We start from the raw sequence: 72089 nt of genomic DNA, 5'->3' as shown, positions 1-72089 counted from the left end.
AATCTTCTCTGAAAAAGTCGTGTACCTCCTCTGCTGCATCCAGATACATGCTGACCTGGAGGTGCTAGGCAACGACAGCTTCTGCTGCATCCAGATACATGCTGACCTAGCTGTACGTTGTCGCGCTATAGATCTAATACACCCGAAAGAGGCCCTCAAGTGCCCAAAAGAAACCCAAGAAACCTATATCAAATTGAGAAAATCTCATTTGATCTGTATATTATATCATCTCTGCAAAAGATCTATTCTGTTCTCTTCTCAACCTATTCCCAGTTAAGATTTCAGAAATCTGGATTGGACTTGTGAAATATGTGGTAGGGAAGATACTTGCATGATAGAGTGTGCTGTTTATATTTCCGGGATTTGATTAGTATTTCTTTGGGTGTTCATTGTTAAGAAATCAATACATGATAAAACATATTATATGCAGACCTAGACACAGTCAGGATATCTTAAAGGATGACATCAGTATACTCACCTGCTACGATGAATCGTTGTGCTTACCTTGATCGCGGGGGTATGCCTTGGAATGGGACACACGGGTATAATAGTATAATAGTACCTTAAACATATCACGAAGTTGAAAAATTGAAAGTTGAGCGTTAAAGTTTAAGTGGACAAACATATTGGCAATCGCATAGACCAGTCTGATTAGACTCGTACTGAAAAGTGTTCCTTAGTCTGCCTGAGAACGAGTTTTGATCCCATTGCAATTGTAATTGTATATTATGGTAGTTGTTTATATTTTGAATTTTTATTTGTTTTTAGTTCTTATTTTAAAAATTAAAAAAAAATTAAAAAAAAATGGAAAATTCAAAATACAAAAATAGTGTCTTGTTTTTCTATAAAATCAAAAAAAATCCAAAAAAAGAGTGCTTATTTGATTTTCTTAAAATTAAAAATTATAACCGTTCTTGAAGATTTGACTGATCATCAAAAGTTAAAAGAATTTAAATTGTGAAATTTCATGTACCTAGTGTTCATGTGGTACTCTCCCTGTTGCATTAGAAATGTTTGCTTATGAGTTTGTGAGCATGTGCAGAACTTGATTTCAATCAAGAACAGGGGTTGTTGAAGACTGAGATGCTGTTAGCTGCTGACGAAGCATGGAGCAGCACGACTACAAGATGTACCTGAGTCAGAAGAACCGGATACGAGATGTCGTCTGACAGTGAAAGTACATTTGAAGAAGTACCGTGAACCAGCTTGAAAGACAAAGACCGAAGAAGAAAAGAGCTGCTGAGAATCCTCCTCTCACATTCTTTTTGACAAAGATATTTCAAGCAAATGCTGATAGAGATCCTGATATGAAGCTAACCACAAAATCTGAAGAAAGAGACCCAGTGCTGAGAGTTCAGAAGTCAAGAACTTCCACAACATCTGCAGCATAGCATCGACCATAGACTTCGTTGAAGACGTTGTTGAATTCAAGTTATGAAGACAATTTGATGGCATCAGTCTAGGGGGAGATTGTTAGGCCCTAAAGTGTGAGACTGACGCATCAAATTAATCCAACGGGCTATGGTTACGAACTGGGCTTTATCGGGTTAGTTAGTATTAGGTTTTGGACCTTTATAGGTCACTTGGGCCAAGCTTTAGGCCATGTGGGCCAAGCAGGCCCAAGGGGAGCCCATGTAGTGAAGTGGGCTTGTCTATGTATATAAACAAGTTTACAACTTGTTTTAGGGTTTTGATCCTCCATGTTACAGAAATTCTAGAGTCATAGAGTGGGAGGCGATTTGGTTGTGAAGAACACTTGTACTAGACGGTTTTGCTTGATAGTAATAGAATCGTGTGCAAGTGTTGAAAGTTATTCGGTGTGTTTTTCGTATTCGGTTTGTTCTTCATATTTTCGTGTTTTTCTTGAATCACCAATTGATTGGATTCCGCACACTCAATTGGTTGTTTGATATCATTGAAAGATCCGTTTCATGGGACTTACAAGTGGTATCAGAGCATCTTTTGGCTCATGGGTATACGCGTGGCACCATAGACCAGACCCTGTTTATCAAGAAGGTAGGAAGTGATCAAATCTTGGTTCAAATCTATGTTGATGATATCATTTTCGGATCTACAAGTGAGGATCTTTGCAAGGAGTTCGAGAGAGTTATGAAGAAGAAGTTTGAAATGAGTGCTCTGGGGGAAATGACACTGTTTTTGGGTCTACAAGTCAAGCAGAGTTCGCAAGGGATTCTTATTCATCAAGGGAAGTATGTGGATGATGTGCTGGCAAAATTCAGATTTACGGATGCAAAGCCTGCTGAAACACCAATGGCAGAGAGACCACTATTGACTGAAGATGAAGAAGGAGAGTCTGTAAATCAACGTCAATACAGGTCCATGATCGGGTCATTGATGTATCTCACAGCTAGCCGTCCGGACATCATGTTTGCTGTTTGCAACTGTGCACGCTATCAGGCTAATCCTAAAACTTCTCATCTTACTGCTGTTAAAAGAATCTTTCGGTATCTTAAAGGCCGACCTCGGTTTGGCCTGTGGTATCCGAGGGATTCCAATTTTGACTTGTTTGCTTTCTCTGACAGCAACTTTGGAGGTACTGACAGTGACAAGAAATCTACATCTGCGGGATGCCAATTTTTGGGTGATCGGCTCATTTCTTGGCAATGCAAGAAACAACAAACAGTGGCGATATCTACAGCTGAAGCCAAGTATGTTGCTGCTTCTGCTTCTTGCTCTCAAGTGGTGTGGATGCAACATCAATTGCAGGATTATGGTTTGACTTATCTTAACACTACTATTTACTGCGATAATGATGCTGCAATACAAATTGTTCGAAATCCTGTCTTTCACTCCAAAACCAAGCACATTGATATTAAAGTTCATTTTATCCGAGACTGTTTTGACAGAGGTCTTATTACTCTTGAACAAATCGACACAGATGCAAATGCTGCCGATTTGTTCACCAAACCTGTCAGCAGCTCGAAATTCAGAGTGCTTGTGGATTTTCTAAAAATGATCCGTTTTACTGATTGAGCATGTTTTTGTTTTTCGTAGGTAAATTTGTTCATAAAGTTTTCTATTCTTAGGTAGTTTTTATTTATGCTCAAATTTAGGGGGAGAAATTTTGAAAAATACAAAAACATTAAAAAATCAAAAAATACAAAAAGAAGTGTGGCTGGACTGGGAAATGAAATGAATTTTCACATTATGGTCGAGGGCTGACTCATGTAAGACCAGTATCGAAAAAGTTTGACTCTAGTATGATGTGTTGGTAGGCTCTATCCTTAAGATTGGAAACATTAGCTGTTTCTGTTCAGAACTAAACTAGTACATGACCTCAGAAAAGAAAATCACCTGGAATTAGCTCATGTCTATTTGAATGTCTGTATGTTTTTCCCGATACACACAATTTTGATCTGATTCTGAAATCTTATCTGAAAAAGTCGTGTACCTCCTCTGCTGCATCCAGATACATGCTGACCTGGAGGTGCTAGGCAACTACAGCTTCTGCTGCATCCAGATACATGCTGACCTAGCTGTACGTTGTCGATTTGTAGATCAATTAACACCCGAAAGAGGCCCTCAAGTGCCCAAAAGAAACCCATGAAACCTATATCAAATTGAGAAAACTCATTTGATTTGTATATTACACCATCTCTGCTTAAGATCTATTCTGTTCTCTTCTCAATCTAATCCCAGTTAAGATTTCAGAAATTTGGATTGGACTTGTGAAATATGTGGTAGGGAAACTGCTTGCATGATAGAGTGAGCTGTGCATAATCCCAGGATTTGATTAGTATTTGTTTGGGTGTTCATTATTAAAATATCAAAACATGATAAAATGAGATACAGGCAGTGATATGGAAAAGGTCTAGGGAGATGAGTTTAAGAGGACAAATATACTGGCAGTTGTCTAGATCATCCTGTAGTAGATCAGTGTTGATAAGTGAAGTCAAGCCCGAAACCTTGTGATTTGATCCCTGAGTATCTATGCAAATTTCCTAATTTATTTTTGTAAATAATATTTTATTATTTAATTTTGTTTTAGGTTTTTATTTTGCAAACATTGCTCAGAAGGTTAACGGATAATTTTTAAAATTAAATCTGATTTTGAAATGGGGTTAAAGAAAATGTTTGATAAATCTGTTTGAGCCCAAGGTCTTAAGGCCCAAGCCCATAAGACATGGGCCCGTGATAAAAGTGAAGTATAAAAAGGTGGTTACGAGTCATAACCTATGTTCACTCGCAACTAAATTTTATTCTCTCTCGAAATTCCGGTCATCATTGAAGATTCTGACCTGTCTCCGGTTGCGACTCGCAATCTGCTTTTTGATAATCAAGGTATTATGATGTCATTATTCAAGTTTTTGCAGAAAATTATGAATGTTTGAAGAAGCTCCGATGAAGATTTGAAGATTCCGTTGAAGATTTGAAGATTCCGATGAAGTTTCCGATGAAGTTTTTGACTCGCAACCAAGAACACTTAGATGAAGTTTATGTGTTTATGTGGTTGCGACTCAAACAATACAAGGACTCGAAACCAGTGGTTACGAGTCGCAACATCAAGATTGCTACTCATGGTTGCGACTCAAAGTCTGTTAGTTGCGACTCATGATTGCGACTCGAAATCTGTTGATTGCGACTCATGGTTGCGACTCGCAGACAAGTGGTTTCGACTCGAGACCTTTTAGTTTCGACTCATGGTCTCGAGTGAACAGTGACAGTGTTTATTTTTATTTTATTTTTATCACTGTTATAACCAAAATTGGAAACTTATTTGACTTGTGTTGTGTGCAGAAAAATGGATTTAAAGTTTATATCTTCTCATAATCAAGTCGGATACTTAGCACCTCCACCAGAGAAACACAAGCAGCTGTATACGTCGTTGATGAAAGGCCTAAATACATGCCGGATTGTTCATGCTCTTCGTGAGAATCCAGTTGTTTATGAAAGCCTTATCCGAGATTTTTGGAAGAGTGCTAAAGTCGAAATCGTTGAAGGAAAGGGAGCTATAGTTGCTGAGATTCAAGAGATGAAAGTTATAGTGACTGAGCAGATGATTAGAGAAGTGTTGAAGTTTAATGATCAGGAAACAGATCCTATAGAACTTCCTGCTGGAACAGTGGAAGCAATTCTACCTCGTTTAAGCTATGAAGGAAAGTTTCCTCCCCTGGTAAAGAAGTTTGTGCATCCTTACTGGCGTCTATTACTGCACATGTTCCTTTTGTGCATGACAGAAAATAGAGGGGGAATTGATCAGTTGAATATCACTCAGTCTGCTGCTTTGATATGTGTGATTACAAATGAGCCGTTCAATTATTCAAGATATATCTTGGAAGCAATGAAGAGAAATGCAATTGGGCTTCGAAAGGATAAGTTTCTTATGTATCCAAGGTTTGTGCAGATGATTTTGAATGAGTGTTATCCAGGATTGAAGAGATCTGGTAATACGTTGGAATTAAAGCCTATGGGTCCTTCATGTTTTGGTGCTCTTACTACAAAGAAGGGAACTGAGAAAAGGTTTGAAGGTTTGATTGAATTGGAGAAATTTGGTCAGTTCGCAGAGACGGAAGATGTTGGTGAGAATCCAGTAATGACACGATCTGTTCCAGAGCATAGTGTATCTGCACGTGCTATTGTTGCTGAAGAACATGATATACTGAGGAGAGTTGAAGGTGAGCCTGAGACAGAGCGTATTACAATTAACTCTGACGATGAAGGTGTTGAAATAATGTGTGACTCTGATGATGACATAGAACTTCCTCCTGAAGTTGATGCTGTTTCTACGGTTGAACCAGTGATTACTGCTGAAAGCTTGGCTATGCTAATAAAGTCAGTAACTGACAAGATGGGAAATCCTCCTTCCAATCTGTCAGTATCAACTGAAGAGCCTGTTGAAAGCCCTATGGATTCTGATTCCATTCCATTAAAAAGGAAAAGGAGGGATCCTAGACCTGGAATGTTTGTTGAACAAGGAAAAGATCAATCCGAGAACGTTGCTGATGATGACGAAGGTTTGTATGACTTCGATTTTGAAAAGAATGTTAGCGATACTACCACCACTGCAGAGAACATCTTTGAGTTTGACGTTGATACTCAAAGGGATGAGATAGCTACGATGAATGTTGAAGTTCACAATGACGCTGGGCCCTCTGGAATTGTTCATGATGAACCTGGCAGTTCTAGTGGTAAAAGACCTGAAGAACCACTAAGAATGCCGTTTGATGATGATTCAAGTGATGAAGATGAATTTATCAGCATGAGAGATATGAAGAAACGAATGGTTGTGCTTGAGCAAGATTCGATTCATAAAGATGCAAAGATTATCCAACTTGAAGATACTATTGTAAAGAAAGATCAACAGATTGAGCAACTTCAAGGAGATGTTAGTTTGTTGTTCAATATTGTTTATGATTTACGAGGAAAGTTGGAGAAGAAGTTTGGGCAAGAATTTTCTGATCCAACTGATGTTGAAAACAGAAGAAAAGCTATTGCTAAAGATGATGCTGAAAGAAGTGCTGCGATGGAAAAATATTTCACGAGAGTTACAGATCCAGTTGCAGACAAAGAGAAGGCAGAGAGGATGAAAAAGAAAAGAGAGTTAGTGATCTTGAAGAACAAGAATGTGAATCCAGATGATGAAGATGCTCATGCAACTCATCATTTAATGGATATTGGTGAAACTCTCTATGATAAAGTTGGTAATCGTTCTGGTGTAGTTAGCTGGGGATATGACCATGATCGTAAGAGATGGTGGATAAAGAGAAAAGTTGGTCCTGTCGAGTGGTACAAACGTTCAGGACAGTTTCAGTCTTTCACTAAGGTGGATTTGACAGATTTGTCTAATGCACCTTATGTGGATGATAAGCCTGGAGGTGCTGGATATGCATTTTTTGAGAGGTTGAAGAGGGAGGTTCTTAAAGGTTTTCCTTCAATGCGTACGGCAGATTCCATTGTTAAACCAGCGAAAGGGATTAGAGATCCTTACACAAACAAGCGTATGAGGATTGTGCATTGGCCAGCTAATAAAGAGAAGACGATTCCGTTAGTGAGAAAGATTCCCAAAGGTGCACTGAAAACATTACACTTTTGGGCATATGATGAACGTCTTGGGCAGGCGGTGATTGTTTGTGATGGAGATGCAAGTTTTTGTTTGGTCGATCAGATTGACTTGTTGAATCTTGCTGTTGAAGATCTAGAAGTATTGGCATGCAATCAAATCAGAGCTACAGAGAAATATGAAGAAATTGCTAAGGGTTGGACGTCTGCTGTAGCGTCTGTTCTGCATATTCATAAGAAGGGATTCGGTGGATATAAAGATCGTATAAGTGGTGGTGATCAAGGCAATTGAAGTCAGAAGAACCTTCATGCATAAACCTAGGGGGAGATTGTTGGAACCCGAAGGTTTATTCATGTAGGTTAGCATAGTTTAAGGGTTGTTTTGTTTATTTCTTTTATGTATGTATGTGGGCCGATTATATGTATGTGGGTCATGTTGCAACCGGGTTGGATAGTGGGCTTAGGTTTCGGCCTACTTGATTAGTATTTAATCAAACCTCAACCTTAGGGTTGAGGTTGTTGATCACATAGGAGGTTGCGAGTTCACTGCAAGGTCTTGTATCAGTCATCGTTGATCGTTGAATGCAAGATACTTTTGGTTTGTGTTTTCTATTATTCTAGATCATTGTTCTTTGTCATTGTTTAATCTTGAATCATCTTGTGATTGAATTCCGCACCTTCACAAGACATTGTTGATATCATTGATTGATCCTGCTAGGGTTTTACAAAAACCTTGAATCTTGTAAGTCCTAATTACAAGCCGTACACAAAACTCTATTGGAACCGCTAAGCACCCCAATTTTTTTCAAAAACTTTTCATTTTTTTTACTTGTCTAGGTTTAATTTGGGAATTTCAAGTTCTAAAAAGGTTATATTTTTACAAATTTACAACCGATAGCGTCGTGATAAAAAGAACCAACATAAGAAAATTATGAAACGGCATGACAAATCTAGTTAAAATTTGATTATATATACTCGATCACAAAAAAACCCATTCCCACAAAAAGTGAGTTTTGAGCCTTTATTGAGCATATAAATACACATCTTTAAACTAAATGCTCATTTTTCGTTTCTTGTGTGAATAGCCGCTTGGTTCTTACGACTCTAGAACTTGCCATGACGATACATTCCCGGTCCTTACCAACTTAAACCCAAGTAAGTAAATGATGGAGGCATTAGGACTAACCCTTTTTATTTCAACACCATTATTTTTCTTGTTTTTACCACCTACCCAAAAATCCCCCTAGTTAACCCCTTTGAACCTAGACCTTCTTATTTCTTAACCCAAAACAAACACCCTTTTACCCACCAAAACCCTTTTTCATTTTAAACCCTTTATTTTAGTAACAAAGCTCGGTTTTCTTATGACTTCTTATCGAAAAAAAAGAGAGAATGATGATAAAGCCAAAAGAAATAAATAAACAAGTTCATCAAAAAGAACTTTGTTTAAAGAAATGCTTCATTAGAATAAAAAGTCATAAAAATAAAGTCTTACGAAAACCGACGCTTTTTACACCTTTCGCTCTTTTCTACTAACCACTAACCAAACCACCTACCTTTAACCCAAGCCTAACCCTTCCCCCAAAAGTCCTCTTGATATTTACAAAGGTATATAGTTAAAAAGGAGGAGGATTGATTGCTTGGCAAGCTTATGGTATAAGTAAGTTACATGCCGCTCTCGAGTGTTTTCACAAAAATACACCTTCGATCGAGTGTTGAGTGATCCCCCGTGAGGTATGTGAACTTGTATATAAATGGAATTTTAAAAAGGCATGTTATGCCGACACTCTATGACAAGCCCAAAAACCTTCTCGTTTACCCATTCCATTTGGGAGTGTAAGCCACATTGTAAAGGTTTTGCTTGAGGACAAGCAAAGATTCAAGTGTGGGGGTATTTGATGTGTGCAAAATGCAACATATAAATTACATCAAATGTGACATATAAATTACATCACATGTGCAAGGCACATGAGGGTATTATTGTAATTTTACTCATATAAAACAAAAACCTTAAATAAAAATCCATCTCTAAACTAACTCTCCCCTCAAACTCTCTATCTATCTCTACATTTCCTGGATCATTCTACAACGATCAACAACACCAACCATCAACTATCATCACTGTCACTATCGTTGTTTAAAACCGCCTCCCCACCCTTTAAACCCTAGATACCAAGCTGCCGAGATAAAGAACTTGAAATCGAAGATAACGGCGGTGGTTATCGGTTGCCACGAACAATGAAGATACATGTGTTGCTTGGTGGTAGTCATTTTCCGATGGCCACGAACAACGAAGATATTGGCAGCACTTACCAGATCTGCAAAGATATGGACTCGTCGGATAATTTAGAGAGAAGGATAGAGAGTTCAATATTTAAATATCCAAGATTTGGATACCACCCATTATTTGTGTACTGATATAGCCAAATCAAAGTCATAAATTGGAATAAGGCACTGTATATGGAAAATATTTAAATATTCAAGATTTGAAAGGATCCAAAAGTTCTACCAAGTTGTGCATTGAGATTTGTGGATTGATTTAATTTTCAAATTACTATTATTTTATAGTTTAGGATGAAATTGAAAGATTTAACTGAATTGAAAGATGCTTATTTGGTTAGAGGTGATCGTTGCCAAAGAGTTTAGTAGGCAAGAGGGAGAAGAATTCAAAGAGAGGGATTTAGATCTACAGGAGGTGAGGGGTTTTGTTTTTCATTTTCAGTTGTTGGTGGTGGTGGTTATAGGTGGTGGGTTTTTTTTTTCTAGGTGCTCGGATTTGGTGGCGGTGGCTATCACAAGTGGTGGGGATGGTTGAAGACTTGAGAGGGAGAGAGATAGTTAAGAGAGAGGGAGAGAGAGAGAAAGATGGAGGTAAATTATCAGCTTACCCTCATGTGCAGGGCACATGCTACACTTAACTGTAAATTTCAATCAAGTTAGGGGCAAAGGACGTAGAATGTAATGAGTTTTACAAATAAAGTATTGTGACTGTAATTGTTGAAGTTAAAGATCATCCATTGCAATATGATACAAACACAAAGGATGAAAAGTGTAATTTACCCATTAAACAATTTCTTGGAGTGAGGTAAAGTGAAATTAGGAAAAATAGGTGATGTAACACTTAGATGGAGTTAAAAGAATTAAAATTTACCCCAAGGCTTAAGTTAACATGTTAACCCGTGAAGGTTTTAACATCCTTTAACATGAAGAGAAATTGATTTAAAAAACATCTAACTTGTCATGTCAACTTTAACACCAATAAAGTTAAAGCACACCCTAAGACCTTAGTTACAACTAGACAAAGACCCTTTGGTAATTAATATGTTGTCTTTGTTAGCGGAAAAATCTTAATAGGGTATTGCTATTTGCAATCTATTCTACCACACTATACCCTATATAAATCATTAATTATCCCCTAAGATCTAGAAAAAACTTTAATAATCGTTTATTAATTATTTATTAATTATTATCTAACTATTTATTACTTAATAATTAGCCTCTATTATTATTATTATTATTATTTTTTTTTTCTGCAAATCTTATAAAATTTAAAAAAACAACTTTAAAAATGTATTTTTTTAAGTATTGATTTGAGTTATATAAAATATAAAACATAAAGCATTTATTATTTAAAAAAATTACATTTTAAATTATACTTATAAAAAATACCTAACACAAAAAATACAACAAAAAAGTTTAACAATCAAAATATATAACATTTTTTTGGTTAAAGTTTATTCCAGAAACGTTTTTTTATTGAGTTAATATTTTGATAAAAACTGACGAAATCACTTAAGTAACCAAACTTTGAAAGTGAGGTGAGGTGCTTGTGAGATTAATGATTTTAGTTTTTAGGATCCTAAATTTACAGTCAAGATGCTTAGTGTTGAAAACAGTTTGTTAAGCAAATAAAGTGAATGCAATGAACACTGACAATTTATCACGGGGAAAAGCCCTTGATCTTTTTCGTAAAGTTAATCTCCAGCACAAAAAAACCCTGTGAGCTGAAAACTACATAGCTCTACTAATATTAATATAAAAAAGATTACAAATGTGAGGCTTAATTGATCAGACTAAGTGTTATAGCTTATAACATTGTTTGTGAACGAGTGTTAAGTGTTTGCAGTGAGTGTTTCATGTTCCTAAAATGATCCAACCAAGCCATTTTATAATACAAGTAAAAAACGAATCCTAACTAAAGCTCCGAGAAATTCGGGATCCTTAAAGAATTGGTCATCGACAGTTGGCAACTTCCAAGCTCGTTTCAACATGTTTTCTTGAACTACCTTAGCGACAATTCAGGCAAAAGTTATCTTCTAGCCGTTTATGTTTAGATTATTCCTGCAAAATATTCTTTAAAAAGACAAACAAATGATTAGTAATAATAACGCTCAGGATTCCCAGCTCTGTCAGGATCCTATTTTATGTCCGGCATGTTAGGACCCTGCTTTGAGTATACAGATCTCAAGATCCTAGTCATAAAAATTCTATCCCAAACAGTTAATTTTGTAATAAACTAGTAAAAATAGTTATAAATCATGTTACGTTAAATAACTCTAAAAATAGTAAAAATAGTAGGTATAACTTTCGTTGACTTAATTTTGTAAAAACTAATAAAAATTGAAGAAATTATAGTGTATTTAGAAAGAAAACTCTAATATTAATAATAGTTAAGTTTAGAGTGTAATTAAGGAGACCAAGTGGTTATTAGGTTAAGGGGTGCACTCTAACATTTAGAGTGTTAAAAGTTACAAGGTATGTTAACTGACGTTGCAAACCACTCCCTCATTGTGTTAAAGAGCATTAAATGGGTTATGTGTTAACATTTTAACCGAATGTTAAGAGATTGGATTACTTATCCTTTTCGTTTTTAGACAACAAAATTACTAAAAGATAGGGTTAGATGAAGTTAATGGGATTAAACTATTTCTTTGGAGTAAGACAAAGTGAAATGGGAAAAAAATGTTGATGTGACACTTAGGTTGAGTTAAGATAGGTTAAAATATACCCAAAGATCAGACTTAATTTCTAGTCAAACTTGATTAAGTAAGAATGAACCATTATTGGTTTGTTATATTCTAACATAATTAATGCTATAAAGTAGGGTGTAAATAGAAAATAGAGTATGGTGTATTTAAATGCGTGGGTGCCTTACATACGTGCAAATGATGCTAGTCCAACTGGTTGATGCACCCGGGTTTTTACCCATGGTACTCGAGTTCGATCCCCACTTGAGGCGATTTATTCCCCTCTATGGCGGCTCTCAACTCGTCAAACCTTGATCCAGGGCGAGGTACCTGTGGGGTTTTTTCCAGGACGCCAGTCTCTCTCTGATGCCAGCTAGGGCACGGTTAAAACACTCACGTCTGACCGAAGAGAGGCGACGAGCCTCCCCAATGAGGGGGTGTGGGGTGTCTCGCACCCAAAAAATAGTGACACCTTGCTGTTAAAAAAAATACTTACATACGTACATTAATATGTGGGCTTTGAAAAGGAGCCAGTGGGCCGAAATATATTGCTACATACCCCAAGCATTTGCAAACAAGGTTAGTGAGGCTTTAACACGTGACGTGACGTGACCTAGATTCTAGGTCGTCCCCAACGAATTATAGAACCAAGATCAAGTGCCAAGAAATAATCTCGATTATGGTTCATGAAAGAAAGTTGAGGCTGCCTTAATCAACATTATGGAAATGAGGTTGGCCCATGATATAATATAATGGATCAAGTTCATAAAGGTTAGAGAAAATTTTGTTTAATAGTCATTTTGACCTTAAAATGACCGGATGGTGAATTGTCTTGTTTAAGTGATCAATGCTACTTCAAACAAAGTTGGCCAAGTTCATACTCTATAGGTCCTTTAGCAATGCTTTGAGGCGTTTTGGAATGCAGGTGCCTTAGCACACCTATTGTGAAACGCTGACAAAGAGCTTAAAATTAATGGTTATAGTTATGAAGCGTTGACCAAGGAGTGATGGCATTTTAAACTCATTTTAAACTAGGTTTTCAATATGAAATGATGTATGGTATGAACTCACTTTGCATAAGCTAGTCTTTTTCAATTGAACATTTTCAAGAAAGACGATACAAATGGACGGTTAAGTGGTGTGTGGCTCATAACCGAAGTTAAACTAACGTTCTGGATCTAACCCTTTATAGTATGGGGTAATAAACATATGATTGTATATACATTACTATCATGCTTAACCTCACTAGTGATTTGAAATTATGTTGTATCTTAACTATAAACTTTACTAAATGCTCTGACATAATATTTTTTATATATGAAACAAATAGGGGACTACTTTTTTATATTGTATTATAAGGTGGACTAAGTGTAAATTAACTTTCTAAAAACCTTGGTGTTATAGGTTCGTTTGTGGGCAACCAAGTCTCTTGACCAACAATCTGCCTATTTCGGAAGTGACACCTGAAATCGCCGGATATGGGGCATGTACTTCCATTCCATTAGTATTTTGTAACAATGCAGATGGTGCTTACAACCTCGATGTCGGTGCTGGTGGGTGGAGCAGTAATACAGTTCACGATGCGAGTGTGGTGCCTGACTAATCTTTTCAATTTAGAGTAAACTGTCATTTTGGTCCTTGAGGTTTGGTTACTTTTACCACTTTAGTCCAAAACTCAAACCTTTTGCATCTGGGTCCCTGTGGTTTCAGTTTTATTGTCATTTTGGTCCAAAAATGAAATCAGGTCATACTTGTCTTATAAAATCCAGCAATTTTGTCATTTTCCTCTGGGGCAAATCAGTTCATATTTGTCTTATAAAATATGATATTTATTTATAAAAAAGAAATAATCATTTTGCCCCTGCAGAAAATGACAAAATAACAGGATTTTATAAGACAAATATGACCTGATTTCATTTTTGGACCAAAATGGCAATAAAACTGAAACCACAGGGACCCAGATGCAAAAAGTTTGAGTTTTGGACTAAAGTGGCAAGATTGACAAAATCACAGGGACCAAAATGGCAGTTTACTCTTCAATTTAACTACAAGGTTTTCATAATCTAATTAGGGTTTCTTTGAGGTTCTTTTGGTTGCATTCGTGGTAAGCCTTTTTGTTTTGTGAGTGAAGTCGCCTGACCCGTCCCGTTTCTGATTTTGTACCCGACAAGTTGTAGTTGTTACCCCAAAATGTTATGCTCACAGGACTATGACACGTGATGCAACAAGTTATTTATTTATAAGGTATAGGTTTAAAAAATGTCTAAGAAAAAGTAAGGGTGTTTGTTATATTGGTTTGATCAAAACAATCCTCTATATTCTTCGGTTCATATTAGTTTGCGGTAAAAACGTTTTCACGATTGCATATTGCAGTTACGATTACAAGACTACTGCTTTAGTAGCTTCTGTATTAAGCAGTTCGAGCTCTTAGGTTTGAACGCTTAAGTTCATAGCCTGTTCGGCCGGTATATATTCAATTTTTTATTGCTTTTGTTTCTTAATGGATTTTTGTTGCTTCTGGTTTTCAATGGGTTTTAATGGTTTTTGTTGCTTCTGTCAATTCATTTAATCTTATCGTGTTGCTTCTTTTTAAGTATTGAATACTCAAAATTTCTATTCACTATTTGAAGATCCATCGAACCATTAATTGTTGGAAAATTGGTTTTTTAATAAACCAATCTTTGTCCCGTTGGTGAATAATAATCTTACCTACGTAATTGGTATACAATAATCCTACCTATCAACATATTGGTACTCAATGAACTTCCGTTAATTTTTTTAACTGAAGTTAATTTTTAAGTTTTATTTATTACACAAAAAGTCCCTATAGTTGTAACTTACTAGTTTTAACTATTTTATAAAACAAAAAAACCTCAAGGGACTGTAATTTACTAGTTTTAAAATAGTTAAAACTAATAAATTATAACTATAGGGACTGTTTGTGTAATAAATAAACTTAAAAACTAACTTCAGTTAAAAGAAATTAACGGAAGTTCATTGAGTACCAACATGTTGATAGCTAGGATTATTGTATATCAATTACGTAGGTAAGATTATTATTTACCAACGGGACAAAGATTGGTTTATTAAAAACCAATTTTCCTTAACTGTTGGTTTTATTATCTAAGATAGATAATGATGAAAACCGTTTCTGAACACCGTGGGAGATCATGGTTCGATCATTCATGGCTAATTTATGTGGATAATTATTTTTAGAAGGAAAATTTGTATTTAATAAACCAACCTTTGCCCAGTTGGTAAATAATAATCCAACCTACAGAATTGGTAGAGAATAATCCTACGTTTTAACTTGTTGGCTCTGAACGAACTTCTCTGGTTAAAAGTTAACAGAGTTAGTGTTTTTGATGATGTGGCTAATTTTTTTGATTATGTGGCTAATGGGTGATGACTATGCATGCTTATGTGGAATTAAGAGTACCTCCCCTATATAAAATATGACTTTAACTTTTTAACCCTAAATTGTCATTATTGAACGGTTCATTTCACCTTCACAAGCGATCTTCATCTTCTCTCTCAGGTAATACTCTCTCCATTTCTCCATTAACGAGTTCATCATTTTCGTTTTTGAAGGTAATTTCGATCATCTCCTTCTATCGTTTTTTAGGGTTTAATGGCAGCTCGTGACCGTATGTATGTACAGCTATCGCATGGAGGTATGTTCAAAAAAAAGGGGAAAAAATTAAGTTATGTAGGAGGGTTAATTGACTATTTTGAAGTTGAGATTGATAAAATTTCCTACTTTGAGTTAACTGGTTGTGTAATGGATTTCAAATCATATGAAAAAGATGATTTTCAACTGCAATACTTGCCTGTTGGAAAGAAATTGGATAATGGGTTAGTTGTGCTGAAGAACGACAAAGATGTAATGGAAATGTTAAATGGTTTGGGTGGTGACTTCAGCCGTTTGCTTTACCTTTATGCTGATGGTGGTTCTGTTAAGGCAAATGAAAAGCCCAAAGAAATAGCCCAGATCCAGATGAGCCCACTAACAAACCCTAGCCCAGATGAGCCCACTACAACTTCCAGACCTACAGGTAAGTTAACCAAATCCTTAGCTAGAAGGGTTTCAGTTGTCACACCTACACCACCTATAACACCAACAGTAGTTGAAGATGATGTTAGTTCAGAAGCTGATACAGATGATGATGAGTACAAAGAGGATGTTGGTGTAGGAGTTGATGATGGTTTAGAAGATGATGTTGGTGTGGGAGTTGATGATGGTTTACAAGATGATGTTGGTGTAGGAGTTGATGATGGTTTTGAAGATGATGTTGGTTTAGATGATGATTTTGGTTCTGAAGCAGATACAGATGATGATGAGTACAAAGAATCTGTTGCAACTATTCGAAAAGTAACACAAGAAGATGAGGAATTGAAGAATGAATTACTAAACAAGTTGTTGTATGCACCTGAAGATCTAACAGAACAAGGAACTGTTGCCTTGCAAGATCTAACAGAACAAGGAACTGTTGACCAAGCAAGTGACCACAGTAGTTATGAAGATTCTGAAGGTGAAGTAAACTCCCCAGGTGAAAGTGAAGATGATGATATCCTTGGTAAGAAACACAAGGTAAATGTGCCAGTTGCAACCGAATGTACAGACTGGACTAAGTGGAAGTGGGTGCCTGGGACTAGATTTGCTAGTAGAGAGGCTTTCAAGGCTGCAATTAAGTTGTATGCAGTAGCAAATGGTAGAGATCTGAAAATAGCTGTCAGTGATAAGAAAAGGCATGGTAGGATAGGTGTGATTTGCAGCAAAAATTGTCCATTTAAGTTGTATGGTACATCGTATGATAGGAAGGGTTGTTATTTGGTTAGAACTGTTTCCAGCACTCATACTTGTCAGAGAAACATGGCCAAGAATAGACAACTAACATCAGAATTTGTAGCAGACCAGTTTTTGGAAGTGTTTAAAGCTAAACCTCATCTGTCAGCTAAGGAGATTCAAGATGCAGTTAAGGAGAAGTACAAGGTAATAGTAAATAATTGGTTTGCTTATAACACAAAGAGGAGTGCACACATGAAGTTGCATGGGTCAATGAAAGAGCACTACTGTAAAGGAGGTATTTTGGAAGGCAGTTAGAGCATACTGTGAACCAGATTTCAAGGCTGCTATAGAAGAAATGAAACAGTTGTCAACCGAAGCAAGTGAAGCATTTATTAAGCAGAACCCAAGCTACTTCTGTAGATGCTATCTAAGCACTGATATAAAGTCAGATGTGGTGGTAAGCAACATGGCAGAAACATTCAATGGGTTTATCATTAAGTCAAGGTCAAAGCATATCATAAACATGTTAGAAGATATTAGACTTGCAATAATGACAAGGTTGGCTAGGAAGAAAAAGTGGATGTTGGCTAAGACTGTGACTGTTTGTCCTAGGATTCAGGGGAAACTTGATAAGGAGAAGGATAAGGCTTGGAGGTGTGAAGTGTCCCCATCTAGTGCCACACTGTTTCAGGTGAAGGGATTTGATGATGTGTCTGTGGATATAGAGAACAAGAGTTGTTCATGTAGGAAGTGGGATTTGACTGGGTTGCCATGTTACCATATGTGTGCTGTTGCTGGTTTCTTGGGTAGGGAGGCTGAGGAATTTGTTCATGAAAGCTATAAAAAGGAGATGTACCTCAAAGCATATGACTACACAATACCCCCTTACCATCAGAGAAATACTGGCCTGTAGTTGACCTTCCATTGGACCCCCCACCTGTTAAAATAGGCCCAGGAAGACCAAAGAAGAACAGGAAAAAGGATCCACATGAAAATCCAAAGAAACCAGGGAAGCTGACCAGGCATGGTATGACAATGACTTGCAGTGGTTGTGGGAGCAAGGAACATAACAAAAGGAGATGTCCAGAAAAGGGTAAGGTAGTTAGTGAACCTAAAAGGGTAAGGGGAAGGGGTAGGCCTAGGAAAGATGCTGCTGGTCAGGTCAATACTACTGTTGATGTTGCTGGAACAAAAAGAGGCAGGGGAAGGCCAAGGAAAAATGCTGCTGGTCAGGTCAGTACTCAGCAATCTACTGTGTCCACTCAGCAGCCTAGTCGAGGAGTTGTTCACCTTGCATGATGTTTTGGATGTTTAATGGAATGGTATTTGCATGATGTTTTGGATGTTTAATTTCAGTTTGTAATGTCTTAAACAAATGGATGTTTGTAATGTTTTGGATGTTTTCGATGTTTTGGATGTTTAATGGAATGGTATTTTGGATGTTTAATGTACATTTGGTCAATATGGTCACATAGCATGCATTTGTTCATATAGCATTCAAGTGGTAATTAACCTGTACATTTGGTCATATAGCATTCAAGTTGTAATTAACCTGTACATTTGGTCATATACCATCAACATTCAATACATTTCATAAGACACTTCATAACCATTACATTTCAAAAGTCATTACATAACCATTACATATTCAGTTCCCTAATTGTGATACACTTCAATGACCAAAGATGCATTTAAAACAAACAAACAACAGAACTAATACTATCACATAAGGGCTAGCAGGGCATTTTGACACTTTCAACTTGTGCTTCAATTTTTTGTTTTCTTCTTCCAAAATCAACTTCTCCATTTCCAAATTCGAAAGCTTCATCTCCAATGCTTCATTCTTTTGGATTATGTGCCTGTTTGTTTGACTGATGTTCACTCCACATGATAGTGTTTCATCCACCTGTTCTTTCCATATGAAAAATTTACAATCCTCTCTCTATGAGGATTAATAATGTTGTCAGTTGCTAGAATTGAAAAATTGAAGAAAGAATTACTAAACTTACAGGCCAAAGTGGACATCCATAAAACTCATGTCCTGCTCTTGAACTACGATGCCCTGCAACCCTCCTGACAGCCAGCCGATAATGATGGCAGTACACATTGCCTTCCAAATCAACACTAAAAATCCTAGCTTTATGCGATTGAGATGTGTTTGAAGAAGATGAAGAAGGCATTTCTTTCAATCGGCTGTTCTAGGGTTGGGGTTAAAATGACGATCGAAGAAGAAGAAGGGGATTTATAAGGGTTGGGGTTAAAATGGTAATTTCAAGACTAGGTAATGTTTTAAACACATAAGCTATGCATAGTCATCACCCATTAGCCACATAATCAAAAAAATTAGCCACATCATCAAAAACACTAACTCTGTTAACTTTTAACCAGAGAAGTTCGTTCAGAGCCAACAAGTTAAAACGTAGGATTATTCTCTACCAATTCTGTAGGTTGGATTATTATTTACCAACTGGGCAAAGGTTGGTTTATTAAATACCAATTTTCCTTTTTAGAACATATCTTTCCTTCCAAATTTTCAGTTCGATACAGAGACATGTATTTTATTTTTTGTTATAAAGTAGGGTAAAGAGTTAATAGCCAAAATGGTTCCCGAGGTTTGCTTACTTTTGCCACTTTAGTCCAAATTCCAAATTTTTTAAATCTGGGTCCCTGAGTTTTGCATTTTTTTGCCATTTTAGTCCAAATTAAAAAAAAGCCAAATTTTATCAATTTTTTACTGAAATTTGTCTTTATCCTTATTTCAAACAAGGGCAAAATTGTCATTCTATATTATTATTAAACAATTTATATTAAAGAAAATAAAAAAAACCCCCTTAAAAGCCCCTGTTTCGATCAAACCCTACTCAAACCCCATCATCTTCTTCCTTCCTCAACCTGGTTCCCTTCTCCTACTCAAACCCTAACAATGGATGACGAAGACTGGAACTGGTGCGTCCGAAGAGAAGGCACAATATTTGATCCTGAAGTAAAATATGGTACGTATTTCATGTTTTTTCTTTCAAAATTGTTAGGGCAAAGTCAGTTGAATCGATCTCTGAAAAGTTTTTTTGTTAATATACAGCTAATCGACCTGGATTTTTCACGCCGAGACTTCATCATGGAGGTAATTTCGCTGATGAGGATGATTTTGACTACAGTGGGGGTCAGGTAGACCACATTGACAAGGTGGATTCTGACTTTTTATCTGTGACAATGTTGAATGATATACTTGTAGAGTTAGGCTATTCTGAAGAGGATGTTGTGGTATACCATTTAGGGTTTCAGGAGAAGATTTAATGTTAGGTTTAAGGCCCTTAGGCAGTAACACTGACTTCATTAGACTGCTTGAATATGTTAAAACAAACAAGGTGCTTGATCTTTATATTCAACATATTAAGAAAAATCCTAAACAGGATGTAGAAAATGATGTTAGAGAACCTGAATATGTTGACTTGAGTGAACAAGAAAGTTACATGGACAGTGGTAAGCATGATGAAGATAAAACTGATGATGAGAATAAAACTGATGATGAGGATAAAACTGATAGTAGTTATGTAGGGGCTTATGAAGGGACTACAAGTGAATTGTTGCAAACTATCAAGAATGAAACTGCAGAGTACACTGTGATTTGGACTAGAGGGTCAAAGTATCAGGTCAGCACACACTTTAATGACCACCAAGACCAAAGGGTTGTGAGTTTGGATGAAAGGACCTGCTCTTGTAGAAGATGGGATCTCACAGGTATCCCTTGTAGACATGCAGTTGCATGTATCTGGGATATGGGATTGCATGGTAGAGGTGATGGTGTTTCGGAAAAATGGGTTCATCCGGTTTACTGGCTAGAGACTTGGAAAGAGGTGTACAAGCATACTGTTGAACCAGTGAATGGCAGTGACTTATGGCCTAAATCTGCATGCCCAACCACCTTGATTCCTCCAAAGTATCATGCCCAGGTTGGGAGGCCAAAAAAGAAAAGAAAAAAGTCTGCAGTGGAGGTAGAAGAGGCCAGGGCTGCATCACAGGAAAAAAAGAAGGTCAAGGCTGCAGTGGTGGTTGAAAATTTAACTAACACACTCGCAAAAACTGGAAAGCTATCCAGGAAGGGGAACTCTTTGACTTATCAAATCTGCAAGAAAGTTGGATATAACAGGAGGAGCTGTGGTCAGTCTTCAAAGGCTAAGGATGGGGCAGAACCAGAAGCTTCTTAGGTTAACTTTAGTTTAGATCAGTTGACGTTTTTTGCAGTTTGTTTCAAACTGTTATGTTAACAGTTTGTGTCAAACTGATTTGGTATGCATGTCAAACTGTTTAACTCTAGTTATTAAGTCATGTATCTTTTGTGTGAACATGTGGGAACTTGGTATGTATGACAACTTTTGAATCATTTAGTCTTGTTTGCAGTTTGTGTTTGCAGTTTTAGTCATTTGCAGTTTGTGGGTTTGCAGTTTTAGTCATTTGCAGTTTTAAAATATGGTCATTTGGACAATTCGTCACTTTCGACAATTTGTCGACCAATTTGGTCATTTGCAGCTTTAAAATATGGTCATTTGGACAATTCGTCACTTTAATTTGTCGACCAATTTGGTCGTTTGCAGCTTTAAAATATGGTCATTTGGACAATTCGTCACTTTCGACAATTTGTCATTTGGTCAAAACTCTGTCATTTGGACAAGTGCAGCCTTCATTTAACATAATCAAATCAAATTACAATGAAATTACATTCCATTAGATAATCTTCCATTACATTACCTGCTGATGAACCAAAATACATTACAAAAGACTACCATAAACATCAGCAGGAAACACCTAAAACCTAACTAGTCTTAGCATAGTAAACCATAAACAAAAACCAACTTAACCCTATGATTACTTTCAGCATCTTGTTCTCCTTTGCCAGTTTTATTGCGTTTTCTTCCAGTTTCTTGTTCCTGTTAAACATTAACATTGCATTATCTTCAAGCTTCTTGATAGTGTCCAACAGCCCAGGAATCATCACAACAGGGTTCTGAATCATCGGCGGCTTTGTAACACCCCGTGTTTTCGAATGTCAAAGTCAAAGTCAAAGTCAAAGTCCAAGTCAACTTTGACTTTCTTTGACTGTAAATAGTCTATTTCATATTTTATTTGTATTATGTGGAGTAAGTGTTGTAATCAGGAAGAATCGAAGTAATCGAATGTTTTAACGCGAACCGACTTACGACTGTGAATAGTAGGAAGTAACAATGCGATAAAGTTAACTAATCAGTAATCAAACCGATCTAACTATCATCGAACTCGAATTTCGAATTACGCGAACTTTGGATGTTGTTATACGTGTGTGTGTGTGTGCCTTATGTGTTACCTGTGCGTGTTTACTTTATGTTTTGTGCTTTGTGTGGTGATCAATCGAAACTCGAATCGAAACTCGAAACTCAAATCGAATGCAATCGAAATCGAACCACGACAAATGGTAACGTTAGGATAGGATGAATTATAGATGATTGTATGTTAAGATATAGTAGTTGGGACTGAAAGTAATTTGAATAAGAAACTCTATCGTACATGTATCGTCTTCAATCGAAACCGAAATATCGAAAATCGTTGCACCGAACACTCGAATCAGGCTGCTATTCGATCAGGCTGTCAGCCGATCGAACAGCCCAGACGATCTGTCACACCCCAACCAATGGCGGAAACATCGGGATGAGACGAAGTGTGTAAAGATTGCTAGAGACGTCATAACACTATGTGACAATATTTAATTAAATTCAAATTTCATTTCAAATGTCATACAAATTCAAAAAGAAATAACAACATTGTTCCAACAAATAACATAACAAAAAAAGATAGATAAATTTAGGTGTGTATCTAGTCCACCCTAAACTTGTTTCATCAATCATCCATACTTCAATAATCAACCTGCAACATGTATTAAAATAGAGTTTCAATGCAAAAGCAAAGAGCGAGTATACAAGTTTGTTTACATAGCATAATAGAATAAAAACTCGTATCCAACATGAACATATTAAAATAGTTTCAACCATGCTAGTTTACGTAGTCCAAGTGATAGCCCAAGTTTCCAATGCGTTAAAGTACCTAACCCAAAGTTTCACGGGAGGTTAATATGTCTCCTCCTAACAATACCCCAAAGACTAACGGGGAGGTGCATTACCCCTATAGCGCTACCATTGTTAAGGCGGAACTACACACAAGGATTAAACGTTCACATAGCACAAAATAGTCTCAAGTTTCACAAGTTTCATGTTTCATGTTTAAAAGGATAGAGCATGTTTCAAATAAGTTTCAAGTGTCACGTGCGTTTAATATAGAATACATGTTGCACCCAAAGTGTTTAAAAGTAAATGGGTTCGAGTATACTCACGGTTTACAAGTCTTGACTTGAAGTTCCGGGAGCAAGTTTGGTGGTGAATTAGTTTGGAGCACCTTGTCCTTCTACCCGAGGAAACGTAGGTGTGTGAGTTTGGCGTATAACGGAAGATTATAATTTGGAGTTTAACATAGCATAAAGTAGGATATCAAAATAATCATCCTTGACTTATACTCTTGTATGACACTACGTAACCACTAGGGTTATATTGTATTTCATGGGTAGTAAGCCCATTAGAATCATACTTGGAGTGTTAAGTCTTAGATGTCATTCTACTACTTTAACATATAAACACAAGTTTAATATTAAAGGTTCGAATGTGTGTGTATATATATTTAAGTATTACATATTATTAAGTTCAATATTTCAAGTAGGAGGTAGAAGATTAGGATCTTCGTTTAGGTACCTCGAGTCATTCATGAATGTCATGTATGGGGTAGGAAGAACATGCTCCCATTTAGGGACCCCTTGAATGTTCACCACTTCACTTGATGTAAAGACAACCAAGGAGGGTCAAGAACTAGGTTTAGTACAATAATACAAACAATCTAACTAAAGAGAAATCATCAAATCATGTGAGGATTTTATGTTGGAACAACCCAAGTTGTTCCATAATCACTTCTCATCAAGAACCAAGCTTGAACATGACTTGTGGGTGAAATACCCTAATAAAACATAAAGTATTTGAGGTTTTAACCTCTGATTTATAGTGTCTCAACCTTGTTTTTAAGCTTTACCAACCATAAGAGAGGTTGTAAGCATTAGGACATAGGCTTGAGATGTGTTAGACACAAGTTGGATGAGTTTAAACAAACTTTTGAAGAACTTGAAACAAAACAGAAGGTTTGTGGACAATTTTGGAGCAATTCCAGGTCTGATTTCTCCAAGGAGAAGTCAAGGAATCAAACCCCATGATTATCCAAGCAAGTAGGAAGAAGAATCGAGTGATTTCGTTAAGAAATGAGCAAGTTATACTCACTTTTGTGCAAGAGTATGAATCTGTCCGAAAATGCAGATTTACAGCTGAATTGAGAGTGAATTTGGAGTGATTTGTGAGTGTTGAAAGTGTAGAAATGCTTGGAGAAGGTGTATATTTATAGTGGAAGAGTTTGAGCATGATTGGAGGTGTTTAGAGGTGGCTTAATGGTGATTGGGGAGTGTTAGAACTTAGGATTTCGTGCTAATTCGCGTAGATAATCAGCTGTTGTGTTTTTTCCCGATCTGGCATCCCCACACGGCCCGCCTGAGGTTTCAGGCTAAGTTCACGCGGGCCGTGAGCCATTTGTGGTTCTGGGTAAGTTTCATTTTTTTTACAATTTGGCCCCTGAAGTTGTGTAATTGATGCTTTTAAGGTGTTTTAAGGGCCATTCTTGTCACAAAAGCATGGATTAGGTTATGATTTAGTATGAGGAGTATAAACTAAGTATAATCAATCGTATAAGTATCAAATCAAGTGTCGTTCTCGTTCAAAATACATTCAATGCATAAGTTTAGATTAATTGCAAGTTTCATACATAGTTTCCAAGAATCACGTTTAAACAGTGATTGATTCACGAAGTCGAACATACGAGCATATATAGAATGCGTATAACATAAATGTAACAAAATACAAGCTTCATTAATGATCCAAGTCTCGGTTTGACAATGATTACAAAGAAGGGAACGATTACAAGAATACAAAGTTTCCAAAAATAGAAATACGATCAAAACCTTCTATAAATGGAAAGTACAAAAGAGCCGGGCGTTACACGATCGAACAGACTGTTCGATCGAGCAGGCTGTCCGATCGGGATGCCAGCCGATCGGCCAGCCCTTTCCTCTTTTGGAGCCTATAAATAGGGCTGTCATTGTCACTCTTTACCACTTTTGGAAAGCTATGACCGACCAGCCCGTGCTCCTCTTCTTTCCTCAGATTTCTTCCGATTCCGGTAAGTTTCCGCCCTAAATCTTGTACTTTCTTGATCAAAACATGCTCCTACACCTTTCTATCTTTCAATTTTTGGTTTCTAACCGTGAAATCACCAAGATCAAGGCATTATTGGGTGATGTCATCATGGTGTTCTTCAAGAACAACATGTTTGGCTTCAATCCACCATGAATGGCTCGGATCTAACCGATTTCCACATAAACAAGCTAAGATCTACCGAAGATCTAAACATTTACGCGATGTGAAGGATTGAAAGAAGGAATTCCAACTTTCTTTCAACTCTTTTACACTCAATGCCTTCAAACCGATAGAAACGGAGCTTGAGCCAACTCACTAATCATTCCAATGGTTGTGTGATTCAAGATCCGAATTCTATCTACAAGGTTCACCGACTTCGGGTTTAACGTCAAACCGCCAGTTCCGAACCATTCACCGGCCGGACTTGGGTGATTCCTGTCCGAGCAGGAGAAACAAGTAAGAACGAAGGTTCCCTGGTTGAGCTCGTTGTCAAATTACCTTGATATAACGTCAAATAATCAGAACAGTCAAATGTTAGATGGACAGGCTGACCAGGTCAGGATGCTGGCCGAACGGTTAGGCCGTTCGAACAAACAGCCCAACCGATCGGACATGCCAGCCGATCGACCGGGCCAGCCGATCGACTAACATATGGCCCCACAACTTAACAATTCCATGAAGTATGGTATTGAACGAGGTACTGTTCGATCGAACAGTTGTTCGTCAACATTACTCCTCGAATCATGAGATACTATGCTTCAACACTTAGTCGATTTTCAATTTGTTTGTTGTACAGGAATGCCACCCGATCGAGCACGCTATTCGATCGAGTAGGCTGTTCGATCGAGTGACATCCTGATGAGGACTACTATTGAAATTCCTAACCGATCGGATATGCCGGCCGATCGAACGGATCGTTCGATCGATCGACCTGAAAGGTAAGAACACTTCAGTGTTCTCAAACGCTACAACGAAAACTTCAAAAGGACAAGCCATCATACACAAACACATCCTTTACAAAGGAAGAAACAATCCACTCGAACAGTCCAGCCGATCGAGCCTACCGGCCGATCGAACAGGCTGTCCGAACGAATTGTCCAGCCGAACAAACAACCCACTCGATCGAACCAACTGTCCGATCGACCAGGCTGTTCGACCCACTTACACTTGTTTCCATTTTACGTGTTATTCATCGTTATGCTATCGAATTGTTCAGGCTAACCCTACTCCCAAGCGCTCCCTTCAATCCATCAATCAATCGCTGTGAGTATACTCGATCCCTTTTTGCTTTTAGCACTTCTGGGTGTTACATATGTTACCTATATCAAAAACACAAATCAATCACACTACTCAAACTATTTGAACGCTAACCAATGTGCATGTATTACGTGACTAAATGAATGCTTGTTGATTGTGTTTACACGTGGAATGCTGTCTACCTGCCTTAACGACGTAGTACTATAGTTTGGACTCAGCACCCGTTTACACGGGGGTTGTTAAGGACAAATACTTGCGTGGATTACGGTGGTAACCATTTATTGCGAACCGTCTCGGACGGTCAAACCCGCAGTCACTGGTATCGATAGGTCCATGTCGATAATTAACATGCTTCGTTTTCCTCTGTGTACGTGCTGGTTACGCGTAAACTATTTCGAACTCTATATTCTATTATCAAACTTTTATGCTCACCTTTACATTATATGTATTGACTTTATTTTAACGTATGTGACAGGCGTTTAAGATGTTTATCTGCTAGGAAGGCGAGCTAGGAATAAGCGTCTAGAGCATAGTTGTCTGTAGATCTTGCAGATCGAGTCTCTAGAAGCATTTGAACAATATTTCTATTTTATTTAAAATCTGAGTTGTCGGAACAGAATATTTGACTAGATGCTTGTCTGTAATAACTTGTTTTATTGTTTGGGATACGGTATGGGACATATCATTTAAACTGAATAGTAATGAAGGTTGTTATGGAAACTTCTGGACAATCTGTTTCGCTCAGTGCCATGCCCCGATGATTCCGCCATCGGTTGGGGTGTGACAGGCTCAGCCCAAGCAACGAAACCGCAACTTTGCCCCTGTATTGAACATCAACAATTTTGGGGTTAGGTTTACATGAAATTGGGGAAAGGAGTTTAATCGACTTACTGGCTTAGGTTTGTTGCAACGATGGAATCGACGACCTGAGTTTTGTGTGGTCCATGATGTGCGAATCTGCGTCGGAGCTCCACATGTGCATACCACCATTGTTAGGGTTTAAAGCAGGTTGAGGAAGGAAGAAGATGATGGGGTTTGAGTAGGGTTTGATCGAAACAGGGGCTTTTAAGGGTTTTTTTTTATTTTCTTTAATATAAATTGTTTAATAATAATATAGAATGACAATTTTGCCCTTGTTTGAAATAAGGATAAAAACAAATTTCAGTAAAAAAATTGATAAAATTTGACTTTTTTGAAATTTGGACTAAAATGGCAAAAAAAATGCAAACCTCAGGGACCCAGATTTAAAAATTTGGAATTTGTACTAAAGTGGCAAAAGTGAGCAAACCTCAGGGACCATTTTGGCTATTAACTCTAGGGTAAATTACAGTTTTCGTCTTTTATGTTTGTATTGGATTGTAATGGATGATCTTTACCTTTAATAATTACAGGCAAAGTTTTTTTTATTTGTAAAACATGTTACACCCTACGTCCTTTGACCCTAACTTGATTAAAAATTTTAGTAACTGAGGACATGTGCACCCATGTGAGGGCAAAAAACGGTCATTTCAAAACTAAAAAACTTATATAAAAATCTATAAAACCATTCCTCTCCATTTATCTCTCTCTCCCCTGTTGAAACCCTTATGCGCACACAACATTCAAGACCCCCTGCCTTCTCCCTCTCGTTTCTCGACCGGCGACCGGAGCCGGACTCCGGTGGCTATGACCGACCGGTTATGGCTAGTTCTCCGGCTACACCACCACCCCATGACCACCCTCTAAATCTTTCTCCCCCTCACTTACCGGTGAAGAAATCTCCGACGAGACGCTCACAACAACCCCTGCCTCCTCTCTCTCGACTGATCGACAGCCGGGCTCTGGCCGGCGGCGGCATGGTGACGGCGGTGGAGCTATTTCTTTCCGACAAACCTCTGACAAAACCCTGATAAGTTTTCGTCTCCGAGTTCTTCTTCAACTCAGATCCGTTTGGATATCCCTCATCATGGATTTTTTTAGGCATCGATGATGATGATAATCGATGATGACCGATGATGATAATCGATCATAAGGTTTTGTGGAGAAAAAAATGAGGTAGAAACTGCAAAAGAAGATGTGAAAGAGATATGGATGCTATTTTTTTGTTAGTCTTGTTATGTATGTCTCTGATGTTTTAGAAAAACAAAGCCGGTCAGTTGTAAAAGTCTGATTGGTTAAAAATATCTGGTTGCAATGTTTGATGTATTATTAATCTGGTGGATGAACATTGATGCAATGCAGGTGGGGGTAGGATTTGGTGACGGTGGTAGTGGATTTGGGGGATTGGTGGTGGTGGTTGGATTTGTGGGATTTGGTGGTGGTGGTGGTGGTGGTGGATGATTTCGGGGATTTGGTGGTGGTTGTGACTGTCACAGTGGTCGTGGGGGTGGGATTTGGTGGTGGTGGTTGTTTATTTGTTTAAGGTTAAATTACACTTTTCGTCCTTTGTACTAGTAAAATTACTAAGCTACCCTCATGTGCAAGGTACATGCCAGACTTAACTGAAACTGTTAACTTAGTTAGTGCTAAATGACATATGGTGTAATGAGTTTTCCAAATAAAGGATTGTGACTGTAATTATTGAAGTTAAAGGCTATCCATTGCAATCTGATACAAACATAAAGGATGAAAAATGTAATTTACCCTATAAAGTATAGATATAGATTTATTAAGTTAGATACATAAATAATTGTCTCAAAATATAAGATTATAATACCCGAACTTAGTAAGGACAAAACTTACATCTTCAACCTGTTCGAAAAAGGTTATGTCCATTGCCCATTGGGCTTTCCTTATGGTTTCTATTTGGTGCTCATATCCCCATTTTTAATGTTCTGTTCTGGACCCAAAATGTGTCAAAACAATCAAACTAGCTAAAGTTGAGAATTTTACCCTTTCATTCATGAACCAGGAGTTGGATACTTAATTTGCTTACGAGTCTATAACTATTATATAGAGTAAACGGCCATTTTGGTCCCTGAGTTTCGGTTACTTTTGTAATTTTAGTCCAAAACTCAAACTTTTTAAATCTAGGTCCTTGTGGTTTCACTTTTATTGTCATTTTAGTCCAAAAATCAAATCACATATTATTTGACTAATAAAATCTGGTTATTTTGTCTTTTTCTTCAAGGGCAAAATGGTCAATCTGAATTTATTATAACATATTATTAATTAAATTAATTATATTAAATCCCTTTACCAAGTTCATCTTCCCCAACTTCTCCCCACACCAAACCCTAATCCCTAATTCATCTTCTTCATCTTCTCCCCATAAATGGCATCACATAACAGGATAAACAATCTTGTCTCCATAGAATGACTGTTCTGTTACATAATCACAGTGCACAAAAGAACAAAATTACACATACCCTTTTACTAAAAATCAAAATCTTGAATGATTAGCATGATTGAACACTTTTCACTTCACACCCACAAAGTCAAACCTGCATTCATGGCTACAGAACGACAGGGATTTCTTGAAATTTAACTGTGTGTGCAAGACTGATTGAACGTGAAGATTGGATTTTTATATTGTGAGAATGTAGGTGTGCTAATAAAAAAGAGGGGGAAACGAAAAATGATGCAGAAAAGAGTGGGAAGTTAGCAAATCCAAAAGGGTAATTTATGATATGAGACACTTCGTTCCAGAGATGCCACCCAAAATCACACGGCATCACATAAGAGGTGTTGGTGCAAACCACCATTGTCGTTCTGATGCAGGGAGAAGGGAAGAAGATGAATTAGGGATTAGGGTTTGGTGTAGTGAGAAGTTGGGGAAGATGAACTTATGGGTAAGGTAAAGGGATTTAATATAATTAATTTAATTAATAATATGTTAGAATAAATTCAGATGGACCATTTTACCCCTGAAGAAAAAGACAAAATAATCAGATTTTATCAGCCAAATAATAGGTGATTTGATTTTTCGACCAAAATGATAATAAAAGTGAAACCACAGGAACCCAGATTTAAAAGGTTTGAGTTTTGGACTAAAATGACAAAAGTGACCAAACCTCAGGGACCAAAATGGTAGTTTACTCTATTATATAAGATATATTGTATCAGATATGAGATATATGTATACACACAAAATTTTAGTAAATTGATCTTGAGTAGCTTGCGTGTGACTTGGTTCGTTTACCACCTTAATTGTTATAAACAAGTTCAAGCCCTAGCATCACTTATCAAAATGATAAAAATAGCTAAATAATATATATTATTTTATTTATAAAAGTTCAAATTATATATATATATGCACACACGTATATAAATAAATGGCTATAAATGTATAAAAGTTAATTAATAAATAATAAACGAGTTGACCTTATTGGATGTAATTCAATCTCAAAGTGACCGTTGCCTAGTAGCTGTTGGAGGTTGTTATCGGATGAGAATAAACTGCACAAGTCAAGCTTCATTCCTGATAATATGGCTTGATGCACCTTTTACGTATTAGTTGTTATTTTTTCTTTGTTTACGTTTACTAGCCGTTGCATGTATTTTCCTTTATAAAGGATTGCTGAATGATCAATAAAATCATCCGAGTTTGTGCAATTACTGATTAGATTTCCTGATTTGCTCTATCATTTGGTATCAGAGCCAACCAGGTTCTGATCAATACTCTCAATTATCTTTCTCTCTTTCAATTCGCTTTTCATCCAATGGCCTGGAACAACACAAACCCTAATTCCATGAATGCAACGCTTCCGATCTTCAAAGGTGAAGGTTATGAATTTTGGAAGATCCGAATGAAGACTGTTCTTATGTCACAAGATCTCTGGGATTTTGTGGAAACTGGTTTCAATGCAGCAGACACTGATCGAATGAGACTCCGAGATAATAAGAGAAAAGATGCACGTACACTTTCTCTTATTCAATCTGGTGTCCATGATGAATTGTTCTCTCGAATTGCTGGTGCAACGACAACCAAACAAGCATGGACTCTGCTGCAGAATGAGTATGAAGGAGACACCAAGGTCCAGATGGTGAAGCTGCAAGGGCTGCGTAGAGATTTTGAAACCGTTCATATGAAAGAAGGGGAGCCAGTGGGAGATTTTCTGTCAAAAGTAATGAAGATTGTCAATCAACAAAGGGCTTATGGTGAAACTGTATCCGATCAGAAAGTTGTAGAGAAAGTTTTGAGGAGTTTGCCAGTCAAGTGGGATCACATTGTGGCTGCCATTGAAGAATCAAAGGATTTAAGTGTATTGACCTTTGATCAGTTGATGGGGTCGTTGCAGTCACATGAAGCAAGAGTTAATAGAGGAACTGAAAATGTTGCTGAAGAACAGGTGTTACAGGCCAAAGAGGATGATGCTGCTGGCCTGTTTATGAGAGGAAGAGGACGAGGACCTCCAAGAGGTAGAGGCCGTGGTCGAGGAAGAACAAATGGTCGAGGAAAAGCAGGTATTCAATGTTATAACTGCAACAAATTTGGGCATCTCAGTAGAGACTGCTGGAATGAACCACAAGCATCTCCTGCCATAGGAGACTACACTGACGAAGAAGAAGGGCAGGTGGAAGATGATAAAGACGTTGTATTAGTAACGGCAAAAGATGATGCCAATCCTTCTCACATCTGGTTTCTTGATAGTGGTTGCTCAAACCACATGACAGGTCAGTTATCATTATTTAAGAAACTAGATAGAACTAAAACCGTAGCTGTGAGAATGGGAAATGGTAAGAGAATTATGGTTGAAGGAAAAGGCACTATAAGGCTTGAAGTAGCAGGTGGTAAGTTTAAGACATTAGATGATGTTTATTATGCGCCTGATCTTGGTTATAACTTGCTGAGTGTTGGGCAACTGATGAAAACAAAACATAAGTTAGTATTTGATGAAGGTGCATGCACAATTACTAAGAAACAAACTGGTGAAACGGTGTGCATGATCCCAGTTGCCAGCAACAATACGTTTCCCCTTGATGTTTCCAATGCCAATAACGTAGCCTTTGCTACCATTGTTGATGAGTCATACATGTGGCATTTAAGATTTGGGCACCTAAATGAACGAAGCTTGCAGAGCCTGAGCATAAATCAACTAGTTTATGGGCTGCCCAAAATCAGAAGCTGGAATGTGTGTGAAAGCTGTGTTAGTGGAAAAATAACAAGAACCCCCTTCTTGTCGCAAGGAACTAGAACCTCTGAACTGCTGGACTTAATCCATGCAGATGTATGTGGGCCTATGTCAATAAAATCCTTGGGTGGAAGCCGGTATTTTCTGTTGTTCATTGATGATGTAAGCAGGATGACTTGGGTCTACTTTTTGCACAGAAAAGATGAGGTGTTTGATAAGTTTAAAATCTTCAAAGCCAAAGTTGAAAATGAAACAAATCGGAAGATCAAAGCATTCCGAAGTGATCGAGGAGGAGAATTTTGTTCAAATGAGTTTATGGCGTTCTGTGAGCAAGAGGGAATAAGGAGGGATTTGACACCTCCCTACACACCTGAGCATAATGGAGTTTCTGAGAGAAAGAACAGAACTATAGGAGAAATGGCTCTAAGCATGCTACATGAGAAGAATCTGAGCAATGTCTTTTGGAGTGAAGCTGTGGCTACAGCCGTTTATCTCAGAAACTTGTCACCTACGAAGGCCCTTGATGAAGCTACACCCTTTCAGGTATGGTATAACCGAATTCCTTCAGTTCATCACTTAAGGGTGTTTGGGTGTGTTGCATACAGCCAAGTTCCCAAACAACAAAGAAGAAAGATGGAAGAAAAGGCGTGCAAATGCATTTTCATTGGTTACTCCCCAAACTCTAAAGCCTACCGGCTGTATGATCCGGTTAAAAGGAGAGTTGTAACAAGCAGAAATGTAGTATTTGATGAACATGCAAAGTGGACTGATAATCAAGAAGATAAGCATGGGTTGCCAGCTGAATTAGTTACCATTTGGGAGCATGAAAACGATGAAGACAATAATGAAGACAGCAGTAACAGTTCAGTTCCTGAAGATGGTGAAGTCAACAGTGATCAAAGTGAGGCCAACTCCAACAACAGCAACACAAACCAAAGGAGCAAGTCATTGAACCAGGTTTATCAAGAAACAGTTCCGCTTAATAGTGATCAAGTGCAGCAGCTGTATGAATGTCAATTAGTGTTATCATCAATGGAGCCAAGATCATATGAAGAAGCCGCGAAAAATCAGCAGTGGAAAATGGCTATGGTGCAAGAGTTGAAGTCTTTGGAAGAACATAAGACCTGGTCTCTAGTTGAATTGCCTCATGATCAACAGGCCATCGGTCTCAAGTGGGTGTTTAGGGTAAAGATGGATGCAAGTGGTGAAATCAAGAAGTATAAGGCTAGGATTGTAGCAAAGGGGTATGCCCAGGAATATGGGATCAACTATGAGGAGACTTTTGCTCCTGTGGCAAGATTTGAAACAATTAGAATGATCCTTTCATTGGCGGCTCAACAAAAGTGGGCTATCTTTCAACTTGATGTCAAGTCTGCATTTTTGAATGGGCCATTACAAGAGGAAGTCTATGTGACACAACCACCAGGGTTTGAAGTTAAAGGAGAAGAGCATAAGGTTTACCGGCTGCACAAGGCCCTCTATGGCCTGAAGCAATCGCCAAGGGCCTGGTATGAATGTATTAACTCGTATCTGAATGATAATTCATATGTGAGACTCACAAGTGAGCCTACTGTTTATACCAAGAAAACTGATGAAGGCAATATTATTATCATTTGCATTTATGTTGATGATATAATATACACCAGCTCCTCTCAACAGTTGATAGAAGAATTCAGAATGAAGATGATTCAGGAATTTGATATGACTGACTTAGGGAAGTTAGCTTACTTCCTTGGGTTAGAAATCAGTCAAACAGTGAATGGTGTCTTTGTGTCACAAAAGAAGTATGCTATAGATCTTCTCAAGAAATTTGGTATGTGGGGATGCAAGGGTGTTGTAACACCGATGAATAAAGGCGAAAAATTACAGGGAAGTGATTCAGGCAAGGTTAATGGGACTGAATTCAGAAGCTTAGTGGGAGGATTGCTATATTTGACACACACAAGGCCTGAATTGGCATTTGCAGTTGGGTTTATTGCAAGATACATGCAATGTCCAACTTCAATACACTATGGAGCTGCAAGAAGAATTTTAAGATATGTGTCGGCAACACTTGAGTATGGGATATGGTATGAAGGAGGTGCAGCTGTCAAGGTAATTGGTTATTCAGATAGTGATTGGGCAAGGTCGGATGAGGACAGAAAAAGTATATCGGCTTATGTGTTTTCAATTGGTAGTAGTGTGGTATCATGGAGCTCAAAGAAGCAGCAAGTTGTGGCACTTTCATCAACCGAAGCTGAGTATATCTCAGCAACTGGAGCAGCATGTCAAGCAGTCTGGATGAGGCAACTATTAAGTGAGTTGGGTTATAAACAAGAAGAGGCAACTGAGATCTATTGTGATAATGAATCAGCTATCTTCATGTCTAAGAATGCAGCGTTCCATAGCCGGAGTAAACACATTGATATCAAGTTTCACTACATCAAAAGTATGGTGGATTCAAAACAGATAAAGCTAAAGCCCTGCAAGACTGAGGATCAAATTGCTGACTTGCTGACAAAGCCTCTTGGACCGGACCAGTTCAGTTATTTTAGGGAAGCTCTCGGGGTCAGAAAGATTGAATTAAAGGAGGGTATTGGATGTAATTCAATCTCAAAGTGACCGTTGCCTAGTAGCTGTTGGAGGTTGTTATCGGATGAGAATAAACTGCACAAGTCAAGCTTCATTCCTGATAATATGGCTTGATGCACCTTTTACGTATTAGTTGTTATTTTTTCTTTGTTTACGTTTACTAGCCGTTGCATGTATTTTCCTTTATAAAGGATTGCTGAATGATCAATAAAATCATCCGAGTTTGTGCAATTACTGATTAGATTTCCTGATTTGCTCTATCAGACCTTGAGCTTAAAACAATATTTATGAGCCGAGCCGAGCTCTCACTTGAGTTTAACGCGACTTAGGCCTGGCTTGTTTACACCCGACACATAGCGTTTATTTGTTTCTCTTTTGTCATCATATTTGTAGCTCATGTCATCATACTGTAAGGCTACTCAGTGTGATGGTGAAGGTGGAGGAGGGGTCTTCCGCCACGTGTCTGCCACGTAGGCAGAGGAGGCTTTGCCCTCCAAAACCCCAAAACCATGGGGTGTTAGGCGAGGGCAAGGGCTTAACAAACAAACCAACCAAACAATACCTTCCAAGGCCAAACCCACCCTCACCGGTCGAAATCTTCAAGCCCCATTGGTCACACGCCGGACCACGCCACACAGGGCGGTGTTGGCGAAATGAAGAGGCTTCCCTTCCCCCTGTCCATGCCCCACACCTGGTGGCCTAAGAAAAGTGTCTCTTGCCACCGCAACGTTCCCCTCTTATGCCCTTGGATTTATCGTGTTCATTTTTCGACACAAAGTTTTCTTATAATATAACTATTTTAGTGTTTCCTTTTTAACTTTTATTTGCTCCCCTTATGTAAAATATCTGCTATCTGGTTTGAGTGAAGTATTAAATATTATAGATCGATAAGCTTTTATATATAGTCATACTAGTCTAAGTACCCGTGTGTTACACGGGTGGCTAATAAGAAAAATAACTATTTTAACATTGTTGACGTAAATATTTTAATTATATGTACGTTGAAATAATAAGGGAAATGATAGAGAGTACACCAAATAATTGAGATTCTTTGTTGTAGTTCCGGTACTTGCTCGAAAAATAAAAAAAGGCAAAAGATTTAATTTTTATACATTGGCCCAATGGGCCTAAATGGGTCAGATTGAACCGTTGATCCGAACTTGTAGGCTGCCTCCTCGTGGCTAATGTCATCACAGAGTTACAGCCTTAGTCACTTATGATAAATCAACATAGCGAAAAACTTGTAAAAATTAACTACATTACCTTGATATCCGTTTGCGCCTGTTTATGTGGACCCATTGCAGAGCTCCGTTGTTCATTGTAACGGTGTCGTCCCAACGAAGCATTATGTAACACCCCCAAATTCCACCTGCGGAAACCCCGCGAGGCGTGTTACGCATCAGAGTTCGAGCCACCAATCACATTGAACCAATGATAAATATTTAGATAAGTCATGACATTAATTACCAAATAAGATGTCTACATGATATCAATTCTCAAAAGTTGTGTAGCGGAAGCATGTAATCGTTTCATAATAATAATCAAAATCAATGCATCGTTTATAAGTGAATCCAAGCGTCTCGATCCATGACCACTCCAGCACTCCCAGATAGCAAGTCCATGTTCCAAACGTTAACGACCTACAAGCATGCAAACAAGTGTGTCAGACTACGCTGGTGAGTTCAAGGTTTCGTTAACGTGTTGTGTTACCAGATTTATGTTAATGCGATTCAATGTTGCGTTACGATGTTGCTCATGTTAGATACCCTAGGGAATGTGCCCATATGTATCCGGGGAGTGGGTACCCCTTAACGACCGATTGCTATGTTGCCTTCGTTAGATACCCTAGGGAGAGTGCCCATATGTATCCGAGGAGTGTGCCTCTAACAACCATAGCCATGCCCAGATAATTAGTTCACGCCCGTCCTTACGGCCCGGTGTGAGGTTTCCCACCTAATAGCGCTATCAACTAATCACCCCCATTGCCCTCCAGGCAATAACCAAAACCGATTAAGTTGTTTACCCAATGTTTCCCTTCCAAATGTTTACCAGTTGTCCCAAACCACCGGGACGCATGCTTGAGAAAATGCAATGAACTCACCTGGGGTTGCTCGGTAAGATTAGTTACTTTGTTATCAATTGATCAAGCACGGCCTAACATGGTTTATCAATAAAAATATCAGTTTCGTATTCGCATTGTACCACGTATGTTATCACATACTACACAAGTTGCACTTATGAATTTTTGCACACATTATTAAGCAAGTCATAACATGTATCCGAGTCCTAGTTACATCCATAACACAACTCATGCAACATAATCAGCCGATTATCATCGCGTAATCATTTAGTAGGCATGCGAGTTTACATTATAATTCCATGCCCCAATCACATTGTGAATTTGTGATTACCTTTATCCCATACCAAATTTTATGATATTAACACATCATTAACCCACTAGATATGCATAATATACCCAGCCCAATGTCAGCCCAAACTAATTAAGTGTTTAGCTGATTGATCATGCGAGCCCATTTGCTTATTTGCCAATAACAGTAACTTCATATATATATATATATCCAACAATTTATACCCTAAATCCTATGCAACAGATCTATCATGATTAATCCTAAAACTTCTACTTCAGTTTACCCCATTTATCATACTCTTTAACCCCCTGAGCATTGGTTACTGATACGAACACACATACAGGATGAAAATACACATAACAACACAATTAACGACCCTACTCACGTAAACATCGACCTTTATCATCATGTCAAGATTACACGATCGGATCACTACTACACAGCGTCATAGTTCATAAGGATCAATCAACATGTTATCACATATATTATAACATATACTCATACTTCATGTCATTATTGTAAATAACCAGCATATTTATAACAAAGATTCACTATACTAACCAAAGTTATGAGCACAAAGGTTGAAAAAAAACTTCGAGCAGGGAAGGGAGTCGTCTTCGTCTACCGCACGTACGTATGGAATCGTAGGGTTTCTTTCTTGATTTAAGTTTTTAACCTAATTGCACGCCATAACACGTATTCATATAGTTGAGTTGTTTGGGGCGGTCCTGTCACAACCGAGATGGGCTCAGGCGGCTCAGGCCCAGCCACTTGGGCTGTCGCACAACATGACATGAGGATAGGATTTCACATGTTATTTATCAAAACAGTTTCCCACCTGGGCTCCACTCGGCCCAATCCTGAACTTGATGTATGTGTGTGGATAAAGTTCACTAACCCCATTGGTTAAGCGACAGGATGCAATTAATCGGTGGAGTTGGGCATAGGATGACATGTAACTAAGAAAAATATGACTCAAGTTACTTGTGGCCCACGATGAAATCAGTTGTCACTTACGTTTAAGTCAACACACAACATTTAACGTGTCTAAATCAAATAAATGAGAGTTTTAGAGTCGCCAAGATAAATGACACTAACCTGTAAAGTTCGGATTGTCACATCATCCCCAACTTAAAGGGAATTTCGTCCCGAAATTTGATAAGCGAGCACAAAGGAGTGAAGTGATAATCAGGATTGTGGCGGATTTTGCTCAGGTGTCACATCCTCCCCATGTTACAGAAATTTCGTCCTCGAAATTTAGGCTATATTATACTTTAGACTCCAATTATGAGTTTGTCGATAATTCACTAAACACGTAGTTAAATACGGTTTCACGAAAGTTCACTAAATAATATATAAGTCACATAGCATATAAAGTCAGATAACATATAAATTCACATAAGTTATATTTCTTTGTTTGTTCAGGAATAGTGTTCTAATTGTTCATCAACGTTCGAGTACAACCCATGTGTAATTCCGTAATTCCCCGAATTACCGTTATGTGAGTCTTATGCATGAATGAGTGTTTGAGGTAATAGAGTTTGTGTTAATTGTGTTAAACTAAAAATGTCTTGCTCTTAAGTAGAAACACAAGTTGAGTTAATAGGAGCTTGATAATGAAGAATGTTGTGACAAGTTATGCTAAGCTCAAGAGATGCTCACAAAAGTTGAAATACGAGTGTGTCATACATCTGTATGGCATTGCCTGATGCATTTAACATGTGCGACCGGGGGGGGGGGTTGTTGCACTAAATATAACTTGGGTGAGCTATACGCCTTCGAATTTGGGGACTTGCAAAAAGGCAGTGTTTAGTTATCATGGATGTTGTATATTAAGTTGCCAACACTTCACGAAGCAAGTGTATCTAATGTATATCTATAGCTTACCAGAATTGAGGCGAATGTCGTACATCATAAACGAAGGGTCGACGAAATAAACCGAACTGGAAATGTGTTAAGGTAGTTTGTTACAGGCTAAAATGCTCAACCCTAAAATCACGTGTGTTGGGTGCACCACCCAGATTTACTCGAAGCAAAATATGTGAATGTGATGAAGTGAGTGTAAGAGATATATGTTTATATATGGTATCGCTACCGGCGATCAGAACTGGTGCAGTCACCCCTATCGATGATCAAAGATGATGCTGTCGTATGTAAGAATTCGAGAAAGAAAATATAATTTCTTGGAACAGGTGATTCAAGCAATTCAATCAATCGATTGAATGAAAACTCAAGTTAGGCATTAATCCCTATTTCAGACTGGTATCATCTTGACTCGTTCGTTCAGAGGGAAAAGAGATTTTCAGTTGATATTGATCGTGATATTTTGGTCGCAGTTGGTTGTAGTAAATGACCAGCCTTCGGTCAAAAAGAAATAAGCATGGAACAAAGAGGTCGATGAAGCTTATACATGAATATGGTGCTTTCACACAAGAGGGAATTTTGACCTTGGCATACCTTACGTAAGTAAAAAAAAAATTATTTTTATGTTATTGCACATTGATGATCTTAAGTACGACTCATTCCTCGAGTGACGTTCGTAGAGAGTGATTTAGCCAAGCTAGGATTAGCGTATAACAGGGCTATGCAAGAACTATGGTATTCATTTTAGCACAACAAGATAAGACGCGAAGAATATACCAAAACGCGGTTATCATCAATCTGTTCCATCTAATTGTTTTAGAATCATGAGTAAAGTAGCAAACCCGATGATGATGGTGTAGTTGGTTGCACACACAAGCGGTATAAGTAGAAATAAGGTGACACTACGGTCATTGGAAGCGTTACATTGAGGGTGTTGACACAATAAGAATTATGTTGAAGAGTAACGGTTGGTCGAATTCATAGTGATCCGGTTTAATCGGAGCGTTCTCCACAGTCGTCAAGCCTGCCGTATGCGAACAAGAATGGTTCACTAAAATCTATGTACGAAATTGAGTGTGTAATTAATCGAACATGTATGAAGCCAGCTTTGAAGGGTTGAACTAAGGCGTGTGTATTAGGAACATCAAGTATGTCACCAAAAGGTTTCATTACAAGGACACAAAAATATTTTCGAAATGATATGGTCATAAAATAATACACAACCATCCTCAGAGTACAAGAAGTGATCACTACGTATCAAAAGAAGAGTTTATCAGGTTATTTTTAAACTAGAGCACAATGTTATAGGAGTTTATGCGTAGACAATCGAGAATGTAGTGTGACCATGATAATGGAATGATAGGTTTATCTATATCAAGAACAGTAACTAACTGTCACCTTAAACGGTAAGCGTCGGCCAAGACAAGGGCTAGGGGATAGACTAGCTTAGAGAGGAAAACTGTTATGCAATAGCAATTCTAGCGATACAAGGAGTAAGATTATTGTTTATGTCATCATGTTTATCCGGGAGTTGATTAACTTATACCCCCGTCCTCCGTTGTCCCTCATGGTTCTATATAAGAGAAGGGAACAATCTTATGGGTCGAAATGAGGTAAAAGTCGAGTATCACATTGAAATCTACAAACTACCAAGTTTACACACAATAGGGCAGAACCCTTCTCACGCTCATTAAGCCTCACTGGGATTTGCATGCACCCTGCGTTATTATTAAGTGTGCACCCAAAATAATAAGGCAATTTGCATGCTTATCTCAGTGCCTCTTAGCTTGCGCTCGAAGTTTCCCCCGTCCAAACAACACAACAGATGATATCACAGTTCTATGGTTTACATGAGTCGAAGAGTAGTGTCACACTATCAAGTCACTATGGTGTTAAACGTTTCAGTTCATGTATGCTGTGAGTGTGTGACTACTAAGCAAGTAATGCATAAAGTGAGAGAGACGAACCTTGCAATCTGGAGCTGAGTGTCATGATCGATTTTCGAAGTTGTTCGGTTATAGTCTGGTTTTACAAAACGTTTTAAAACCTAGTTCACTATAACCAGTGGCTCTGATACCAACTGTAACACCCCCAAATTCCACCTGCGGAAACCCCGCGAGGCGTGTTACGCATCAGAGTTCGAGCCACCAATCACATTGAACCAATGATAAATATTTAGATAAGTCATGACATTAATTACCAAATAAGATGTCTACATGATATCAATTCTCAAAAGTTGTGTAGCGGAAGCATGTAATCGTTTCATAATAATAATCAAAATCAATGCATCGTTTATAAGTGAATCCAAGCGTCTCGATCCATGACCACTCCAGCACTCCCAGATAGCAAGTCCATGTTCCAAACGTTAACGACCTACAAGCATGCAAACAAGTGTGTCAGACTACGCTGGTGAGTTCAAGGTTTCGTTAACGTGTTGTGTTACCAGATTTATGTTAATGCGATTCAATGTTGCGTTACGATGTTGCTCATGTTAGATACCCTAGGGAATGTGCCCATATGTATCCGGGGAGTGGGTACCCCTTAACGACCGATTGCTATGTTGCCTTCGTTAGATACCCTAGGGAGAGTGCCCATATGTATCCGAGGAGTGTGCCTCTAACAACCATAGCCATGCCCAGATAATTAGTTCACGCCCGTCCTTACGGCCCGGTGTGAGGTTTCCCACCTAATAGCGCTATCAACTAATCACCCCCATTGCCCTCCAGGCAATAACCAAAACCGATTAAGTTGTTTACCCAATGTTTCCCTTCCAAATGTTTACCAGTTGTCCCAAACCACCGGGACGCATGCTTGAGAAAATGCAATGAACTCACCTGGGGTTGCTCGGTAAGATTAGTTACTTTGTTATCAATTGATCAAGCACGGCCTAACATGGTTTATCAATAAAAATATCAGTTTCGTATTCGCATTGTACCACGTATGTTATCACATACTACACAAGTTGCACTTATGAATTTTTGCACACATTATTAAGCAAGTCATAACATGTATCCGAGTCCTAGTTACATCCATAACACAACTCATGCAACATAATCAGCCGATTATCATCGCGTAATCATTTAGTAGGCATGCGAGTTTACATTATAATTCCATGCCCCAATCACATTGTGAATTTGTGATTACCTTTATCCCATACCAAATTTTATGATATTAACACATCATTAACCCACTAGATATGCATAATATACCCAGCCCAATGTCAGCCCAAACTAATTAAGTGTTTAGCTGATTGATCATGCGAGCCCATTTGCTTATTTGCCAATAACAGTAACTTCATATATATATATATATCCAACAATTTATACCCTAAATCCTATGCAACAGATCTATCATGATTAATCCTAAAACTTCTACTTCAGTTTACCCCATTTATCATACTCTTTAACCCCCTGAGCATTGGTTACTGATACGAACACACATACAGGATGAAAATACACATAACAACACAATTAACGACCCTACTCACGTAAACATCGACCTTTATCATCATGTCAAGATTACACGATCGGATCACTACTACACAGCGTCATAGTTCATAAGGATCAATCAACATGTTATCACATATATTATAACATATACTCATACTTCATGTCATTATTGTAAATAACCAGCATATTTATAACAAAGATTCACTATACTAACCAAAGTTATGAGCACAAAGGTTGAAAAAAAACTTCGAGCAGGGAAGGGAGTCGTCTTCGTCTACCGCACGTACGTATGGAATCGTAGGGTTTCTTTCTTGATTTAAGTTTTTAACCTAATTGCACGCCATAACACGTATTCATATAGTTGAGTTGTTTGGGGCGGTCCTGTCACAACCGAGATGGGCTCAGGCGGCTCAGGCCCAGCCACTTGGGCTGTCGCACAACATGACATGAGGATAGGATTTCACATGTTATTTATCAAAACAGTTTCCCACCTGGGCTCCACTCGGCCCAATCCTAAACTTGATGTATGTGTGTGGATAAAGTTCACTAACCCCATTGGTTAAGCGACAGGATGCAATTAATCGGTGGAGTTGGGCATAGGATGACATGTAACTAAGAAAAATATGACTCAAGTTACTTGTGGCCCACGATGAAATCAGTTGTCACTTACGTTTAAGTCAACACACAACATTTAACGTGTCTAAATCAAATAAATGAGAGTTTTAGAGTCGCCAAGATAAATGACACTAACCTGTAAAGTTCGGATTGTCACACATTATGCGCGGATGCGGCAGCAGATGCATCTGGCATAAACTTTGTGAATTCGTCGAGAAGATCGGGTTGATCGTCAAAAAGTGCAGCAACTTCATGGTAAACTTCATTGATGCCCTTTTGTTCTTTCCAATACATGTTCAACATGTCCAAAAACGACTTGTATACATGATCATCGTTTTGGAAACGTTTCTCCAAAAACGACTTGTGAAATTTAAAAGCAAAACCTAACAAAATATACGAATGGTATATAAAATTGATAACATAAAACTGAGATAAATCTGAACAAAAAGGAAATTCATGGTTACATACCGGTCAAATGTTGATTTTTATTTTTTGCCTAACAAATTTGAAACTCTTGATTCCTAAAACATGCAGGTTCTATTAATCATTTAAAACATCTACATATCAAGCCAATTTCACATTCAAAAGCGTAAATATTAATTGCTCTACACTTTTATATGACAATATGTAGTACAAAACTGCAATAAATAGTACAAAACCTTATATCTTATACGTGTATAAGAGCATGACCCTTTCACTATTTCACGTCCGAAAAATCAGTTTTAATTTTAGTTGATAGAAATAAAAAGATGATGAAAGGACAAGAGATACCTTTCAGATGCGCCAAAACATCATTCGAGATATCATTAAATCCTAAATCGAGCGCTTTAAACCCTTCAACCCAGAAAATACCAAAAAAGTAGAGTTATAAACTCAACATTTTAAGGGAAAAATATGTTATAAGTTAATGCAAGTTAACAAAATAAAAATCAGATAACATGAGCATGCCTGTGTGAATCCGTTCATTCCAGCTTTCCTTCATTTGGGCAAACCTAGTGACCGAATGAAAAAACAAAAAATAAAATTCTAAAAGTGGATTAACAAGAGAAAATAGAGACTTGAACTTACCTTACCACCAAAAGCATACAATCAAGGCCAACCTTATCTTCAAGAACTTTGAAAAGAATAGCATGGGGTTGACAGAAACCATCAACCCTGTTTTATTTGACCAACCATCTAAATACCTAGTTTATACACCCATGCCCTTTTGGCATACCTTAACTCCACATTTGATAGTATGTATAAATCAAAGAATATAACTATCTTTTGTTATCAAATGAACAACAAAAAGTGCCAAAATAGGAGTCCAACTTGAACTTGATTTAAACTTGGGAAACCTTTCATGAAGATGGTAATAATAAATTGAGAACCACAGTGAACACTATTGGAATTAAAAAAGTTTTTGGTGCCAAAAAGATGCAACCAAATATTTAATCTCTATACCCTCCTTCCCAAAATAAACTGGAGAACAAATAAACGCTTCTTATATGCAATTCACCACAACTCATTGCCGAAATATTTTTATTTATAAAATGGGCTTTCGTTTTTCATTAAACATCCAACAAAAATACTTTTTAGCTATAGGGAAAATTCAGCTATAAGTCCAAGTGTGTAACAAATGAAAAACTGCAAAACAGGATGTACATATTGCTTAAAAATGAAAGATTAAAAAAATAATATTTATAGCCAATAACAATGCATAGTATCTCAAAGATAGCTTGATATTTTAGAAGAAAAAAAAGTGGTTATGCCTTTCATAGCAATCTTTAGTAGAACATTTAGGAGGTCTTTAACCTACCAATATTTGGAATTAACTATCTTCCTCATATCCAAACTTGGAAAATACTAAAATCACATAATCACAGTGGATCATGCAGAATAACTTTTTTCCTATAGTTTTGTAAATTATTTAAAATGTTATCTGTAGAATAATAAATAAGGTACATAAGTAACCCCTCTGTTCGAAAAGGAATCGATGAGTTTTTTGCAAGTATGTTTTTTAATCTTTGTTCAGTTCATTAAATAGAAGCACACCATACTTGTTAATATCTTTTCGAAGCCAATGATCACGCGCAACTTTAGAGCGGAAATGGAAGGGTCAAAGTTAAAGCTTACCCGAACATTTTGGTGAAAGAGATGACCTCACTCACATTCTTTGATCGGATTCCCTCTGAAGCCGTGATCGCTACTCCAACAAAGTGGCGTTCAAACAATTCAAATGATATAAGTCATAATTACATAACTCTATAAATGAGTGTTTAAAGACTTGAAATGCAAATAACCTAAATGAAATAAGTAAACCTAAGTTATATAAATTATAAACATGTCATATTAAGAACCTTTAAAGTTCTGTCTAAGCATAAATGGTGACATAAAACTTACTCGTTCAATAGCTTCAAGCTCCTCTAGTGTGACTATTACCACCTACCGCATCCCTGCTGTCAGCTGTCCAAATGCATTCCTGATATTTGAAGGCCATAGCATATAATATGATCAGATGTTATAAGATAAACAATCAAACACATGGAAAGTAATTCGGGTATAGACTATAGAGTTTCTTAAGATCTAACACCGAGTGGATAAGGCTTTTGACGTAGTTGAATCATACAAAAGTTTAGTCATATATCATTCAAATTTAGCATTAACCATACTAATTTAATACGGTCAACAACATATGAAAGACAATCAACAAAGTAGAGTTGAGCAATTGTTTTTCACCTGCTTAAGTTGAGGTTTTTTTTTTTATATTTGATTTAGCAAAGACAATTGTTGCATTATCCCCTGTTATCTTACCATCACCATCTACACCAAAATAACATAAGCAAATAATTAAAATTCGATGAAATCTTCAACCAAATCTATACATCCACATGAATACATGAGTGTAAAATGATGAGATTGAGAGGATTTGTATAAAGTAGAACCCGAGTCAACATAGTTGAACCACTGCTGATAGATTGTGTTTTAATACCCTTTTTATATGTAAAATCAGGTATCAGAAACAAAAGGAGTTGAGCCACAACTCACCTGAACCATAAACCTTGTTCAGATTTTCGCTTCTTCCTCAACCGGGAGTCCGAGACCGAGGAAGCCACTATCGAACGCCACTGCCGCAAACTCCGTCTCTTCATCGAGCCACAACTCCACTGCCGCAAACTCCGTTTAAGCTTGGCTTAATTCATGCTTTTAATTAGCTGATGTCGAGTGACTCACGTATCATTTGACTTGTTTACACCCATGTGTTATCATCCGGACTTGCTGATCATGGAGAACCCACTTTAAAACGTAAAAAAAGACCCCATTTATATCCCAAAAAAAACCCATCATTTAGAAAGATGATCTCAAAATAACCCCATTTATTCAGAAAGAAATCATCACCAGACTTCAAAAAGCATCTCAACCTCCGGACATCGGATACAACAAACCTCCGGATAAAAGTCGGAGTCTTAACGTGGTATCATTGTCATTCGTTAAAGCTATAAATAACAATTTTATCTCCTTCATAAGTGCAGCCTCATAGTCGCCACTTCAATCATTTATAAGAGCCATCAAAAGTGCATCCTCAACATTGCCCAAAGCCCATATACTAATCAAAACCCTCAGTTTGAACACCAAAAACTGATCCCTAAGACCATACCAGTTACACTGTAGCTTCCTCCCCTCTATATTCCTTCCAAAATTCCAAAAATAGCCCTAGCTTTGTATAAACATTAGAACCATTTGATATGTCCATAAGAGCAACAAAACACATCTATATTGGCCCAAAACTCGGTCAACACAATTATTTTGACCCCAAACGTTACTGGCAAGAAAATCTTCAGTATTCCCAAAATGCCCCTGCCTATTATCACATCACATATCTTCAAGCAACCCCTTAGACCAGTTTAGCAAAATATTATGGGCTTCACACAATTGACTAATACAGGTCTTCAGATAATCCCTTAAGAATCCCTTGATCTAGTCTCTCAAAACACTATAAACCTCAGACTGTTTATCAAATTTGAATATAAAAAACTGCCCAAACTTCCGCTGCCAAAGAATGATCCCGAGATATATCGGACTACTGGATATTACCTTCTCCATCATAAAGGTTTTAAAGATATGCAACAATCTAATGCATGTTCTTGAAACAAACTGATATAGCTGTGCATGCATCCCCAGACCACAACCTGTAGACCATCAAATAGCATATACATGAATGATTATGTACATCTTTCTTATATAACTTTTCAAAAGTGGAAAAAATGGCTAGCTGGGTATCGGATGAAAGTAGGTAATTTGGGTATAGGACTATAGGAGAGGTCCAGATGACCCAAAACACAGTAAATGCCCACATCTTTTGAATTTTATGGACTTCGTGTGTCAAATATGATTAAAAGTATAATATAATTAAAATGATAATCAAATTTTGGAATAATATATGTTAGTTCAACTAATATTTTTTAGGTAAAAAGTATAAGGAGACCACCTAGCTATTTAACTTTTTTCATTAGGTAATTTGGGTATAGGAGAGGTCCGGTTGACCCAAAACACAGTAAATGCCCACATCTTTTGAATTTTATGGACTTCGTGTGTTAAATATGATTAAAAGTATAATATAATTACAATGATAATCAAATTTTGGAATAATATATGTTAGTTCAGCTAATATTTTTTTAGGTAAAAAGTATAAGGAGACCACCTAGCTATTTAACTTTTTTCATTAACGCCTCACAACTATTAAAATTAATTTAAAGACCACCCATACACATACCTGATTTCATTTATACCGGATTCAACAAACAATAGCCTGGATAACGAATATAAGTTTTATGAAAAATCAAAACTTTTAGTTTCCTTTTTCCATTTCGCTAAGTTATAAAAAATAAGAGAAAGTTGCCATTCAACATGTTCTTGGCTAGATTTGGTATAACCTGATGTATACTTGATGAGTCATCGTAATCTCCCCTAGAAGCATCATCGTAATCTCCCTTAATCATCTGCCTAATAACCTAACGTATACTTGATGAATCACAATTTATCATCTCATCCAACAACTTATGGGGGTCATCCCATCAGGATACATAATTGACCCGTTATCTCCATAAACACCTTCGTCATTTACATATCATAATCAACATAAATATAATAACCCGACAAAAAAATGTAATAATATAAAAAAAGATCTTACATGAGACGCATCAACTACATCAGGGGTTACGTATCTCGAGTAATCATCCGAGCCATTGCCAGCCGCATCATAACCTAACATACATTTTTCATCAGAAACTTCAGTAACAACTTTTAATTTGAACTACTGAATGTAAGCTATTTAAAATAAAAAACATAGAGAGAAAAAAGTACATACCTGAATAAGTTTAAAATAAAAACAGACAGAAAAAGGACATACCTGAATAAGAGCAGCAGGCAACCACCTTCAAATCAAACTAACACCACTGAAACCTATCAAAGACATATACTTGAATAAGAGCAGCTAATGGCTTGCAAATTTAGGCCTTTTATATCAATAAAGGACCGCCTTTCAAAAAAATCATTGATTTCAATTGGTTTTTTTCTTCCAAATTTCGCTATTGTGCCATGCTATTCTAACTATATAATATTAAATTAATTTCATACACCTAATATAATGTTCAATTACAAAATGATATAAAGAGACTCAAGAGATATTCTAATATAAATTTATTACACCATCCTCTATTTAGGGTCACAGTATATGTAATTACAGCTGACATCTATTAGAACATAAAGTAGCTGAGCCTAAAAAAATTATAACCACAAGATCTTCTAAATGATATATAACATTTACGATCGGCTTAGATTCCCCCCCCCTGATTATAAAGCGTGATAAGCTCTAACAATATTAGGTCCCTAAAGCCAAGGTGAGAGCTCCACATGCACGATACGTTTTATAGTAAAAGATACTGATAAAATTATATATAGATAATATTATAACTTGATGATTTTTAAACACTAAAGAAAATAAGATAATACACACCAAAGAAGCTCTCTGTACAACCACAAGAAGCTCAATACGTAGCTCCTACCACCAAAGAAACTATAGAGAAAGAAAAAAACATCAGAAAAGTGGTAGCAGGTTGTTAATCTACGTTTGATGTGAAAAAGTGAAAATTATACCATAAAAAAACAAATATATCCAAAATCAAAGATCAGTAAGTTGTAACGGAGACAACCGGCCTCTAAGCTACAATCTTGGAAAATATGATCATGTAATCTTCTAGATACACAATATGCCAATAATTAAGTTAATGTGTTATTTACTTCATAACATATTTTCTTAAAGTATTCTTGCAATTTATGTAACTAAAAAAACAAACAGTAACAATTAGCTAGTCGAACTAAAAGCCATTTTTAGCAAGATAAAATTAGTCCATTCCTTGTCGTATTGTCTATCATCCTTACATAAGTTTATTACATATCGCTTTTAGAACTTTACAATGCCTTGAGTGCAAGTGTAAAAATCAAACACCACAACTAAAGTTATGCCTGACATATTATTTGCATGTTAGCCAAAGCAATGTTACAATAACTTAATCATAGATTGTACAAACCGTGCCATCTGTCCGCTGCCAAGTGAGCATAGAAGATCGAAGCAACTACACAACTATAGTGATTTTGAACGATAATAAGTTTGTGTATTTCAATACCTTATTTTTTTTCCTAGTAGTGACTGTTGCAATGTCTCAATAGCATTCTCTTTGGGCAGAAAATAACATTGCAACTCTTTGAGATTGTCCCAGAATCGAAAAGAAAATGAGATAAAGAAGTCAAAATTCAAAAAAAAGCACACTAAAACTAAGGATACTTGCAAAAGACTGAATTCCAAATATAGTTACAAATAAAAGATTCTCTTAATGTATGCTGAACCATAGCAAATCTAACAAATCTGAAATTTTAGCAACTCACCAGCAATAGTGGCGTTATCCTATCATTGATGCAGATTACCAACAGCAACAACAGCCACAAGCACTGCTCCACTCATCTTCACAACTTAATTTCAAACTACAACATGAAATCCAGTTCATTAGATCCATAATCCAAACTTCCACACAGAGTAACACATACACAATACAATACAATACAAATCAGATCAAACAATTAAATTGAAATAATCTCACCCAAACATAACCCTAGAGCTAACTCCTATTCAGATTCACATAAAAAACAACCAACAATTCATGCTAATTTAACAGATAAACTTAAAAAAAAACCTAATCTAAGAAGAAATGGCGAAAGATATAAACGGGAAAAAGATGAAATCGCCTGAGCTAGAGCTAGGGTTTCTGACTGAGAATTGTGGGAAGATAAAATAGAAAGATCTGACCTGAATGGAGATCATACGAATAAATTAGAATACAGAAAAACATATTATACAAAATCCCTCCACGATTGAGAGAAGCGCTAAACATACCTAATCCAGATCCTCTGGTTATGATTTGGGGTTGAATAATCCCTTCCATAATTTAGGCTTGAATAATCGTAGATAGATATATGGAAAGAAAACACCTATCACCACCACCACCAACATGATTTTCAGATCTGAAAACGTTTTTTCCGGCCATATCTGCACTACCACAACCCCACGTTTTCCTTCATCGATTTTGATTGCCAGTGTTGAATCGAAGATGGTGATGGATTGGAGGATAAGATGAATGATACGTAACATTTTGGGTTTTTCTATTAGAAATACATTTGAGAAAGGAAACTATTGCATAATTTTGGGAGAATTGATTGGAGAGAGAAGCTGTATAGCCATTGCCGCTCGTGAAAGTGAAGGAGGATTGAGGAAAAAGAAATTGCCGCCCAAAATCCCAATTCTCTGGTCAAAGAGAATAGCCACATCAAAGTCAAAAAGTCAACCATTATTTTGCTTTAGTATAAGAGATAGATTAATTGTAGCTTTCTAAAAATATGATCAAAAATAAATAATATCTTGTAGGTTTTCTGCTACTCATAATCATATTCATTCTAGCTTTATAAATTATAAATAATTGATCAATAATAAATAATATCCTATAGGTTTTTTACCATTCACAATACGGTTTTTGATCAAATTTATATTGAGACGCAGATAAAATTAAGTAAGTCGCAACAACATACTCAAAATTTTATAATAGACTATATTTTATATAAAAAACAAAATATGTTTAAATTAAAAGCATTTATAGAAATAATAAAAAATTTAACAGTCTCATCAAATCATGTTTCTCTCACATGGCCAACATATAGATTTAGTAATATATATTAACGAGATTTCTCTCAATATATGCGCAATAAAACCCAAGTTTTTTTAATAGAAAACTTCATAAAAACAAGCACTTCCGACCCATACGGGCAAAAGGTCAATACAACACGCAGACCCCCGACCCAAACGGGCAAATGGCAACAAATTACAACATATACATAGGGTATTTACACCACTCCACCCAACTAATATAATTACGTACAAGACCCCTATTTTTAAACTAGACAAAACTTCTTGATTTTATCTCCCCTAAAATATCATTCGGACTAAACCCAAGTAGTTAATTATAATCGAAAACTTTTTTCGGGATTATTAAGGAAATAAGTATTTGAAAAGTTAGTTTAATTAAAGTATCAGTTTTGACATATAATGCATTAATTTCTATCCACTTATCAACTACCGTAGGGTGGATCATCCAGTCTTACTCACTGGTCATGCATGATGTCAAGCTAAACCAACATTCAAACGCCCATTTCGTTTTGTTTCTCCAATTAGACAGTCATTGAATATGAAACGAAAAACCACATTCATATAAGTTGTCCTTGCTAGGCCTGCTTTTAATCACGACAGTGTGTCTCATAATAACTTTGACTTGACTCGTTTTTCACGAAGGAAAAAAATGTGACAAACTCATTTGCAGGCAACGAATAAACCAGAATGATACCACTGACTCAAACACATGAAGACAGACTGGTATGTTGTTTTCTCGAAAAGTTGTGTTCAGAAGGGCATTTATTGGCTCATGTTTCTGGATTGTCATGACGTATGGTGTGGGACTGGCCGACTGACTGGGACATGTGAGTGTGAATCTTATGCCTGGGCCACCTATCACCTTCAATGTATATAGTGCAAAAGTTAAATGACTTAGGTCCCATGATCATCTAACACCGATTTAGACGGATCATGGGTCATCGGGTCTCAACAACGTACGAATTAAAATTCGATCTAAGCTAACCTAAACTTAAGCGTATTTAAGGTTACATGATTATGTGTCTTTTAAGTAACACGTACAGGTTTTATTAAACCTAAAACATTATCAATGAAGTCCCAATGAAGTTGATTTCAATCAGTGACGAAGCTTGAGATTTCTAACGGGGGGTCGAAAACGTATATACCCAAAAATTTTTATACAAAAACCACATATATTACACTACTTCCCCCCCCCCCCGGGCCCCTTCTAACCTGCGCCAGTTATTTCAATATTGATTATGTTGTTTTTGGATGTTAATGTGTCATGGTCTAAGAGTGTGACATCTGAGGTGGTATGGACCATCCTGGTACAAGTGGGGTTGCATTATATTTTGTAGGTTTCAAAGTTTCTATTATAGATGAACAGCCAATGAATATGGACCATTTGTAGATTTCAAAGTTTCCATTAAGATTAATATGATCCTTGGAAAATGAGTGATCATAAATTAACACCGGAAACTTAATATAAACATATTCGATAAAAGTTTAATGAAACAAAATTAGTAGTATTATAGGTGGAAGGGGCACACCGTGGGGCTTAGGCCGGAGGGTGTGGAGTTGTCACCCTTGCCACCTCAGCCTCCATAGTGCCGCTACGACGCCATCAACCACACCGAGAGAATTAAATGGGGGGCACCATGGTGGTTTCGCCAACATGGTAACGGAAGAAAGGAGGCGGTATAAAGGGAAGAAAGGATGCTGAGGTTGGGTAAAGGGGGCTCAAGGTGGTGATGGATCTCGTGATGGTATGTGGTCACGGCACGAAACGCATCTATTTTCCTGTCACAAAATTTATTACTTGGTCTATTCTAATACTTTTAACTTTGTTACAAGTAGTAGATTGTTAGCATATGCACAATTATAATTATCAATTTATTATGTTTTTTGATGTTTACCAATACTAGAAAGGTACAGTTCTTAATTTCTCACATGTAACACTCAGTGTGTAGAATCAATAAAGAACACAAAAAGAAAGGGTTAAATGCCTTAGGAGTATGGCGCAAAACAACACACTATATACATGTTAATCGGTAAAGGAGCTACTAAAATGTGTGGAATCAATAAAAACCACAAAAAGAAAAAAGAAAGCTATTAGATATATAATGGTGGCAACCTTTTGTAAATCTAGCTGAATAGAAATGATAAAATCCTTAATGGAATTCACAGGTCCAATACGAGATTACTAGAAGAGATAAAAGAAAGCACATTTTTGTGGTTGAGGATTAGAGCCAAAATGCAACATATTGATATGGAGAAATGGTTAAAAGAGAGTATTGAGGCTATAGATGGTTAGAATGTAATTATACGAAAAGTATGTAAAATTATGTAACTTTGAGTCTTGCGGCTGTTACATGAGATCCCCTTTTACGTTTAAAAAAACTCAGTATTCCCTTTTATAATCAGAAAATGTAACATGTATCCTTAGTATTAAACATACATGATATATTAACAAATCGCATAATTTGGATTTCCCCCTTTTACTAAACAATTTCGTTTCTTAAATAAGCACAACTCACCACATATGTACGTATATAGAAAAAATCGAATATTTAGCGGTCAGAATATATAGAATGTAAGCATAAGTGGAATATTAAAAAAAAATGAGATGCTGTACGAATTGATATTTGATTGGACCAGAACATAGAAGAAAATCTAACCACAAAAATGCAATAGGTGAATTAATCACATGAAACTCAAGCTTAACTAAAATCAAAGGTGTATTATTTTTTCAGTTCATTAACGTGTTTGGAGATTCGAACTAAATATGCAGATTCCAGATGCAGTTGTCAAGACAACTTTCTTCAACGTCCTTATTTCTTCTTCCATGCTTACTTAGGCTGGAGGGTGTGGGGTCGCCACCCCGCCAGCTAGGACACTATAGCGCTTCGGGGCGCTATCCACCCACACCCCGCAAGTTAACTGGGGCGCCAATGGCTCGCCAGCATGGTAACGCCAAGGTTCAAAGGATCAGGTGGGGCCCACATGTGTTTGCACCAATCAAATCTTTTTTTTTTAATATAGGGCTCCATCCATACCATGCAAATTAAAGATGACTTCATGGCTGAGGTGGATCCTACGTGGCGTTGACATGAATCCTACTTGGACTGATAAAGCCCCAAAGAGCTCCAACCACACCCTATAGCCTTATTATTAAAACAAAAGTGCATGCATTGGGATTGTTTTTAATTATTTATTGGGAAAATTACTATTTTAACCAACTTCTAAAGAGCTACCTTATTTGACCAACGTTAAACCTTTCATTTTACGAAATAAACTTTTAATATTACAGTTCACTTTCACGTATATTTTTTTTTTTTGAACGGTAAGATTCTATGATTGATAGAACAGGGTCAGCATATGCTGTAAAAAACCAAAAGGTACAAAACAAAAATCAAGGAAAAACACTAACCACTAACACTCCCCAGTTACAAACGTTTAATTTACTATATCGCAAATGTTGAAATCCACCCACCTTCCCCACTCAATGCTATGGAATTTCGATCTAGATTTCAACCAAATAAAACTTTCTGCCATGATTCCTTCCAATACGTTGTTCCCAATCCGATGGTAGCCTTCAAACTCTTTTTCATTACGAGACTTCCAAATGTTCCATATAGTCGCTTGAAAGACCATGTTGATAACTCTCTTCCAGTCGTTAGATCCTGTTAAGTTCTTGGTAAACTCCAAAGCTTCTTTACATGTTCGAAAATCAGTGGTAGCTGGTATCTTTAGCCATATACGAACGTTCTTCCAAATTAACCTGGACGAATCACACTCAAAAATTACGTGGGCTACCGTTTCTTCATATAGTCCGCACCTTTGAGCACATCTGATTATTTATCGGGATCCTTCTTTTGACAAGTTCTTGTTTTGTTGGAATTCTCTCGAGCATCGATCTCCATATGAAGTAGTTTACTTTTGGCGGTGACCACCGGTTCCAATGTTTCCATTCCTCCTCGTCTTCAACTACACCAATCTTGTTTATCTGATCTCTAAGCAGAGCTACCGAGAACTCTGCATTGCTATTCGTCTTCCAGCACCAACGATCTTCCTTTGTCTTGAGTTTCACCCTATTTAGGTGTTGCATTAGACTACTCCACTACGCCCACTCCACATCTGAGTTAGGTGGTCGGACATATCCTATATTACATTGTTGCTCATGTCCCAGTATCGTAACACAATCCGCAACCTTAGCTCGTTTATTTATGGCAATTTTAAATATCTCCGGCCATTTTTCTTTCAAAGTGTTGTCTCCGCTCCAGTTATCCAGCCAAAAGTTCACCGTCTTCCCATTGCCCAGCTCCGCAACAAGTTCCTTTGACACCAATATGCCCATGCTTCTAATTTTCCTACCTGCATTCACAATATTTTTCCAAATACCTGCATATTTATTATTAATTGTTATATAATTAAAGCATCTTTTACTCTCATGTATTGACTTAATCACTTTAGCCCATAATTCCTCCGCTTTCGCCTTGTACTTCCACCACCATTTTACCATGTAAGCGAGGTTTGCACTCCACAAATCTCCTAGCCCGAACCCACCATGATGTTTTGCTCTTGTCATCTTCCCCCATGCTATCCAACGTATCTTGTGTCTTCCAGCCTTCCTTCCCCAAGTAAAATCTCTCCGTATTGCATCAAAGGTCTTTATAACCTTCTTAGGTGCTAGATACATTGAAAAATAGTAGTTGGGCAAGGCCCCCAATACCGCCTTGGCTAGCACCATTCTACCTGCAAAAGATAAACAATTGGCCTTCCATGCCGATAGTTTCCTGTTAAAATTATCAATCACTGGCTTCCAGTGTCTCCCTCTATTCATGTTCACTCCGATGGTTAAACCCAAGAAGTTGAACGGTATGATTCCTTTTCTGCACTTCAATTTTCCAGCCATTCTTATTATCTCGTCCTCTTCAACTCCTATCCCGTACAGACAAGACTTGTTTAAATTGACTTTTAACCCCGAACACAAGGTAAAGCACCTCAGTAGTCGATTAAGGTTTAATATATTCGTCTCAGACCATTCACCCATGAATATCACGTCGTCCGCATAACAAAGATGTGTTATACACGGGCCATCTTTTGGTAGTTTGAAACCTTTAAAGGCCCCTCTGTTGTCCGCTCGTTTCATGACGACCTCTAAAGCTTCCATTGCTAGGATAAAGAGAAAAGGTGATAGCGGATCACCTTGTCGTAGACCCCTTTGTAACCTGAACTCTGACGTAGGCGACCCGCTTACTAGGACCGATGCCCATCGATTTCAAACATGCTCCTATCCATTTTGTCCAACGGCTAGGGAATTTCATCGCTTTTAAATTAGAAAGTAGAAATTTCCAATTTATCGAATCCTACGCCTTTTCGAAATCAACTTTGAAGAAAAACACTTCTTTCTTGCTTTTTTTCGCCCAAGAGATGACTCCGCTTGTGATCAGAGGCCCGTCAAAGATGGATCTCCCTTCCACAAATGTCGTTTGTACCGGTGCCACAATGGAGGGAATGACCTTCTTTAATCTGGAAGCTAACACTTTTTCAATGACTTTGTATATGATACCAATCAGAGAGATCGGCCTGAACTCATTCACGGTCTGAGGGTCTCTGACTTTGGGAATCAAAGCTATAAAAGACGCATTATAGCCCCCTTCGATGAAAGCTCTTTCGTGAAAATCTTTAAGGATATCAACGAAGTTGTTTTCTAGCAACGCCCAATATCTTTTGATGAATTTGAACGAGAATCCATCTGGACCAAGGGCTCTATCACTCCCACATGCCCACACCGCCTCTTTAATCTCTACTTTTGAAAACTTTCTGGTCAGTGCAGTAGCCTGCTCGTGTGTTACCTGACTGAAACCCCTACCGTCAAGAGTAGGCCTATTCTTCAAAGGTTCTGTGAGTCGATCCACGAATCTTACTTTTACTTCCTCCTTTATAGCTTTCGGGTCATTCACCAGTGTTCCATTGATCATTATTGCGTTGATCATGTTCCTTGCTTTCCTACAGTTGATAATCATGTGAAAGAATTTTGAGTTCTCATCTCCAAGCTTTGCCTATTTAAACTTTGCTTTTTACTTCAAGTCCTTAAGTCTTTTCCTCTCATAATTCTTTATAACCCACTTTCAACTAACTCTTTTCTCCTTTTCTGTTGCCGTAAGGCTCCTGCTTTCCACTAATTTTTCAATTTGCTCCACCTCTTTTGTCGCGTTGTAGACCCCCTCCTCCTCTCTTGCCTTTGATTCCTTCCTCCATTCTATAACCTGTATTTTGAGATTTTTAAGAATACAAGCCATATCTTTCATGACGTTGTCCCCTCTAACGTGATTCTCCATGACTTTGTTTACCACAACATCAATGCCTCCATCTTCTAGCCAGCTATTGTAAAATCTGAATGGTACTAGCCCGAAGTCTGAGGACACACATGAAAGGATCAACGGGCAATGATCCGACAAGTATCTCCTAAAACTTCAAATCTTGCACACGGCCATTTTTCCATAAAAGAACCACAAACGAGAACATGATCTATCTTGCTGAGGTTCGACCCGTCCTTCGACATGTATGTATACTTTTGTCCTCCCACTTGATATTCAATAAGACCCGTTTCAGCTATAAAATTATTGAAAATCATTGCACCTTGGCTGTTGAATCTGGACTTCATCCTTTCTTCCTCCTCTTTCACTTCGTTGAAATCTCCGACCATGATCCAAAGACCATTATTACTGCTATCAACAACTTCTTTTAATTCCCCCCATAAATTACTTCTTCTCATCACATCGCATGGTGCATATACATTAACTATATTGATGTACATATTGGTACCAGCCACCATACCACTCACTATTAGGAATGACTCGTGTTTAAACACTCTCTGCTTTGAAAATACACCCGGATCCCAGGCCGAAATCAGGTCCCCAGATCTGCCCCTAGCATCCATTGATTCATATTCCATATCTACTTTCCCCCAAAATCTTACAACAGACCTTGAATCTACGTTTGATACCTGTGACTCTTGCATACATAAAAAAGAAATTTTGTGTTCCTTAACTAACCTGCTTATCCAACTTGGTTTTCCTGCACCCCCAATGCCTCTAATATTTATTGCCAAATAATTCATAGCGTACCATCTGACTCCAATTCCTCCTGGAGTACTCTTAGTATTTCCTGCCGGCTTTTAGAGACTCGAATTCCAATCACTTTTCCCATCACTACTGTAGCCTCTGTCTCGGCTTGTAAATCCTCTGCTGGTTCTTTATTAAATCAAAGGTCCGATAGATTGAGTCTAGGGCGTCTTCGTTTATAGCCTGCCGGACATCCACTGCGCCGTTCTCGGATCTAAACCTTTTATTGATAGAGCTTCCTTCCCTTGTGAATGTAAAAGTTGAACTCCCTTTTTTCCTTTTTGTCGTCGTGTTTCTATTACCCTGGCCACATATAATCTCATTTAGGTTAAACGGGTCATCGTCAGGCCCACTTGAATTATCACTACTTCTGGGCCCATATTGATTGGGCCTAATTTCTTTCCTAGTTTCACCATTATTTCCACCCGGCCCATTTTGAGTATCACCATCTGAATCTCTATCCACTGATTGGAAAGTGAATATTCCTTAATTCCCGCCTGTTTTTTCATTAATGTCAATACTCCCCATATACCTAGGTTCTTGTGTTTCCAGCGTCTTTTCATTACCCAAGCAGTCTGCGAAGATTTCTCTCCAATTCCCACCAAAACCATTTATTGTTGCACGTGCTCCTCCATCCCCGTTTGACTCTTCATTCTCTTGACCCTTCGACTTCTCCGATGCATTATCGTCGGTGACCGGAGCTCCACTTTCATGGCTGGTGTTCTCAGATTCCATGTTTTTTCCTTGTCTCTCTTCTTGCGTAGCCACCAACTCATCATCTTCTTCAAGAATTGTGGATGCCTCGTCCGGGGTGTTTATGAACACAGAATCGTCATTGACAAACTTTGGTGCCTAGTTTCCTGATACCTCCGATGCCCAGCACTTGAAAGATACATCTTTGAATTTTACAAGAATCTCCTGATTTAGGACTTGTCCTATTCTAATTATAACACCCAGGTGTGCACATGTTAGATTACTATCCTCCTTACTGACATCCACTTCTCTAATTACCCGACCCATACTTCCCTCAATGATGTTGAAAGTTTCCTTGTTCCTCAGGCTGATTGGAACACCGCAGATCCTGACCCAAGCAAGTCTTTCAAACCAATCCATGCTTTCCTTCCAAGGTTTGATGTTTATGAAATACTCCTCATACGCAGGTTTGTGTGCTGTCAGTAGTTCTTCGGTTTCCATTTGTGAACCCAAAGTGACTAGAATTCTTAGTCCGCCAGCATACCTAACCTCCATTGTTACATAGCTAATTTCTCGCATATTGTCTTCGCTCTGAGTAGGATTTCAAGCGTTTTGGCTTCCAAGCTTACAGTTCTAGTGCTCCATTCTTTGGTATTATCTTCGCAGTTTTCTGGTAGGGATATTGTTTCTTCCGATGTCTTTTGCTTTCCTCCTATCACCGCATCCAAATACGACCTGCCCACTTCCCATTTCCTCCCATTGTTGTAGAAACTTATGTTGCCTTCAAAACTCTGGCCGCCATTGTATCCAGTGTCCCTTTCTTGCCTCCTCCCCCCCCGCCATCGCCGCCGTTTTCCCCCATGGCCCTCCATAGTTCCTCTTAACACCTCCTCCCTCCTTCTCCTCCTCCCTTTCAAACCTTGACACGTTTGCTTTTTTTCTTTCTATCCCCAATCCAGATGTTATTCAAAGCTTTACTCAATTTTTCTAAGTCCCAAAACTTATTGAACCTTACAAATGCGAACCTTTTGCCCATCAAATCCCTATTGAATGGCAGGAACACGTCAGTGATGTTACCGCATCTCCTACACTCCAGCCAAACCTCCTTCCTAGATATTCCGTCTGGCAGATTTGACAGGAAAAAAGTAGTGCTAGGTTCTTCGTCAGCCATTTCCTTCCCCTTCTTCTTCCTCACCTTCTCCCACTCTTCATCTTCCTCTTGGTTTCTGATTTCCAACTGAGTTTCTTTAACCTTCCACCGTCGCGTCTCTCTACATCCCCTCCCTCTCTCCATGAAAGAATTTTAGTTAGTCAACATGTTTTCTAATTTTTCACGTATATGATATTGGAAATTGGAATCTCACATTTTATTTTTTAAATTATCAACGATTTAAAAATTAGCAGACTTTACGTTAACAAAAGGTAATATTGTAACATCATTGTCAGTGTCATGAGACCTTAAGAGTCACACGATCATACACAATAGTTACATGTCAATTGGGATAAATGGTTAATGTTCGATGTAGTTGATCTCTTGTAATGTGTTTTGTTGTTTTTGGGGTTGTTCTTTGGTTTGTTTGGGGTTGTACTTTGTTTTTTCCAGCTTCTTGCTGGGCGCCTATATATATACATATATAGCTTTTCGGCCGTTCAAAAAAAAAACATGTCAATTATTTGATGAGAGATTTTTATCTTGATGACTTATTAGACAAACTATTCTTAGAGATAATTATTTACACATGTGTGTATACATGAAATCATTTATGTGTTGAATATTCGTTTATTACACATCTATCTATCTACTATAATAAAATAAACCAACTTTTGAACACGTGTCATTCATTGAGAGTATCCTCAAATCTATATTTATCTTATATTAAATAAATAAATAATAAATTAATATTAAATCTTATCATACGTCAATAAAATATTATCCTTAAATCTAAATTGTTAATTTAATATATTTTTAAAACAAATACTTCTCTTTCCTACTTATCTTATATAGTAAATATATAAATAATAAATTAATATTAAATTTTATCCTAATTTATTAAAAATATAACTTTTTGTATTATTTGGTATACATAATTATATTTATTCAACTCGTGTAAAATATTTTTATTATTTACTATTCAAAGTTACATTTATATAACTCGTGTAATATATATGAAATTTTTAAAGATATAACTTTTTATCATTTGCTACATAAAATTAGATTTATTCAACACGTATAATACACCGGGTTTTTTAAGGATATAATTTTTTTTATTATATGGTAGATTTTTCAACCGGACTATACATGGTTTTTTTTAAAGATACGACGTTTTTAGAATTTAATATGCAAAATTACATTTATTTAATCTATGTAATACACATGGTTTTTAAACATATAACTCTTTTATAGATCTATTCAACACGTGTAATATACGGAGTTTTTAAGGATGTATTATTTTTTATTATTTGGTAGATTTATTCAACCCGATTATACACGAGTTTTTTAAAGATACGACGTTTTTAGTATTTAGCATACAAAATTACATTTATTTAATCTGTGTAATACAAATGGTTTTTAAAAATATAACTTTTTTTATTATTTGATATATAAAATTACATTTATTTAACCCATACAATATACGAGGTTCATAAAGATATAACTTTTTATTATTTAATCTATAAAAATACATTTATTCAACACGTGTAATATATACACGGGGTTCTAATCTAGTGATGTTATATACTGGAATGATAATCTTATATGATTAATGTATATTGCAAAATATATACATGTTTTCAATGAAGGGTATATCTAATATGATGCGGGTAAAAACTTTTACCAACAAGTTACAACGAATAACATTATATATATCTATGGAACCCATTAAGTGTAACCAACTTTGAAATCAATATTGACCATTGGATCTTGCTGAGATTAAATCTCAGCCCTTTAAACTCACAAAATTAACTGCTAAGAGGGCAGTTCAGAGCCAGTTTTTTGCAGTTTCCATAGCGACGGTTATCTCCACCTTTTTCAGCCCATCATCTCCACTCCTACAAATATGGGTAGTGCTCTCAGTCCAGTTGAGAAGTAATGTTACATAATGTATGCCAGCAAACAAAAAAAATCCTATTTTCAGCATTCTTGAAGAACCATTCGAGCAGTCAATAGATTCTCCATCAAGCCTCATCCACTCCCCTAGTTGTTCAGTCCCCAATTGTGATCCTTGGTAAACTCTTCACCTCCTTAATCGTTCATTTCTTCCAATTGTGAAGGTAGAGAATCATCCATTTCAATTAGAAAAACTAGGGTTCATGCGTGTTTGTACAATGATCACTATTGCATCCGGACGCTATTGGCGCTTCTGATCCTCCTTCATCTCAATTCGGTAAGGTACTTTACGCTAATTTGTTTCCTTAAGTTTGTTATTGTTTGGTCTGTAAGGTATTCTCTCTATGATTTGAATAAGTTTCGTTGTTTAGGGTATTCTCTCTATGATTTGTTCGTGAATGACAAGTCCAGTTTCACTCTTTGTTTAGGTAAGACAAAACGCGTTAGCTATTATATTCTTTGTAATTAATTGTTGGCAAATTGGATGTTTTCTGCTTCCGGTTTCAATTTCATAACACATTGAATACAAACAGTGAAGTGCAGTCTAAACATGAGCAGCAAGCCCTTCCTATATGTGCAGATTTGAAGACTTAAGCAACTAAGTGATGGTATTAATTAGAAACCCTTTGTTCTTTTTGTTACCCAGATAATTTTCTTATACTTGATTATATAAGTTTTAGCAAATATTTTTGTTTCAGAATTTGGAAAAAGACGAAATTGCAGTCCATATGAAGTTAAAACATTAACTGTTGGTTCTTTTCCTGGATATGAGGTTGTAACATCCCTTCGGAGTCTCGGTAAGATCTTTGATTATGCTTTCAATTTGTTCTTGGTTCTCTACATGTTTGCTAATTTTGTTTGTTATTATGATGTGGCTATAAGGTGAGGAACATGAGGCGTTAAAGACGAAATATCAAGAAGAATGCCATGTTTTGAAGTACATATGTCAATTAGAGTTCACAGAGAAAAGGCGACATTGGTAATTTATTGTTTCCACTGTTGTTTTTTTTTTGCTGCACATTGCTTCTGATACTATGTGAAATCACTGGTGATGAATATGGAAATAGCAAGATGGTGATTGTAGCAACACCAACTAAGGTATTGGAAACTATAAAATCAACTGAATATTATTTCTGAGCCATGCCTTAGTTGATGTCATTGGAACTGATCCAGTTAGAATTCCTTTTTAGGCCTCCAGAGTGTATGAAGTTTACAAACTTTGGTTGCTTGGTTCCTCCTTGACGGTGAAAGGGAGGGCGAGGAGAAGGAACACTAACTACTGGTAGCGACTAGGAAGTAAGCACGCAGATGGTGACCTGTTGAGGGTGGAACAAACGTTTGGTAGGTCCTGCACGTGTCCTGTTGAGGGTGGTGTAAATCGAAGCGATTGTTGATGAAAGTGAAAAGTGCTGTCTTCCTCCAGTCAAACAAGATCAATTTGAAGGTTGTATAAATTAAAAATGAACAAACGTTTGGTAGGTCCTGCACGTGTCCTGGTGTAAATCGAAGCGATTGGTGATGAAAGTGAAAAGTTCTGTCTTCCTCCAGTCAAACAAGAAGATCAATTTGAAGGTTGTATAAATTAAAAATGAACTTCGGGTGACCTTCAATCCTTCATCCTGTTTGAGGTACAATATCTGCATTGTTGTTTTTCTTTCTATAGTTATTTGCTTGCCTTTAAATTGGAATTAGTTTCTTTTTTTCTTTTACATTAGCAAGGAGTGTATTATACTTTGGATCATTGGGGAACAAATTTTAGGGGTTTGCTCATGTTGTTGGCTGGGAAATCTGGTATTGAATTCCAAGAGTTTGTTGAGGTGTCAAACCCTCCTCAATAGATGGGGTTGGAAATCTAGAAGTAAGATTTTCATTCTCTTAATTCAGTTTAGTCTATTATATATCTTCTATGACATTCATATTTTAGACCCTGTAAGATGTGTCAAGATGTCATTTTTATTATGGGCCATAACAGGCTTCAGGACACGTGAACACTTTTTTGGACAGTTTTTATTGTTTTTTTTAGATTAATGTGTTACTTATGATCAAGAAGCTAAGATGAAAAGTTATGGTTCAGATTTTAAGTTTAAGGGATTGATATCTTTGGACATAAGGAAGAGCTACCTAGAACGGATATGGAAATTGGCGATTCCCCATAACTACAAAGAGAAATGCAGAGAGTCTGGACTAAAAACAACTGCTTGATGTGAGTTTCTCACCTCTTAAATTTTGTCGAGTTGGGTTGTATTTGATCTTAAACGTGTCAATTAAACAAATTAGCCTAAACGTATCAAGTAAAAAAAAAGCTCAAATGGGTTGAAAGTGGCATAAACTATTTTTTAATTTTTTAATATAGATTCGTTTTTTAATATACAAAAAAATTGCTTGATGTGAGTTTCTCACCACTTAATATAATGAGTCAGGTGGGTAAAATGAATGAAAATTAATTAAAAGGAACTTGTCAAACTGGTCGCAAATTTTAATCTCTAGCTAATATGAGAATTTATGTGTCACTTTCTTTTATGTTATTCTAAGGTGATTACTAATTTATTTTGAATTTTTCCTTTACTCCCTTAGCAGTTGGATTTCCTTCCTAGGGTTTTAAAGCTTTTGAAGCACTTGACCTATCATAATTCATAAGAATTGTTGTTTAGAAGCACCAGATCGATTAACAACTTGGTGATATAATGGGAATTCTAGGGTTGGTGATGACATGAACATCTATGAGACAACTGACGATGAGGAACTGAATTTTGATTATAGACAAAAAAATGCAAGGCCTTTATAATATTGCCACATCAGCTTGCAGCACAAAGCACACATGTATCACTTCTAAATCTTACCATGATCAAAATGTACCGGATAATGGAAACTTTTATAAACTATGCACTCTTCGTCATATTGGTTTTTATTTTATTAAGTTGTCACCGCAAACCGCAGGTACAGTCGAATGAAGTATTTGATATAGTCACATGGGACAGAAAATTTTAAGACGGTTGTTGAGCAGTGCTATGGAAAGACGTTTGAACCTGCATGAGAGTTGCTCGAGTGGGAGTTCAAAAGCCATCTGAGATGGCACACACAAGTAAGTTCAGTCTATTACATTATCTTCACATAGTTTGGTTTGCAATATGATTACTAAAAACGGTTTTTAACCAAGTTCCGTTTTTAAGTTATTTGTTGATTACACCGTTTCATGTTTTACTACTTTGTCAATTATATTTTCTATCATTTTATGGTTATAAACTCTTGACAATCGCTTTCTTTTATAAATTAAAGAATGGTGTTTTTGTTCGTAATGCTTTTGATATTTGTGTCCACTTAATGTGGGTGTTTGGGATTGTTTATTTTGAGCTCCTTTTAAGTTTTTTTCTTCTTAAAATTTAGTAGGTCATTTTTGTAGTGTTTGGATAACGTGTTTTGAGAATGAGTTTTAGTGGTTTGAAAATAAGAAAATGAAAAGTTAGATGGTTGCAACCTTTTCAAAAAAGGATATGGAAAAGAAGAAAAGTAGAAGCGTTCCCGAACACCCTCGATATACATTATCTTTGTTTGTTACATTGTTAGCGTAAGCCGTCCAACGGACGGGTATTAAACTAGTTAGTGACGGTTGTCATGGCCCCAACCATGGCAAATTTACCAACATATTAGTTACCAATGGAAGTGTCACCAACTGACCATCGAAGGATGTCCAATATCGACGAAGATTCCTTAGATATGACCGTGGTTTGTGCTGACTTAACTAAACCAAGCCAACCCCAAGACCAATAGTTAGCAATGATCTTCCACCCATTAATATCTGATCGGAGATCTATCTTAGTAAATAATACTAAAAATATCTACAATTTCTGGAAATTAACATACATTATGACTTTAAGAAATAAAAAATTACAAAATCAACAATAATTTATGTAAAGATATAAGAATGACGAACTATCTAGTTACAATGAGGTGGAGTAGTCTGTGGGCTTGGTACTCGCTTGTCTCATATGAATTAACTAATCAATATTGTCTTATGTTTTTTTTAACGGCAAATCTGAATCATTGACAGACCACTGAATTACAAAACCACTTGATCATATCCATCTCCGCTAGGGTATAATGTCTATACACCAATTCAGGAGGAAACCCAATAAATCTAAAAAAACCCCTTGTAGAAATCGAACCCAAAACCTAATGGTGTCTAAGCATTATCCCACCTTCAAAATGTCACTAGACTATAACGATTATTATTAAAAATTGTTCTTAATCATTATTCAAGTTCATTAATTCCGAAGACTTGTTTATGTGGTGTTTAGATCACTGAAACAGAATTTTGTGTTAAACTTACAATCGGGGTTGGGGGGGGGGGGTACTTCTTCTTAATCTGATAACACTTTGTCAATCAATTTTCAAGTTCTTTCAATCAATCAAACAAACCCCAATTTAGTTCAGTTGTCAAATAATTAGTAAATTGATAAACACTGACCACAAATTCCCTGTGAATACGACCATATTTACCTATGCTATTTGAGGTATTTAAGTTACAAAATACTTGTTTTTTATTAGCTCACGACAGCTACATCAAAAACATGAACTGAAGGTATAAAATCTAGAAATATATAAAAATATGAATGGTTCGATTCGGTTAATTTTAGGTAAACGATGGTACAAAAAACAGATAATTTATTTTGGTTAATTCAGGTTTAGTTAATCGATTGTCAGTTAATTCAGTGTTTGGTTGATTTCGGTTTGATTTCGTCTATTTTCGGTTCGGTTTCGATTAACGATTCAGTTATTGCTCACTCTCAGATAATGTTAATCATGTAACATATCATTTTTTTTAATTAAAAAAACTATAACAATACTATACTCAAATTAACAACAATACTATAATCAAATTAAAAAAAATTACAATACTCATTTTTATGGTGTAAAGAAAATTGCATTCATGTGTTCATGCCCAAATGTTGTATGATATTATACATGATTTACATTATATTGTGTCACTCTGATAACTTTCTTGTTATTGTTGACTTCTTATTTCTATGTTCTTTGACTTGGTGTGTTGGTATGATGTTCGTTTTGGAGCCGAGGGTATCTCTGGAAGCAACCTTTCTATCCCTAGGGATAGAGGCAAGGTCTGTCTACATCTCACCCTCCCCAGACTCTATAAGTAGCTTTGCTATTTGTGGGATTTACTGGGTATGGTTGTTGTTGTATTTTTAGGGTGTAATTTAAAAAAAAATATTAACGTACAAAAAAGTTATGACCGTTTAAAAATCGTTGGGTGATTAATTTTTGATATGATGATAAAGTGTAACTAGTAACTATTATGGGTATTTTAAAACGCGTTTTTTCTTCTGTATTATATATATTATTGATATTGACATTAAACTTACTGCCATGTTATGAAAGAATATCTTTGATGGGGCTCACTTACAATGATAGCACGTTTTGCACTCGTTTTAAGTGTTAGACCGTTGGTAACCGCACAGGGTTGAAATGTTGAATGAAATTTGTTCTAGAAACATTGAATATGCTAAATAAGACATGGTTGGCATTGCATTTTGTATTTTGATCTTGCATTCGACATGTGCATGCCCAATTTGTTGACAAGCGTATACGATTCATTTTCAAAAGCAAAATAATCACACGTGCAACTGTTTTTGAAATGATGACATGTATACTACCCAAACACAGTAAAATAGTGTGTGAAAAGAAGTTCAAAGACCAATTTTGACAAATAAAGTTTTAAAAAGATTCCACATGGTGTGAATTATACTACTTTTACGAAACAAGAACAAAATATAAAAAGATTATTAGTTGCATTATTATATTTTTTTGACAGAAAAATATATACATGTGAGCACAAAGAATGATTTCAATGTTAATGAATTTTTAAATTATTCGAATTGAATTTTTTAAATATTTATTTTTTTATTTGAATTCGTATTCGATTTGAATTTATTTGTTTTTAAACTCGAATTCGAATCGAATACAAACCAAATTCGAATAACTTCGATTTAATTTAAATTCATTCTAAACAATAAATTATTTTATTTTCATTTTTAAAAACTACTACAAACTAATTATCTTTAACATAAAATATAATAACTTACAAAATTAAATAAATATCAACATGTTAAAACACCAAAATTTAAAGGATATGTTGGTTACTAATAGCGATTTAAGTTGGGTAAAAATTTAGAAATAAGTAGATAGGGTATTTGTCATTACGTTTGATAATGTTATGAATAATAAACTTGTCAGCTATGGATGTAATTCATACTTTGACCCAAATTGAGAAGTTATATGTGTGTGTATATATATTGAAAAATTATATATAGATTGAGTTCGAAATTTCGAATCGAATCGAATTGAAAATTGTAAATTCGTATTCGATTACTGGACTCGAATACGCAACTCGAATTCAAACCTTGATAATCGAATTCGAATCTAGTCGAATTTCGAATTCGAAACGAATTCTGAACACCCCTATGAAGGACACTTAGAAACATATATTAAAGGGTAAATTACACTTTTCATCCTTTATGTTTGTAGTGGGTTGCAATGGATAGCCTTTAACTTCAATAATTACAGCCACAATCCTTTATTTAAAAAATTCATTTCAGCTTTCATCATTTACCCCTAAGTAGATTAAAATTTTAAGTTAAGTCAGATCACATAAGGGGTAATATTGTCTTTTCTATTTCTTTTTTTCTTTCCCTTCATTTAAATATGAAAAACAATATACAGAACTAATAAATTCTGAAAAATCACTCTCTCTCACACATACTTTGAACACACCCTCTCTCTGTCTCTCTCTCTCACTGTAAACTCTTAAAATCATCACCACCATCAACAAGCCTCCATCATAACCACCACCACCATCAACCACCACCGACCTCCTCACCACCGGCCTTCGCTTGACCACATCCACCATTCACCCCGATTCCAAAGTCTAACTTTTCATCACGAAAACAGAACATGTGAGACCACCACCAAACCTCACCAAATTCGACACCTTTCTAGATTTGAAAATCGTGACCCAATCTACACCCACATAGTGAACCGTAACTTCCCATCACGGTGTAAAACCTTAACTTTGAGTTTGAAACCCTACGATTGGATGTTTAAATAGTGGTGGTAGAAGAATCTGACCGATGAATAGTGTGTTGTGTGAATAATAATCGGAAAATCGCCGGAGAGGATTGAGGGATTAGGATAGCGGCCGGATTGGTTGGTGGTTGCCGGCGGATGACTGAGAAGATCGGAGCAGACTGAAAGCTACCTCTCAGTTTGATCAGCGTGTGTTAATTTGCTATTCTTCTTGTTTTTCTTAGTATGTAAGAGCATTCACCTTCTTGTTAATTTGCTACCTCTCAGTTTGAAAGCTGTGCTTCTTGTTTTTCTGGTATGGAGAGAGAGAGAGAGAGAGAGAGAGAGAGAGAGAGAGAGAGAGAGAGAGAGAGAGAGAGAGAGAGAGAGAGAGAGAGAGAGAGAGAGAGAGAGAGGGGGGTGTTGATTGTAGTTTATGTTTTGTATATATATATTTTTAATATAAAAGGTAAAATTACTAATCTACCCTCATGTGCAAGGCACATACTATATTTAATTGAAAAATTTAACCTGGTTAGTGCTAAAGGACGAAATGTGTAATAAGTTTTCCAAATATAGGATTGTGCCTGTAATTATTAAAGATAAATGCTATCTATTACAACCCGCTACAAACATAAAGAACAAAAAATGTAATTTACCCTGTATTAAATTAATTATATATGAGTAATTAACAAATATATTTACGTATAATATATATATATATGCAAGGTGAGGTTCAATCCACAACAACAAAAAAGTAGAAAGATGGAAAACCATCAAAAAACTCAGTCAAAAAGTTAGTATTTACCTGATTTATTTTTTCAAATTTTTGCATATAATTATAAATACATATAAAAGTTGTTTTAATATAAAAATTTGAAAAAAAAAAATAAAAAAAGTTTAGAAAACATTTCAAAAAAAAAGTTAAAAAACGTTTTAACAAAAAAATATTATTTTTTATTTGAACAAAAAATAAAAACCCGAATAAATTGTATAAAAATAATTTTTTAATAATTTTTAACATGTAAATTAATGATTACTCGATTTTTCACTTTTTTAATGTTCTCCACTAAATCCAACCTGTATATATATATATATATATATATATATATATATATATATATATATATATATATATATATATATATATATATATATATATATATATATATATATATATTTGGTTGTAAGCATATATTAAAAATTTTAAGAAGATATCAGACATGCTAAGACCACCCGTAGTCGCCATTATCCGGCGTTTTCTCCCCCCAAACACGCTCGAAAACGCCAAAACCCCCACCCCTGCCTGTGTGTTTCGGCTTTTTCTTTTGCAAAAAAACCCCTCCGCGTGTTTTGAATCACGCTTTGAACCTCTTGAGTTGGCCAATAAAATTTAATCTTCCTTTTTTAGTCCAATAGTTTTTTTTGTTGGTTTTTTATTTTTATCTAATTCTTTACACCCTTTTAACATAATACCCACATCCCCACTACATCCATTTTAGAAAAACACCCAATAATGCCCCTTGATAATTGGACTGTCACATAACAGAAAACGCCAAGGATGGGGGCATTATTCACCCAAACCACTAGACATGGTCTAACAAATTTTCAACATTTGGAAAACCTAGATGTTTAGAAAATCAATACACAAACCTACGTACTTTATCAGTTTTAGTTTATAGATTCAGATTAGATTAGATAAATTGAGAATATGATTTACGTTCACTACTACCGTATTTGGCTGTGACAACTTTACGAATGAGTATATATTTCATTTTCTAATTTTGCGACCATATTAAGCGGCGTTCATCGTCAAGATATTAGCGATCACTTTGCTACTGACATTTTGCGGTCGTTTACGACAGTTAATTAGCGACCCATCTACGACTGACGGCTAGTGACTGGTTTAATTTATTTTTCCGTACTGTTTTGTGATTGACGATTATTTATAATATCTAGTTAGTTTTATTTCAGTTTTTTTTTTTCAATTGAATATTAATGTTCCAAGTTAATTTCTGGTTCTTATTTTTCATGACTGTACGACCGAAATTGATTTAACTTCAATATAGTTTCTAGTTTTTGTGACCCTTTTACAAGCAAATATTAATTTTTAATTTAGTTATATTTTCTGTATTTTTTGCGATGTTTATGTGATGGATAAAAACTTTTAAGTTTTAACTTGTGTTTTTATTTTCGTTTTAATTTATGTGATGTATGAAAACTTTTAACTTGTGTTTTTATTTCCGTTTTACACTTTGAGACTGTAAAACCCGTGAGTATCACAATGATATCAATCTAACCTTGTGAGAGTGCGGAAACCAAACACAAGGTGATTCAAGAAACAATATAAAGATCAAATAACAAATAATAAAGATGAATCAAACCGAAACTTGCATTCAACTGAAACGATGACTGATACAAGATCGGATGGAACTCGGTTCCCTTGCTTGGTGTCGCCTGTCCTTTACTCGATGTCAACAACCCCTAATCAAGTGATTAGGGGTGTTTATATACAAAACATATTAGGGCCGAAAACACTCTTGGCCCATGCGACACCTATTCTAGCCCAACCCACAATGTTTAACCCAAAACATAGTTAACTAATTACT

At 36.6% G+C, this 72089-nt stretch overlaps 1 protein-coding gene and 4 long non-coding RNA genes across 11 annotated transcripts; 1 reads left to right on the top strand and 4 right to left on the bottom strand.

Annotated features, from left to right (window-relative positions):
- Window positions 1-35985: 35985 nt before the first annotated feature.
- Window positions 35986-36606, bottom strand: LOC118490232. Its single transcript, XR_004888726.1, has 3 exons — window positions 36434-36606; window positions 36230-36335; window positions 35986-36147 (listed from the first exon to the last, which is right to left on the bottom strand). It is a non-coding gene; the product is annotated as an uncharacterized LOC118490232 (long non-coding RNA).
- A 4767-nt stretch (window positions 36607-41373) lies between these two features.
- Window positions 41374-44098, bottom strand: LOC118490231. 2 transcript variants are annotated; one of them, XR_004888724.1, is made up of 5 exons: window positions 44034-44098; window positions 43731-43783; window positions 43399-43645; window positions 42033-42085; window positions 41374-41571 (listed from the first exon to the last, which is right to left on the bottom strand). It is a non-coding gene; the product is annotated as an uncharacterized LOC118490231 (long non-coding RNA). The 2 variants fall into 2 exon arrangements; XR_004888725.1 differs by lacking the exon at window positions 43731-43783.
- Window positions 44099-44209: 111 nt separating this feature from the next.
- Window positions 44210-51094, bottom strand: LOC110930459. Of its 6 annotated transcripts, none has more exons than XR_004888721.1 (11): window positions 50692-51094; window positions 50187-50282; window positions 49258-49317; window positions 48652-48704; window positions 48433-48506; window positions 48176-48353; window positions 46290-47431; window positions 45981-46064; window positions 45645-45723; window positions 44331-45447; window positions 44210-44254 (listed from the first exon to the last, which is right to left on the bottom strand). It is a non-coding gene; the product is annotated as an uncharacterized LOC110930459 (long non-coding RNA). The 6 variants fall into 6 exon arrangements; XR_004888720.1 differs by adding an exon at window positions 49928-50003 and having other exon boundaries at window positions 44216-45447; XR_004888718.1 differs by having other exon boundaries at window positions 44216-45447.
- A 6514-nt stretch (window positions 51095-57608) lies between these two features.
- Window positions 57609-58435, bottom strand: LOC110932445. The gene is made up of 2 exons (XM_022175778.1): window positions 57991-58435; window positions 57609-57895 (listed from the first exon to the last, which is right to left on the bottom strand). The coding sequence occupies exons 1-2, from the start codon at window positions 58433-58435 to the stop codon at window positions 57609-57611; spliced, it is 732 nt and encodes a 243-aa protein (XP_022031470.1).
- A 4849-nt stretch (window positions 58436-63284) lies between these two features.
- Window positions 63285-64596, top strand: LOC110928228. Its single transcript, XR_004888717.1, has 3 exons — window positions 63285-63501; window positions 63594-64031; window positions 64119-64596. It is a non-coding gene; the product is annotated as an uncharacterized LOC110928228 (long non-coding RNA).
- The last annotated feature ends 7493 nt before the right edge of the window (window positions 64597-72089 follow it).

This window comes from Helianthus annuus, chromosome 3, assembly GCF_002127325.2.
Source record: "Helianthus annuus cultivar XRQ/B chromosome 3, HanXRQr2.0-SUNRISE, whole genome shotgun sequence".
In the NCBI taxonomy this organism is placed as follows: Eukaryota; Viridiplantae; Streptophyta; class Magnoliopsida; order Asterales; family Asteraceae; genus Helianthus; species Helianthus annuus.
The sequence above is the reverse complement of the archived record's forward strand: the minus strand, read 5'-3'. Positions and strand labels throughout refer to the sequence as shown.

What these genes read in the sequence shown, in the direction of transcription:
- LOC110932445 (XM_022175778.1), bottom strand. Translation starts at nt 58,435, where the DNA reads ATGGAATATGAATCAATGGATGCTAGGGGCAGATCTGGGGACCTGATT. An exon ending in AGATCATGTTCTCGTTTGTG is followed by an intron (nt 57,896 to 57,990) that starts GTTCTTTTATGG and finishes GTGTGTCCTCAG; the next exon opens with ACTTCGGGCTAGTACCATTC.